Genomic DNA, 60,948 nt, shown 5'->3' on the forward strand with positions numbered 1-60,948 from the left:
TGGCAGTAAATTTATTCGCACCGTGTTTGGCTCCTCTAACGAAGGAGAGGAAATTGCAAAGCGGAGATCAAGTCTTCCTCCATTGTGTCTGATCAAATGGAAATCTTTCTCTTTTAACACAATATGCACATTGTGTATCCTGGCCTTCCATTGCTGAATGACATGCTTGAGCATACCAGTAACTATGACTGAAAAGCTTTTAATTACTTTTTAATGTTTTAAATGCAAAATGTTTTAGATGTAGTTATTCATTTATAACAGGCAAATTAAATAATTAAATGATAAAATATATATAAAAATAAGTATTTTTAGGAAGACAAGCTAAAATAGATTTACACATATATATTTGACCCTGGACCACAAAATCAATCATAAGGGTCTTTTCTTCTTTTTTTTAAATTGAGATTTATATATCATCTGAAAACGGAAGCTTTGTTAGGATAGGACAATATTTGGCTATTTGAAAATCTGTAATCTGAGGGTGCAAAAAAAATCGAAATACTGAGAAAATCACCTTTAAAGTTGTCCAAATGAAGTTCTTAGCAATGCATAATACTAATCAAAAATTAAATTTTGATATATTTACGGAAGGAAATTTACAAAATATCTTCATGGAACATGATCTGTACTTAATATTCTAATGATTTTTGGCATAAAAGAAAAAAACAATAATTTTGACCCATACAGTGTATTGTTGGTTATTGCTACAAATATACCCGTGCTATTTATGATTGGTTTTGTGGTCCAGGGTCACATATAATAAAATACACAATTATAGGCATCATCAAAAGACATCTACCAAATTAGCCTTTTTAAAACATGAAACTATTTTTAGACGGAAGACTGAATTAAACATTTGATACTCATTATATAACAGATTTTCATAATACAGCTGTACAGATTCTCATCTGGTTTCTTGAGCGCATGGAGCAACAACCAGGTGTGTTTAACAAACACCAGAGCTGTTCATAACATTTGAACATATGTAAGTTCATTGTGTTCTAACAGTATGTTAAAGCTCTGTTACGGGATGTGCTTCATGACACAGGGGTCCCAGCAGGTTCCGTATACAGGGTCTCTGTGGCCCACCTTGAGCTCAAGGGTTCTGGCACACTGGCAGATGGGATACATCGTGCCTTCAACTGGAAAATAGTTCTTGTGTCAGTAATGGCAAATAAAAGAATGCAAGGCAAGACTATGCTAACTATAACTGTGCCTCCAGTACCTGAATGAAAGTTTAAAAAAATAAAGTAGTAAAACATACCGTTTGGTCTTTTACAAAATTAGATTATTTTGTACATCCATAACTCAAACAGCATTTTCAAGTTAAAAGAACAGTAAAGGATATAATGCAAAATAAATTATATCCATTCATTTAAGTATTTAAGAAAATAAATAAGCTATATTACGCTTTATATTTTTCTGTAAGGAAATATTTTCTGTGAAACCCAAACAGCAAAATTCTGTCTAGAAGCAATACAAAATGAACATGCAGAAACTCGAAATTAACATTTTTTTCAGTAAACCCCATAAAAACTAAATGTAAAATTAGTTTTCTCAACAATATCACATTTCCCGATTATGAACTGCCTCAATGTTTCTGTTGAAGTCAACAGTAACGATGCAAAAGTGTATCATGACTCAATGCAGCCACCTAGTGTTCACACCGTAAATCTCACCAAACATTTTCAACATCTCCAAATCTACATAATTTATAACACAAATTAAATTGAAAACACCGCAAAATAGGCCACAATAAAACTAGGTAGATTTTAACTAAAACATTAACAGGCCAGTAAATATTTCAAATTAAAATTTAAATTTCAATATTTAACTATTAAATTTATCACAATTTCTTTGTATGTTAGCATTTACGTTTTTATTGTTTCACGAAATGCCACTGTGACAACTTACCCCATTTATAGTAACGATTAGCCTCTATTTACTTACAATAAATAAGAGTTTGGGATGAGTAAGTTTTTTTTTAAAGAAGTCTCTTATGCTCAAAGTTCCATTTATTTGACTGATTGATTGATTTATATATATATATATATATATATATATATATATATATTTTTTTTTTTTTTTTTTTTTTAAAAAAAACCTGTAATACTTTTTTCAGGATTCTTTGATGAATAAAAAGTTTAAAAGAACAGTAGGCTACATATTCAAAAGATAAATCTTTTTCAACAATATAAGTCTTTATCATCACTTTCTATCAATTTCACACATCCTTGCTGAATAAAAGTATTCACTTTAAAGAAAGAAATGTACTAACCCCAAACTCTGAACGCAATTGTATATTGTTGCAAAATATTTCTATTTTAAATAAATGCTGTTCTTTTTAAAAATAAAAGGTTCCAAAAATATATATATATATATATATATAAGGATCATGTGACACTGAAGACTGGAGTAATGGAAATTCAAAGGAATAAATTCTATTTTAAAGTATATTAAAATAGGAAAAATGCTATTGTAAATTGCAATAATATTTCACAATATTGCTGTTTTTTCTGTATTTTTAATTAAATAAACACAGCCTTGATGAGCAGAAAAGACTTCTTTAAAAAAAAAAACATTACAAATCTTACTGATCCCAAACTTTTGAACTGCAGTGAACAGATTTCTTCACTTGACTTCCCTTAACATCATGATCTTACCCTACAGCATTTTTTCCTATGAATAATATGCATTTATAATTAAGAATGCATATTATCTGATGCACATTATAGCTAGCATCTACTATCCACCCGATTAGGCTGTGTTTTTGTAGTCAGCTTCATTAACAAGTCTAGTATAAATAAGTACACTGGTATATTCTAAATATATACGGATTGTGTATAAGGAACAGGGATGAGTTTCATTCATGCATTCAGTTTGTAAGACAATTCTACATGCCACTGACCCAAGAGGGTTAAATAGAGTCCAGCCAAGATGAGATGTCTTCGCCTAGACTCATTATCAGCCTCATGTACTGTATTTCCCGTACTAATAATGAAACAGTGCAGCTGGATAAAACACACACGCGTGATGAAGCATTAATTATGCAGCGCTAAACATCTATGAAACCAATTTGTAATCAGGAGGCGTGACAGCATACACTAGTGTAATAACACTAGAGCTCGCTTTACCCCTTATATGTGCGCTAACAGATGGTGACGTATGTGAGGAAGGGCCTTATAAAAGATCAGTAAAACACTACAGACAGTACTAGCTATTAGGGACAGATCAATAACAGACATTTTGAATTATTTCTGTTATTCTTACGTTTACTTAATCAGTATCAGGACTACCAATAAGTGACATTCAACAGAAAACAGCATTTCGCAGGTAAAGTAACTAATTCAGTGTATGAATTGCAAAACAATTTCAATTCACATAACAGCCACTCATACTCAAATGAGAATTAAAATTAATATAGTATCAGGTATTAATGCCAGCAGTAAAAACAAATGTAAATAAAATTAACTATTTATAATGCTTTATCCACAACAATGTTGATTACAATAATACAATTATTACTATTCTTAAAGTAGTAGTTATGCTAGCAATTAAAATTGTGTGTATCTGTAAATACATTTTTTAAATAAAATATTTATAAAATGTATGCAAAGTTTATTATTCACTTAATTAGTTTATAGAAAATATAACTTTAATATTATTATTTACATAAAGTATTTTGTTTGTTTTATTATTCTTATTATACATAAAATATGCATCATATATATTTTATTTACATTTGTTTTTATTGCTATAGTCCAGTTTTTCTTACTATTGTGACAAATGTAGAAATAAAACTTGAATTTCAAAATGTAATTGTTCTTTGACACTTAAACCTAAAATTACTTAACATTTTTATACAAAACATTGTTCAGTCTTTACTTGCAATTGGCTGACAATAAAAAAATAATTAAAAAGTGTTTGATGTGGGTGACTTACCTTGGCATGAATCAAATGATGACAAAAAACAAATGTTCTATTAAAATATATCATAACTGCAACCTCAATCATACTCAAACAAACTACAGAAGCACAAAACAACACAAGTGGCATAAGTATATACACTGAATGCTAAATAAACTGTATCATACAGCAGAAGAGTGAATAAACAGAATAAAATGCGTTTGAAAAGGCAATCAAAACAGTGACACGAGGGTGTGTTTACATTAAAACGGACGTGACGTCAAAGGTTTTGAACCTCAGCGACCGCGCGTAGGGCTAATGAATTAGCTAAACGTTTTACGATTTATTTGCAGCTTGTCAACACAATTTATTAATTTTTCCGTGCTCATTTTTTTTCTTTTTATTCTTTTAGCTGTGCGGTTTTAACCAAAGGTAAGGTGAACATCTAAAGGCCTTTGCGCATGTTATTGGACTATGCTAGTTAGCCATCGGCTACCCAACTGAGCACAGATAAACAAACCATGATATCGGTATCAAATGCTTCTATTTGAGAGCGGATGAATGCATATAGTTTGTGCACCGTGTTTCTTAAATGTTAACGATAAGATGGTCGTGCAATCGTATGATTAAACGCCAAAAATTGTGGAGATTGCGTGCAAACATTGCCGTTTTGCAAACATGTTTTCCAACACATGAACTAAAAATATGCGGTAATTTAAAAAAAAAAAAAAAAAGGTACACTGAATATGCACTGACTTCGAAGCCCGCAAAAAATCTGTTTTTGACTATTTAAGCCTTGCATAAGAAAATAGTTCCTTGCAACTTTTTGCAGGATTTGAAACTGCTGATAACAAAACTATGCACATTCTTGTTTGTTTGACCTTCACTTTGATGTCAGTTGTGTATTAACATGTTGAGGCCAATCTCCAAACAAGTTGCCACAGTGATGTAGTGTTTGTTTTCTGCAACATACCTGCCTTAAAGCTTCTTATATGGTTTTCTAATAAGTTGTCATTGCTTCTTTGTTCTTTCTTTATTCGACTGCAGTAGGATGGATCTTCAAAAAATAATCCACGACGCGCTGTACGACTTCATTTTATCATATATTCCTCACGCGGATCTGAGGTGAGGGCGTGTCACTTCATATCTTCAATTAATTAAAGTTTTCCTTAGTCAATAAAATATACCAATGACGTGTTTTTATTTTGAGCAGTACTCTAGATGATGTGATTTTGTCCTACATCACTGGTGTACTAGAAGATTTGGGATCTCAAGAAAGTGTGGAGGAAAACTTTGACGTCGAGGTGTTTGTTGAAATGTTGGAGGCCTACATTCCTGGTTTCTCAGATATTGACAGGTAATTTTGGGTAGATATCTTTCAAGTTCCTACTGAAATGTACAAATATTTTATATTAAAAATTGTGTAATATTTTTATGCATTTTCAAATTTGTTTTTGTTTGTCTTGTAGTGTCAAAGTTTGTGAGATGATGTTTAACTTGGCATCAAAGTTGGCTTCAGCCCGGGACACAGGTAATTTTCAAAAAAAAAAAAAACTGCGAACATGAATGACTATAGGGGGCTTGCACTTACGTCACTGTTTGGTCAGTTACCCGGATGAGCGGACACACTGGCGATACTCAAATGTAAACAACTGCATGGATTCCACAGATATTGTACTACTGAATATGTTATTCTGCTAATTTATGCTGCCTAAACCATGGAAAAACATGTGGAAGCTGCTAAATCATATAGAGGAGGACTTAGTAAGCTGGAAAGGGTGCAATATTTTGAAGTTAATAGCTGGTAAAGATACGTACAAGCAGTTTTAATTAAGATTTTAGTTTAATGTTTCTGACCGGAAACGATAAGAACAAACACGAATGTTGTCAAGATTCTTGCCCTGGAAATCCTGGTTCAGTTTGGCCAACCACAAACGCCTTTTGTTCCTCAGACAGTTTTTTGCACTCTTCTCCTTGATTTGTTACTTTTGGCAGTCTGTAGTACTCCAAATGTTTTTCCTGGTCTGACTGATTAGTACAGCACAAAACATGACAACAATTGATCATTTTTAGCAGCAGTAATCAGCAAAAAATGTGAGTTTTGTTCGGTTCAGTGGCATTGTTTACGCTCAGTGCCGCCAATATTGCCAACTGAAGACAACGTGAAAATACTCTATTAGCAGGTGTACAGGATAGAGACACTTACATGAAGAAACAAGAAAATGTCCTGCATACTGAAATGTGATTTGTGTCTTTGTTTAAGAATCTGGAGAGATGAAAATAGAGGAAGGTAAATTTCCCCTCTCAGAAAGCTCTTCTTTAACCTATGGAGATTCACAAGAAAAAACACACAACCTCACATTACAAGCAGAGGGAGCCACAGCTCAGGTAATGGGCCTTTCGAGCACATTCACAATGTACCAGATGCTGGCAAACTGGTTTGCAAATGATTTTGTGCTTGGGAATGTGTTTTCAGGTTAGTGAATCATCGTGGGACACACAGGAGCAACATCTTCTTGAGATGTTTCCAAAATGCAGTGTGACTGAGGCCAGAAGTGCATTGTCTATTGCTAAAGGAGACATGGAGGAAGCTGTTCGTCTCATTATTGAGGGAGATGTCCAGCTTACGTGCCCAACATCTTTAACCGTAAGTTAGATTTCACTAAAGAAATTTAGCCTCATTAAATTTGATTATACATACAGTAATCTATAATTACTGTTTTTGTTCTTAATACCTTGATTTTTTTATTCAAGATCAATTATTTTTATGTTCGAAATATATTATAAAATTTAGTTGTAGATCAGTTCAGTGCTGTTACTAATGATTAAAACTATTTAAAGGATTAGTTAAATGATTAGTTCACTTCCAGATTAAAAAATTCCTGATAATAGACTCACCCCCATGTCATCCAAGATGTTCGTGTCTTTCTTTCTTTCTTCAGTCGCAAAGAAATTAAGTTTTTTTGAGGAAAACATTCCAGGATTTTTGTCCATATAGTGGACTTCTGTGGTTCCCAACGGGTTGAAGGTCCAAATCGCAGTTTCAATGCAGCTTCAAAAAGCTCTACACGATCCCAGCCAAGGAATAAGTGTCTTATCTAGCGAAATGATCGGTCATTTTCTAAGAAAAATAAAAATTTAAATATTTTTTAACCACAAATGCTGGTCTTGAAGTAGCTCAACATCATGCATGGCGTAGGCGGAAGTACCAACCCAGTGTTTACAAAGCGAACGTGCAAAAAAAGTCAAACGCCCTTTACAAAAAAAGGTTTGAAGTTTGAGGATGAAAAATTGAGACACTACTTTTTTTTTTTTTTAACTTAAGTACACAGATGAAGAACTAACTGTGCATGACTTTTCCAACATGATTACACTGCCCTCCAAAAGTTTGGAAACACCCCTGGCAAAGTGTGGTTTTGGACAATATCAGCATAAATCCTTATCATTTTTATGTGCAAATACATTAAGGTAACTTGACATTATCATTGAAGAGCAGCAATAATAATTTTCATTTTGATTACATAATAATGGCAATTTATACATGATGCCTGTTTACTGGTTTAAACTTGGCCCAGGTTTTTAAAAGATTTCTGGGTCAGCACACCTTAATAGCTTCAACAATTGATTGCCAATTAAGTTTAGAATACAATGAATTTAGGCCCAGATTATTCAGAGCTGTAATAGCTGCTAATGGTGGATATTTTGATGAATCGAAAATTTAAGTTTTTTTGTATGTATAAACTGTTTATGTAATATAATTTGTTTTCGTAGTTTGTGTTGTCCCTTATCAGTGCAAAATTATCACAAATTAAAAAGGATTCATTCCAATATTGTCCAAAACCCCACTTTTCTAGGGCGTTTCAAAACGTTTGGAGGGCAGTGTATATAATGCATGAAGACATGCATACGCATCACAGTTTGTGCCAGACAAGCATTTGTGGTAAAAGTATATACATTTTTAATTTTTTAAGAAAATGACTGGTCATTTCACTAGATAGGACCCTTACTCCTCAGCTGGGAGCCCTTTGATGCTGCACTGAAACTGCAATTTGGTCCTTCAACCTGTTGGCCACCCAGGGTTTCTGCAGGTTTTATGAGGGTAAATTTAAGACTTTTTAACGACCTTTTTAAGACCAACTAAAGAAAATTTAAGGGAAAAAAATTGAAGGGAAAACAATACAGCAACATGTTCTCTAAGTATAGTTCGAGGTTTACTTTCACTTTCAAATTAGCAGCAATTTGGCATCAAGCAGTTGTTAGTTTTTATTTCGTTTGAGTTTTCCCTCATTTCTTCACTTTCCTTCAGATTTAAGGAGCTTGTAAAAGTGTGCACATTTTACTTTCACTTTTAAATTAGCGGCATTAACATAATGTGACAAACTTTTATTAACAAAACGAATAAAAACACACCATGCTATATGCATAATATAAAATAATAACTTACACAAAGTTTAAATAGGTATACAAAACTGAAAATCAGTAAACACTGTGTAACCTAAAAATTAAGAAACGTAGAATGTTTATTAGCAAAACGAATAAGAAGACTTGGAAACATGGTATGCACCTTGATGTAATATATATTAAAAAAAAATATATATATATATATATATAATATATATATATATATATATATATATATATATATATATATATTACACAGTTTAAATTAAGAAAAATCAGCAAACACTGTGGAACCAAATAAATATGACACTTCCACTATCACCTTAGATAAATGGCAGAAGTCAACAGGCTTTTCAAAATCCAAAATACTTTTGCATTTAGTTTTAAAACACTTCCGCCATAGTCTTGTCTTTCTCACCTCTCTCTTCTTGTCAGTCAGCTCGATTCACTCTCTTCAGGTGATAAATGAAATCTGATACCACGTATTGTTTAATGAATATTGAGCGACCTAAGCCACGTTGCACAGAAATTACGCTTTCGCTTCACTTTAAAATGAAACACATTTGAAAACAATCCCTCATGAAAATTAATGCCATGATCATATGAATTTAAGACTTGCTGCTCTTAATTCACATAAAGCAATTTAAGACTTTTTTTAAGACCCGTGGAAACCCTGCCACCATTGAAGTCCATTATATGGAGAAAATTTCTGGAATGTTTTTCTCAAAACCTTAATTTCTTTGTGACTGAAGAAAGAAAGACATGAACATCTTGGTTGATATGGGGGTGAGTAAATTGTCAGTAATTTTTTTTATTTTGGAAGTGAACTAATCCTTTAATTGAAATAAAGCAAAAATAAATTATAAAAATATTAGGTGAAAAAATAAAGTTAAAAAAAGAGAAATGATAAATGTTGTTGTATATTTGTCAAAATAAAAGTTTATGCACTAAAATGACCAAAAATTAAATCTAAGTAAATTAAAGATAAATAGAAAAATTGACAAAACATACAAACGGGTATAATAACTTCAACTACAATAAACAAACAAAAAAAAAAAAAACGAAATGTTAGTTAATTGTGTGTGTGTGTGTGTGTGTGTGTGTGTGTGTATATATATATATATATATATATATATATAGTATTAAAATAACACTTATGCCTTCAAATTTTGTTTTTCTAGGCAAACCAGGGGAAGACGGTTTCTGCTGAAGTTGATCAGAAACTTAAAGCAAGCATTTTAGAAAAGTGAGTTGTTACCTTGATCTCTTTCTTTTACACTATTTCACGAACTTTCTATATTGGATGTAGAAAACAATGTTTTAATCAAATGTTTGGACCCCATAGGTACATGTTGGTTGATAGTGAAGAAGACAAGAAAGTGCACAGACCAGTCACTCCAAAAGATGTGAGTTTATGGTGACATTGCATCGTATAACATTGATGAATTATGCAAATATTAATTCTATATGCTCATTTGCAGGCTCCTAAGAAATTGGTGCGCTATCACGGCAGTCAGGTGGTCACCACAAAGGGAGAACGCTACCATCTAGTCAAGAAAGAAGAACCAGATGACATGAAGAAGACTTACGTTAGTCTCAAACCAGCACGCAAATATCGCTTTCATTGATGAAAGGCATCTTGTTGATGGACCATTCAAAGTCAACCCTCTTTGGTTTTGATATTTGTGACTGGAAACAAATAATTAAGTTTTTATTTAAATGTATCTTGGTCCAAGTGTGTGTCCATTTACATACATGGTGCTGGAGTTTTTTGGTTCTTGGGAGTTTTGATGTTTGATTTGCTGTTCTGTGTAATCTCCCAGCAGGTCTCTTTTTTTGAGCCCTATACGTTACTGTATTTATTTTTTTAACTACTTTTTACTAAAACCTTGAGCTGTTCCTAAAAACATGAAGGTGTTTACATTTGACTGTTTTCTTTAAGCCAAACCCTGTTTTACACATTATTTTACTGAAAGTCATTGAAATGTTCTGCTAAGTGGTTGCTTTGTTATAAAATCAGCCAGTTTAGCTCATTTTCGGTGGTGGGAAACAGTGTTTGTATTTTGCACTCTGTGTTTATTTTCATATACAGAAATAAAACGACTCCATATATGTTCCTACAGAGACTAAAGTATAGCAGGGTCTGTGTGACAGTTGGTTTTAGTTGCAGTTCACAAACCAGGTCTGCCAGCTCCTCATATACACTGGACAAGCTTTGGATTGACTAAATCTTCGTCGGCATATTTACTAGAGTTAGTTACTCTGTGTTGTGTAGTTAGCTGGCTTTGCATAGTTTTAGTAATGGATGTGCTTTGTGTTCACTATTAACAACTGTATTGTCATATCCATATTACACTAGTATTTTTTGAGATTTGTTTGTGCTTGATGTACTCTGTTTACATGTTGACCATGTTGTCTTTGGCATAGAATCACAGTATCAGCTGTCAACATTACCAGTCACCTCCATCCAGCTCCACCGTGGCCCTGAAACTGAAGTGCAGTGATTAGATTCAAATATATTAACATTATTTTTCAAAGACTGATGATGTTTTGGAGAGTAACTAGTAAAGAATCAATGTTTTATGAATGTTGTGTCTTTCCTCAGTTGTCTACTCTAAGTACTGGTTTAAAAATGGATTTTCACTGAGGAGCATGGGGTTGTGTTTACAGTGTGGAGGAATATACACATCTAAAGACGGAAAGGTGAGAAAATAAAAGTTTATGTTTTAATTTAAAGTCTACAAGAAGAACAGATGCAAACCACTTTAAAGGAGAAGTCCACTTCCAGAACAAAGATTTACATATAATGTACTCACCCCCTTGTGATCCAAGATGTTCATGTCTTTCTTTCTTCAGTCGTAAATAAATGGTTTTTTGAAGAAAACATTTTAGCATTTTTCTCCATACAATGGACTGACATGGGTCCTCCGATTTTGAACTTCCAAAATGCAGTTTAAATGCGGCTTCAAACAATCCCAAATGTGGTTGTAAACGGTGTTTCATCTCGTTTACATGTTCACTTTGCAAAGACTGGGTCGGAACTTCTGCAGCGATGTAGGATGATTTTGAAATGATTTTAAAGTTGAGGGAGAAAATACGATTGGAGTTTTTGGACATACCTAGAATACACCGAGTTCAGTATTTAAATTGTATTTTTTTTATGAAAAAATAAGACCCTTCCTAGTCTGGGATCATTTGAAGCCGCATTGCCTTTTCAAAATCAGGGCACCATACCAGTCCATTATATGGAGAAAAAATGCAGAAATGTTTTCCTCAAAAAGCATCTTTACGACTGAAGAAAGAAAAGCCATGAACATCTTTGATGACAAGGGTGAGTACATTATATGTTAATCTTGGTTTTGGAAGTGGACTTCTCCTTTAAATCACTCAGAAATCATGCTGAGAACTACAGAGATTTAAGGCTTTTGAGGAACACATTTCCACCTTATTCTTCAACGTGGAAGTAAGCTATGGGAGTAACACATTACAAATGTAATAATATTACAGTATAGTACTTTTTGCTGTAACGCAGTAATATAACGCATTACTAATCACATTTGGGTAATAATATTACTCGTTACAATCTGAGTAACGCAAGTTACAACAACATATTTTAACTCAAAATTAAGAAGTGAATTTACCAGCACCAGAGAAAAAAATCCTTGTGTAGAATAGTTCTTCTGTTTCCTGTTGCTGGAATTCGATGGTTAAGTTGACTGTCGAGACGGATTCTATTCTCTGTGTGAGATGGACACACTCCCGTTTTATTTATTTCATCAGAGAAAAGAATAAGAATGCATAATCAGGTGTAATCTATGTGCGACACCAAACTCTCAACAAGGCTCAACAAGGAGAAATAGCACGAATAACTCCTGGAAACACCTGGACTGGTGCCACTAACACTAAGCTAACGGAAAGAGAGCGCGCGCTGCGGGGTCGGAGAAGAGAAAGAATGCGGCGGACAAGCGTAGACAAGCAACAAAAATTAAGATTACTAAAAATAACAAAATCTGTTTTTATCAGATCATAGTCTATATATCAAAAGAATGAATACGCGAAATATATTTAACTTAAACAGCCTAATTAACAGATTAACAAAACGAAAGGAAAAGAGTGGCGACTCACGCACACACATAGACAGCATTGCAAACGTTGCAGCCTATTCATTATCAGAGTAAAATACAGTAAACCCAACATATACACTGATTAATTAAAATTAAAAAAGAAAACCTACTAATAAATTTACTAATAAATAATAGTCTAGCATTCAAATACATCGCGAATATGGACACATTTAATTGGATTCATGCTGCGTGAGAACAACGCGTTTGCTTTCAGTTTCCCTTTAAATTAGCCTAATTCGTTTTGGCTTTTTAACAACATATGTATTTTATTCTTGTTTTGTTCGGAAAACCGTTCAAAATAGTCTATAGGTGAAGTATTATTGTTAGTACATTTCGCTTTATTTATAAATATAATAATTTTGTGTTTATCTGTTTTAACCTAAACTACAAGTAACGTTTGTGTAGACTTACATGGTAGCCTATCTAAATATGATTTTATAATTTTCTGATATATAAACCTACCTCATTACCCTTCACTGGATGTATAATGAGCAGCAATAAACTACATTTTGGTATTTTATAATGCCTAGTCATACTTCTGTGGATATTTTGGTGAAAGTAACTCAAAAGTAACTTAAACGTAGTGTAATGCATTACAATTCAGAGACAGTAATATTGTAATGCAACTAATTACTTTTAAAAGACAGCAACTAGTAATATATAATGTATTACATTTTGGAAGTAACTTGCCCAAGACTGTATAGGGAAATAAAGAGAAGAATAACAGCCTGCAGCCTGCAGTAAACAGTTAAACTGTTTGCACTACAAATCAGTGTGTTCATAATTAAGATAATTCATTTTCCAATTTCCAATATTAAGCAGCAAAACAAGCTGTTTTGTACAGCTAAAATAGCTGGATGGATGAGACTGGAAGCCACACCCATAAAATTTACAAATGGCCGTGCCCACTCTTATAAAAAATGAGGTGGATAGTGACGTTGGAAATATCACGTTCCCTTCTCTCTCTCCCACTTCACTTCCTGTCAGCTATGATCTGTCCTATCATAATAAAGGCAAAAATGCCAAAAACGAATCTTAACAAAAAAAAAAAACAAAGTGAATGTGCAAAGTAAGTCAAGCGCCCTTTACAAGCTAAAACAACGATGTCGGACGCACCCATTTAAGTCCACTATCCACTATCCACAGAAAAATCTTGTAATGCTTAATTTCTTTTCGACTGAAGAAACAAAGACATTAACATTTTGGATGACATGAGGGTGAGTAAATTATAAGCAAATAGTTATTTTGGAAGTGAACGGAGTCTTTAAGTTAATATTAAGCCCAAACTCAAAATATCTTGTCAGAATTTTGTATTCCTATGTAGTCTTTGTAGGAATTTGAAATGTTTGTAACAAGACAATTTAAGCTTTTAGCACATGCACATTTTGTATTTTAAATGCGCCAATTTTAAAACAAAACTGTATTAACTGGATAAAAACATTTAAATAAAAAAAAATATTTTAAACTGAATTTTCAAAAACTGAAAATTAGACCAAGCAATTCAAAATCGTTTATTTCCTTTCAATTCATGGAGACAGCTAACACTTGGCAAGTGTAGTTTGTTCTGAATTACAATCCTTACAGAAATGGTACCATATAAATGTTACACTGAAAAATAAAACATCAAGAAACTAAAACAATCGCCTTAATGTACACATAGCTAAAAAAAAAAAAAAGAAAAAAGAAAAAAAAAAAGAAAAAAGAATTACAAATGCAAAATTTTAATTCAGTGAGTCGGCTACGAAAGGATAAAAAATCCTTTCTGTTTTAAAAACACATTGTGGCTGACCATTGTATTCTGCATTACTTCTGTTATGCCATGAGATCAAATTCAAAATCAAACACAAAAACACCATCAATAATGATGGCATCAACAGTTTAAAACAGTCAATGGTAGGTTTCAAGTTGTAAATCATCTTCCTTTGTGGATATACTCGAGGCACTCTGCCAGTTTCACTGCACGGACTCTGAACCCAAGGGAGTTTAATCATGACATATGGCACCTTCTTTGTCCCAACATGGGACAAAATCTGACAACAGGCGCTCTGGGTGGTGTAAAAGTGCTTTACAGGCCCTGCTAATGCATTTGTCTATTTTTTTTTTTTTTTTTTTTTTTGCTGCAAACATATGAATTTAAGGACTTTTTAAAGAGAGGTCAACTCGAGATTCCTTACCAGTGGTTTTCTCCTTACACCAACAGAGAACTAGCTATAATGGGTCCAGTAAATAAAAGTAGACAAAAGGCGGAAGTCTTTATACTGCCAAAATACTGCCATGCACTGGCATTTCAACAGTCTGAATGTATACACAAGCATATACTCATATCCACACACACATATAAACAGACCGTCTTAGCAGCACACCAAAGAAGGTTCAGCTCAGGCCATTAACTCAGTCCATGATCATATCTGCCCTTGATCATCATGTTCAGCAATGGACCAACCTGTTGAAAACAGAATAGTCAATACAAAATGTATTCATCCAGGATTTCTGCAGCTTTTATATACCTAAATTAAAAAGGAAAAAAGGTTATTCATTTTTGCTCTAGTCACAGTCAAATGTAGGCATGCACACTTTTATTCAGGTTTAAAGCAGGTTAGCCACAAATATACTTGTAATTAGGTTATTGTCAAGGTCAATATACACAGGGAATTCCTTAATGCATTATTCATATCTGAGGACCTAAAAACGGAAAAGGCTTTGATTGACTGTTCTACTTCTCTGTACCTCATGCGGGTCCCCTAAGGCCTCTCCCAACATCTTCTCTATGTTCCTCATTATGGCCACCTTCTGATGAGCTTTCAAAGGGTACTCTATCCTCTTTGGAGTGGGTGCCCCCTGCAAATATTTTGTACAACACTAGTTGATTAGTGCAAAGATGTATCACGTTTACAAATAATACGGTGCAAGAAATGGTGCGGCAAAAGCGTACCTTGTACCAGAAGTTTACTGTGATGGTCTCTCCTCCATTTAACAGGGACTCAATGTGATGCCACCTTCATCAAGTAAAAAATGCAAACATTTAGCATTGAAGAGATTTTCAGAAACCTATACAGTATTATGCAAAAGTTTATGGTCAGTAAGGTTTTTTTTTTTTTTTTTTTTAAAGATATGAACTTTTATTCAGCAAGAACTCATTAAACTGTTCAAATGTGACAGTAAAGACTTTTACATTGTTACAGAAGATTTCCATTTCAAATAAATTGTTATTTTGAATTTTTCAACAAGGTTCGTACAGATACTGTAAAATAAAATTCCAGCACAGTCACAGACTTTTTAAGCACTACTGTTTTGATTTTCACGGACTTCAATCAGAGATCTCACTTATGGCTTGATGTTTTCTACTGTTTAAGAAAAAAAAAACATGCACAAAACCACTCCAAATTTCCCATCTGAATCAAATCATTTGCGCTCTGCACTCCTAGGTTCAGATCTAGAGCAAAAGATTCACGAACCTGCTCTCAAGTTCCGATCTAAATCAAATGACTCATGATTCACACTCCGTAGTCCCACTCTGAATAATGATTCAGGAACCACCTTTTCAGATTAGGACTCGGAGCATAGATCAGGAATCATTTAAACCATAGAATGATTCGCGAACCCGCTCCAAAGTCCCAAACTGAATCAAATGATTTGCGATATGCGACTTGAGGTTCTGATCTAAATCAATTGATTTGTGATGTGCAAAGTTCTGGGGCCAGTTGCATAAACTTAGCCTCTATGTTAAGACAGTGTCTTAAGAACTATTTTGACCAACTAGCAGTTAACTAAGGGGTAATCAATCATATATTTTGGATTCAACTTAGACTCATCTAAGATTTTACAAATTTTGACCAGTCTTATAGAAAGAAATTAGATGACTAACTTTTAAGACTAGTCTAAACCTTTTATGCAACTGGCCCCTGATCTAATTTTAAATGATTCACGAACCCACTCAGAAGTTTCAATCTAAACCAAATGATTCGCGAACCCATTCCGAAGTTTCAATCTAAATCAAATGATTCACAATATGCAACTTGAGGTTCCAATCTAAATCAATTGATTTGTGATACGCAAAGTTCCGATCTAGATCAAATTATTTGCGATCCAAGCTCTGAAGTCCCGATCTGTATAATGATTCATGAACCAGTTTTTTTTCAATGCATAAAATGATATGCGTTTTTTTAAAAAAAAAAAAAAAAAAAAACACTTATTTAATAGATACATTGTCTTTCAATATTTCAAGCACTTTTAAAATACCTCTTTAGGAATACTGCCATTTTCAAGGGTTTTCTAAGCAAAAGCTTAAAAAACTCAAATTTAAGTACTTCAAGCACTTTAAGCATCTTGTACGAACTCTTGTACGTTTCTATTCATCAAAAAATCATAAAAAAATAGAATACCAATCATACATGTTTCCACAGCACCAAATTAGCATATTAGAATGATTTCTGAAGGATATGACACTGAAGTTGTAATGGCTGCTGAAAATTCAGCTTTGCCTTCACAGGAATAAATTACACTTTAAAATATATTAAAATAAATCAACAATTATTTTAAGTAGTAACCCAAACCCTTAAACAGTAGAGTATAAAAATATGTTATGAATTTAAATAATTGACTTTAAATGTTTGTTCACTCATTTTAGGATTGCATTTACATTTCTAAATCAGATGCAAGTGCATTTAGAACTAAATATTTTAAAATTATTCTAAAATAAAAATGAACACTTTCACAAGCTTTCACAAAGCTTTTACATATAGTCACATTCAATCGCTATTTATGACAGAGGCAATTTAGATAAGAGCACGATGCCTGCAGGAAAGTCAAACTGAAAAACAGTTCAAATCCCACCCTGAACATTCCTTCCACACCTGCCACTGTGACTGTTCTCTTAATATAGTCACTTATGCAAAGCACACGACTCTTGTCTTTAGTTGTGTTGATGTGCACTTTACACATAAATGCACTCACACAGCCAATGAAAACCTGTTTGAAAATTAGTTTGGAGACTTGAACCATTACAAGGCAACAAACTTCACTTTTGTAACACATGCTTGATTTTAAGAACATACCCAGCATGATGCCCCTGTGCACTGCTTTTTATCCATGTGCCAAATTAGAGTTCAAATACATATATACAAGGAAACTCTGACAACATTTGGAAAAAGTTTTATATTTGCACTAATTCAGATGGAGCCTCTTCTGTAACACTAGGTTAAAAGAAGAGAAGATATGTTCACACTCAGGCAGCCACGAGGAAAAAGTATGGACTGTAGAATTACACAGCTGGTTGGCATCATTTTGCCCTCCAGTGACTAGGGGGAGCAAGGAGTTGGAAGAGGAAGCCGTCATGGCCGAGTCATTCTCACAGGCTTGAAACTAAGTCAGCAGCCCATGGAAGCAGAGAGGCAGAGGCCTGCTGAATGCGGCACGCAGCTGAGAGAGAAATAGACAACACTAGCCGGGCCACTTCACTGACTAATATTTTCAACCCCGTTTATATACATATATATATATATATATATATATATACATAAATTGGAAAAATTATGTAAAACTAAACCACATCTATTCATTTATAAATGTATATGTATCAGTAAAATAAAATGAATTCTCTTTCAATTTTTTTTATTGCACTGAAATCAAAATGTAATGGGAATTGAAGTGTGTAATTTCTGCACTACCGAACAGAACTGCTAAAATATTGAAACAATATTTTCCTAAGCACTCTGCCACTGATTGGTCAAACAGATAATCCTGACTCAAACTCCACATTTGATTGAGCCAGACTGGCTGAATTAAACACTTTATCTTAAATCACTGTGATCAATCTTTTCTGAGTATTTGAAATCATTCTTACCAGTACATTGGGATGTATAACACATCACCTGGCCCCACAACAGCCTCATATCCAACAGCATTTTTGAAATTAGGAAACTTGTCATAATCTGGATTTTCAAAATCAACCTACGAATGCAAAAAATACAAATAAGTACAATAATTACAACATTTGTACAACAATCAGTCTACAGTCCATTTGGCTAACTTAAGATCTATAAAAATGTTTTCTAGGACCTAGTATAAATCAACACAATTTTTACACTACCAGTCAATTTTTTGATTTTTAAAGTTTTTTAAAGAAGTCTCTTCTGCTCAACAAGCCTCCATTTATTTGATCCAAAATACAGCAAAAGCAGTAATATTGTGATTTACATTTACTATTTAAAATAACTGCTTTCTATTTGAATATATTATTTTAAATGTAATTTATTTCTGTGATCAAAGCTAAATTTTCAGCATCATTACTCCATGTTACATGATCCTTCAGAAATCATTCTAATATGCTGATTTGCCGTTCAAGAAACATTTATTATTATTATTATTATTATTATTATTATTATCAATATATAAACCAGTTGAGTACATTTGTTCCAGAATTCTTTGATGAATAAAAAGATCCAAAAATCATTTATCTGAAATAAAAATTTTACAAATTATAGAAATTAATACTTTTATTTAGCAAGGATGCTTTAAATTGATTTTTATAATGTTACAAAAGACTTCTATTTCTGATAAATGCTGTTCACTGAAAAAAAAAAAAAAAAAAAAAAAATCCGGTAGCTGTGGTTCCCCGAAATTTACCGTAAAACATACGGTAGCAACATTTTACATTTACGATTTTCGTAAATTTTCAGATAAATACCGTAATTTAATTAACTGATATAATGTTAATGTACCAACCTATTAAAGTACTGAAATCTGTTTTGTACATTTGTAATACACTGATAACCACCAAAAGCAGGTAGTGATGAGAAAGTCACATGATGAACCAAAGCTCATCATACACAGCTTTTAAATATTAACATATATAGAAGGTGCATGGCGTCATTCACTTAAACATTAAACACCATCATGGTAACACACATAAAACTGAAATAATGCAATAAACATTAAATTTAACAACATTAGATGTAACATACAACCCTAATGTACAAAACTGAAAAACCTAAGAAGAAAGAGTTATTTCAACAAAAAAAAAACATCAAATTTAACAAAAAAAAAAAAAGTAACAGGGAATTCTGGGAATGTCAATTTAAGGTTATTCACTGTAAATTTTACAGTGTTCTTCTGAACTTTCATCAAAGAAACATGAAAAAAAAATCTATTTAATAGCATTTGAGCAGCAAATCAGAATATTAGAATGATTTCTGAAAGATCATATGACTGGAGTAATGATGCTAAAAATTCAGCTTTGAAATCAGAGGAATAAATTACACTTTAAATATATTCAAATAGAAAACAGTTTTTTTAAATAGCACAAATCTTTCAAAATTGTAGTGTTTTTGCTGTGCTTTGGATCAAATAAATGCAGGCTTAATGTGCAAAACAGACTTCTTTAAAAATCTTACTGTTCAAAAACTTTTGACTGATAGTGTATTTTTTGGCATGTCTGTTTAAAGTTTTTCTATTCAGTGACAACTCTTTGCCCCACTGATAGTCATAAATATAGTGGATGAGTGGAAAGAGTCACATGACTGAAACAGATTAATGTAATACTTTTTTGTTAATACTGTCAACATTATCATCAACATCAGTTTGCATGCTGTATTGCTCAAGTTCAATGTGGGCTATGCAATACAGTATTAGTCACACAATATTGCAAAATTGTTTTGCCTGTAAACTTCTGAGCTAACGTCACATACCAAAATTTATTTATCATTTAACACCAGGTCAGCAACAATGGCTATATTCATGGCAAAAACTAATCAACTGCATTACTCAATCAGTATCTTTTCAATATAATGTTTACAATAATTTAACAATTTAGTCTTAAAAAGTCAGCATGCAAACAAAAAAAATATATAAACTAAAATAACACTTAATTATATAACAAAAATTATTTCGGTTCAACACATATCAAAATTTGAGAACCACTAGTATAGAGTGTTTTCAAAAAAATAATACCTGACTCTGTCTGTCACATGGATGATGAACTGGGTAAGGATAGAGGCTGTCAAACTGATCCGGAGGAAAGAGGATGCATCTCTTATGTCCTTTGATTTGTGCAAAGAAATTCTGCTGCTCATCATAGTGTGCTGGTGTCACATTGCCTGATGTGACATGTTGAGAGGATAAACAAACACAAAAAAACAACTTACCAACTCAAACGTACTGTAGACGATGAAGGACAATTTTCAATCTTTATGCCAATAATTTGGATACAGAGTAAGGTGCACTGAAACAGTACCTTCCATGCCTATGAGGAGCAAATTTGAGGTCAGCGGACCCCAGTTTCGTTTAGCTTGCTGTTTGTTAATCCAGTTCCAATTGAATCCAAGGAAATCCACCACTATTTTTCGGCCTACTGTATCATTCAGAGTTTGTTGCAAGTACACTCTACAAATTAAACAGCAATGTCATTTCACGAGTTAAAATGTCAAAAAAAAAAATTAAATCAAGTTAAAATGCAATTCCACCTTTCAGAATTTTCATATATTACTAAATATCTATCTGAATTTGCTTAATATTAATTAATAGATGTAAACAGTTATAGACTTGGAACCAGAAAGAAGATGATTGTAAATGATACAGCGATAATGCCACCAAAGCAGAGTATCAAAAGGTCAGAAATGTGGCCTGGGCACCAGCTGGCAGAACTAACTGCTTGGTCATACTTTAGAGCGTTTTTATTTCCTGGATTGGATTTCATGCATCTCAACACTTTTCCATCGCACATCTACTGGTAACGTCAACATATACTTTCGTCAAAACTTATAGTCAGGGTTAATTTTAAATATACACAAATGTGCACTTATTAATTCTGAAACAATGTTTTAACTGTGAAAGGATAAAAGTCAGAAAGCAACCATCTTTGTAGTTATAAATCAGTGTGCCTTCACTATTTTTAGATTTAAAAATAAATAAATAAAACATAAAGATCACCACAGCCAGCAGTTCCAAACATTGTATCTGGTACATTAATGCAAATCACATTAACGTACCTTTCTTTTCCACCTTGTTCCTCTGTTTGACGCATCTTGTCCACAAACTGAGAAAATTTCATTTCTATTCGACGAGATTTGGGCACAAAGTCCTGAAAGTTTGGCATCTTTTTCTCATCGTAATACAAGAATTTGTGATTTTCTGCTATGTAAACAGAGAAGTCCCCATTTCCAATGTTCTCTTGCAAGTAGGGTATGTCCCATTTTAGAGCTGGATATACTAAACTGGTGTCTGTTAAGACGACAGGCTCCTACAAAAGGGAAAAAAAATGCATCAAATTAACTATTTAAAAGATTTATCATACTCAAACATAATTGTTTTTAAAAACAACAGATTCATGTGGTGCTATTCTGGGTGAGTCATGCATAGTTTCGGTTCATCATTTAGTTAGCGCAGTCACCTTTAACTTGACTGTGCGTTTCCTGTAGCACCAAACACAATACCACACTCATGTTTGCATTCAAATGCAAATATTTAGACTAGAGATTAAATACTCATTTAAACAGAACTGCAAAAATAAAGGTCCGAGTCGTGCAGCGACCCCGCCAAGGCTCGGCGCTTATTTGACACAGAATTACACTGATGCTGCAGAATGAAAAAAAAGTGACAAGTGCTACGTGACTAGAAGAACGTAGACTGTTCCAGCACGCGCGCGGTCAGACTGCTCTCGCGCCCCGCTGCAGCTACATCAAACGACCGCTACAGGAACAGGACTTTTAAATGTAAATGACTATTATATACATGATATTAAATATTTTTAATAATTGCTATTAAATAACTTTATTTTTAAGTATTGGAGTATGCGTCAGAAGTATTCCTGACGTGCTTATGATTATGTATGCATGCATGCATGTATGTATGCGTGTGTGCGTGTATATATATATATATATATATATATATATATATACATACATACATATACACACACATATATTATACACTTATTAAAATAAAAGAATACTTTTTATTAATTCGTTTTAAGAAATCGTACTGGCTCGTGAAATAGCAACTAAAATAGTGCACCGCCACTGTTTACACGAGACAGCAGTCAACACAACATGTACAACGTGCTTTGACTGATCTCATTATATTCATTACCATAGGAGTTTTTTGTTTACATAATAAAACTTTGATTATACTTTCATTTATATCAATATTTTATATATATATAATTTTCCTTTCTGTCTGGTGCAGGAACCCCTCCCTAGGCCATGTAAAACATTATAAATGTTTCTACTTCTAATCCATAATTAAATCATAGGAATAAATGTTAGAAGTTACGTTATAAAATCTAATTAAAATGTTAAGCGATGTTGGAAATGCACTATTTACATTTTTCGATATCTTTCTGCAATAATGTACTGTAAACTTCTCACGTGATACAAATATTTAAAAAAAAAAACGACCAGTTCACTGTTTGTCTACGTATGAAACCATTTTAAAAATCATCTGCGATGTAACTGAGGAATAAACGTAAAACTGATCATATTTGTCTGCTTATTGGGATCTTATGTACTGAAAGGATTTCTTATCAAACACATAACGAGTTTCAGCAATAATTCCAGCACAACCTATTATTTTATGCTAGACAAAGGCGTTTAATAGTCTGCTGTTAGTCTGAGTTTGGTTAAATCATTCTTTCATTTTAGTGCACCTTGCACCCATCCAAACGAGTCTCCACTCTTCCATCTGTCGCACTCCTAAAGCGATGCAGAATAAATCTGGCAACGTACCTCGTTATTGATGAGGATCTCAGCACGCGGATCTGTATGGGATAGTCGTGGTATTTGTCTGGTTGGGAAAGGATATTGTCGAAGCTGCGATTCATTCCAGCCTGGGTCGCGTAGATCCTTAAAGGAGGAGGAGGCGGCGGCGGCGGCGGCAGCCCCATCGGTCTCTGCTGGGTCCGCTTCAGCCACGGTTGCGGCTGCCATGTCCTCTGAGTGCGCCAGCAGATTGCTGTTACTTCACAATGTAGTCACACGAGGGTGGACGGCACAGCCGTTGAGCTGAGAGAGGAGCAGCGAGCGCGTTAACCGCTCCTGGCCTTTCACACACCCCGCAGAAACACGAACAGACGAGCGGAGCGACCAGCCCAGTCATACAAGCAGCGTGAAAACAGAAACACTGGCGATGTTTTCATTACACCCACCGGAAGTGGGTTTTTCAAAATAAAAGTCACTAAACTATTGGACTTAGGTGTTTATGAATGACTACGTGGGTGAGCATGCCTACCAATAAGGAAGTTATTACAAATATGTCAATAGTTACACTATTTCGATAGGGTAAACAGGAATTAGACGTGAAACGGAAGACACGAGCACAGCTATGCAGAAAAAAAAACTATGAACAACGGTCACCAAGCAGGCAAGACAACACAGGTGAATAGGGTGAAAAAACCTAATAGGCCTAAATATCACCATAGTTCCACAGTTTAATGATCACAGCACATTAAGGCAATAGTTTTGTATTACAGGTTTTCTGAAATGTGTTTAAATATGCAAATGAGCGTTAATTTTTATACATTACCAAAACAGAACCTGAACACTGAATTAAGCCAGTACAAAATTCTTTTCACTTCACGTGCAAATTATAATATCACTTGTTTCATCACTCAGTAAATCAGAAAATACTCCCTTAGGCTATATTTTTGAAAATGCCATCAACAGTCAGTCATCACATTGTTTTTAGGAATAAAATGTTATATGAATCAGGATCATTATGAACTCGGCATATAATTAGGAATAAAACTGAAGAGTTTGGCTCAGTTAAGAAGAAAATAAATGGCTTTTAAAATTTCCATATTGAGCAGTGCTTGAAAAAATGATTTTGTCTGCAGTGTCTTGCCTTTATAAATAGATTTCAACAGAAACCGCAATTGACCAAGAAGAATCAAATGTTCCAAAGAAATGTATTTTTAGTAATTTCCTGTTGCACACACCTGTGGGGAAAGAGAAAAGGCCAGAGCGCTGACTGAACAGTAGATGGGGATATTGGACAACTGGTTGTTATTCGTGGTCGGCCATATTTACTGTGCTATCAGGGGGCTAAGAATGTTCTAGTTACCTGGATATGTATCTTTTTTTTCTTCTAGTTAAGACATGAAGAGAAACTATTTCTTGTTAAACTACAGAGAATACATACATACTCGAATCTTCATAGGCGCACCAACAGGCCCAAATATGCTAGCACCTTAAAAATAAACCTAAAACGTTGTATCCTGGTAATGTGATATACAGACTTGGATGCCTTATAAAGATCATTTTGAAAAACACATAGGCCCTAATCACAGTTACTGTGCTGTGTATTGCAGACACAAATGTACCTGTTAAAGGATGTTCATCATCTCTTATCTTCCATCGAACACAAAAGGATATATTTTGGAAAAGGTTTCAGTGTTTTGCATGCTTTAGTAAATGATGGCCTTTAATAATATCTGAACAAAACACCTGTCACTGCTTCTTCTTGTGACAGAATTTGTATGTGTGAAAAATGACACAAAATAACCTTTTCAAATAGTGTTAACTTGTGTCTATTTTTTCTTTCTCTTTTCCCTTGAGCCTCCAGAGGGCGCCAAAACTCGTCTGAGATCATTGTCACTTTATGCATCTGAATTTGTAGGGGAAACTACAAATTATTTGCCGCCTTGCAATTCAAGTTTGTTTAATAATAGTTTGTGTTGCCATTCTAGGGAAATTTTCGGCGGCTTTTGCATGTATATTAAATTAATTTAAGGTAAGATAAATGTAATTGAATTTTTTTTATTTTAATATTTTACAGATATTAAAATATAGTTTTGGCTTTTGTACACTATTATGCTGCCTTCACGCCATGTCGTATTTACCGTAATTCCGAGATGACAACATGTGACATTTTACTCATAGCTTTCCATGTTGGACTCGGAGGTAGCGCCTAAGTAGCGCCAAAACGAACCTGACAGCGGTCACGTGGTACATCTGTAACTGGTTTAAGTCATAATTCTAAAAACATTCCGAGTTTACAAATTGTGATTACGAATTCAGGAACACGTGAGGGCTTTGGCGTTGATGGTGTAGCCATAGAAACACATAATACAGATAGAATGTCACGTGTTTTCATCTCGGAATTACGGCATGGCGTGAATGCAGCATTACATAAAAAATATTTTTTGGGAAGACCACCTTGTGTATAATATCATGCTTAATATTTTTGTTTTGGCCTAGTCTGAACGTACTAGCAAGGTAGGCTACGTTTTATAATAACACGGCGGCTGCAATTTTCTTTTAATGTGTAATTGTTTTTTAAGTAGCCTATAATTAATGTCAACCACATATCTTATTTTGCTCTTTATAAATACATTATCGTCATTATAAAACACAAAGGAAAATACAAAGGGAAGCCTCTGGCTCTAAATGCTAATTCTTTTCCGGGTTTTAAAACTAGTGAACAGCTTGTGCTAGATATCACACACAATAAACTAGTGATCTTGTCAGTGGCAATAATCAGTTCACCAGCAGATGGAACTATTGTGCCAAACCCAAATATTTCTCAATATGTTTTCTTTTTCATTTTTCATTTCATTAAAAAAAGTGCTTCCCTTGTCTGAGTAGATGACCATTTAAAAAAATAGGCCGTTCTGCAGAATTGGTTCAAAGTCACATCGTGAAAAAAACGTGTTTTCCCTCAAATTTTGTATGTATGCAAATTGTATAATATCCAAGGTACACATTTCTAGTAAATGTGCAGTTAATTCTCATATTGTTTTTTCAGAAGTTTTGGAATATTTTTCCTCTCCCAAATTTGTCCGAAACACAGCAATGTATTTTAAATCCAATCTTTCTTTGGAAAAGGCATAAAGTTGATCATACTGATTTCAAAGTTAAGGATTCATATATACATATATACAATATACATTGAACCAAACACTATCATAACATCTTAGTTGATTATTCTGTACTTTATTTTTAACAAAACATCCCATGTTTCGGTCATGACAGCACATTTTTGGTAGTGACAGTAATGTTTTGTAGCAACCACATCACATTACAGAATTTTAACTTACACTAAAACATCCTAAAATACTGCAAATGTGCATAACTGTACTAAAAATTGGTTAATTTCCTCCAGATAAAGGATTTGGTGTTCCCTTTTGTTATTACCAAAACAATTATGACATATTTCGGTCGTGACTATTTTGGTAGTGACAATTTTAAAAACTTTTGAGCCCAGCTCAAAGATGCTAATCAGCACATGGTTACCTAGTTCAGTTCTGAACAGTTGTATGCATATAAAAACTAAATGTTATGGAATAACACCCAAAAAGTGTATTTAATTGTAGAAAAAGGTTGTTTGGTTATGATGTTTCTTAACCTCTTAACTGTCACCTGTCCCCTCAGTGGGACGTTTACTTCACCATATTACAAATAAATCCTAATCTAATCTTGACAAACTATATGAAGAGTTCAGATGCAAAAGCCTCTAAATCCATCTGACATATTTCTTTAAAATTAGCATCTCTTTTTGGCTACTTTGTATAGGTTTCTATGTAAGTACTGGTACTTCTGATTGGGCTGAGGATGGAATTTAGCGAGTTTGAAGTAAAAGTATTTTAAGGACATATAATATGTGTCAGGAGCATTCACTCAGTATCATTATCTCATTTTTGACCGAGATAGCTTTTAGCTGGTTTTGTACTGAAACTCTTTGTACTGAACTCTTCATATATTGTTGAAAAGGTTCTAAGACTCCTAAATAGATATTTTACCACTGTTTTCTGTTACAAATTATGTAGGAAAAGTAATAGATTCATTTATGACAAAAGTGCACCTCAAAAATCTACATCCTAACAGGAGTTCTGACCTTTGTCACAAAAGACATTCTTCGTTGCATTTTTCCCTAACACGCGTTAGAAATCATAAGAAATTATATATCACCTGAAATTAAGCTTGGAAAGTGCATTTTCACGTCTATGTTCAAAAATGAGAGTGACAGTTAAAGGGCTAAACTTTTTAACACATTTACCTCAAAATGATGGGATCTACTCACTATATAGCTATGAGAGAGAGAGAGACAGGAATATTTTCTGATCATAAATGTAGGGGTGTAATTAAAATCAGTGTCAGCCAATGGACTAAAAAATACACTATTTCAGTAGTGACATAAAAAAAATGTAGGACACTTCACTTAAAAAAATCCAAAATATATATTTTTAAAACAACAATGGAATAAAATGCAAAAATTATTTCTATATCATTTTCACAAGTTGAAGTTTAGGGGTTAGGGTTCAGGACAGGCACCTCCCAATTGAAAGTACCCAATTAATGATGATTTTATATATATTAGCTTACTGATATTTTAAATATTATTGTTTCAATAGATTATATAAGGATCTAGTAAACATCTAAAATGTAAATACTTAAATGCTTTTTAAATGTGATTTTTTTTTCTTCTGTAGAATGGCCTAGGTATCAGGAATCATCTTTGTTATATAATATTTTAAATATTTTAGCTATGTTTTGGAGTGTATCTTTTAATCTGAAAGTCACGTGAGCCAACTGGTGTCCAAAACCAGGGGAATGTCAAAGGAAGAAGACAAATAGTCCTTTCCCACCCACCGCTACACTCACACCCATGCTGACCTTAGCCACCTCTTGGTGTTCTTCCCCCAGATGTCTTAAGTCATAAATCCCATTAGTCAAGGTTTCTCAGAGCCATTAAATGTAATTTTCCCAATTTCTGTGGATTGTTTCATCACTTAACTGTGCTGCGAGAGCATACGACCATCAGTCACACTGCTAAATATATCTCCACAAATAAAAATCAAAAAGAATTGGGTGTTCCAATATAAAAACAATACTCAATTTTTGTGATAAGTCTTTAATAATAATAGCTTTAGTACGAATAAACACATTTTGATATAAAACAATAGTTTTGAGCATATCTCTGCTACGAATTCCAGACAACCTAGCTGACACGGGACATGCCAAACATGACAAAGTCTAATCTTGTTCTTTTCCAGTGTGTCGCCTCACTCTCAGCCACCTTAAACTCATGCCCCATTGCAAATCATCCATGGCAAGGCCAACCTTCCAGTCGTGACCCTGCTTTCATGTGAACACATAAAAAAATGAAGTTTAGCTTAAGGGTTTAAGGTTGAATCAACTGGGGCTTGATTTTTCAACCATGCCTTTGTGGCTAATTGAACACTTAATTTGGGTTTTTTGAGATTTTGTATTTGTTATCATAGCTAGGCAAGATAATCAGCTGAAATGTTGTAGTCGTTTGGATTTTTCTAAGCTGATTGAATTCATTTAATTTGAATGTGAATATCAAAATACATTTTTTCAGTTGAATCTATCTGTAGCAGTGAGTTGCCTTCATTGGCTAACCTAACAAACGAAATGGAGTTCATTGCGGTTGTTTAAAAAAAAAAAAAGGAGGAATTCACTTCATCTCCACATAATTAGCAAGGTGTCAAGGGGGAGTTTTTATTTTGATCTTGATTTCGTAAATAAGATGTCAATGAGGTGCTTCACTGAAACCACAGAAGCAGAGCAGAACAAGCTATCACCAATCAATAGAGTTTTAATTAGTTTTTTTAGTCAACATTTAAAGGGCCACAGTTTTGTCACTGTGCTCTACTGTAGGGCTGGCACTTTCGCCGACGGGACGGTAGCTGGCAAGTATTTGTTTATAAACCCTACTTGTTTGGGTACAATACTTGAACTAACTTCTATTCAGCAAACAGTGTGAATCCATGCAAAGCCTTTTCCCAAAGTCCTTTTGAAGGCGACAGCCCATTGAAGGAGGAGGAGAGGGGGATTAGCGTCTTCAGCAGCAGCGCATTTCCGAGGGAGCTGATTAGCTCGCCATTCATTGTTAAATCGAGCAAAGGAAGGCCCTAGAGGACTGAAAAGAGCCAAATAGGTGGGCCTGGAATAAAACATCCACAGGAAGCCCAACACAGGCTACATGAAGTTTTCCCAACATTTTTTTTTCTCCCGAGATGGCGGCATGAAAAAGGAGATTAGCATACAAAATTAGATGCTAGATGATTTGTGGGGCGACTTGGTTCATGTTTTCCCTCTGTCTCAACAAAGTTAATTAAACTAGTCTTAAACAGTAAAGAAACATCCAAGCGCAAAGCATTGGGAGTGCTTTGAGGATTACTAAGACAGAAAAGGAGGCATTTGTGAAGAAGAAATTGAGAGAGGCGTGAAGGAAGGAAGACTATAATTAAATGCTCTCTCTCATTGTCTCTCTGCCCCAGGGTTATGTGACATCAAGCTGAAGAATACAGAAAGAAATGGGGTTATATATGCCAAAGACAAAGAAATCATTAGGTCTGAGCAACACGGTAAATCATTCGATTTCATACTGCGCAGGACTGCGTTTTTTTTTTTTAACACTTAAAATGTCATTATTGTGAAGCACGTTTATTTCCGAACACAAAAGAAAATAGCAGAGGATGTTTTACTACACAAACAAGAAGTGGCTTAGTTAATTCAGATGCATTCAGCTAACCTAAATGAATGAAAACATTAAAAGAAGATACTATTACGTATCTTTAATTATGAAATTGAAAAAAACATAGAAAGAAACTATCATAGAAAAACAGCACTATAGTATCTGTGCAATAAATTAACAATATACAAAGTGCTTCCTCTTATTTACAGTTCATATACAGCATCAGGGTAAAACTATCGTCGAAATTCTAAAACAGATGGAAACAGACAAGGAAAACGTAGGTAAGAAATGATTCTCATGGCAGCTGGAGAAGTGGCCCGATCGTGAAGTCAAAACCATTCCAATAAATTATCCATCAAAGTACATCCCTGTTGGTGAATGCAGAGGTTATTTACAGTCTATTGTGCTACATACTGGTTAGATGCGGTGTTCAGTGCTATCTTACAACTGTATACGGGAGTAATTGTGAAAGAATACAGATCAAATAAGCGTTTAAAGTAACATCTATGGAGATCTACACTCTTTAAAATAAAGGTTCCAAAAGGGTGTTTTTTGCAGTGATGCCATAGGAGAACCATTTTTGGTTCCCCTAAGAACCTTTCAGTGAACAGTTTTTAAAATCTAAAGAACCTTTTCTGCATTTGAAAGGTTCCGTGGATGTTCAGCGTTCTTAATGGAACCATCAATGCCAATAAAGAACCTTTATTTTTAAGAGTGTAGAATAATCATCGTGGTTCCCCAATGAAGCTTTCAGTCAGTTCTTAAAGGAATCCTTTTAAAGAATATAAAATCTAAAGAACCTTTTTCCGCTATAAAGATTTTTTTGTGAAATAGATGGAAGCAAAGAACCTTTATTTTAAAGAGTGTAGGTCTTCATTAAAGGAGAAGTCCACTTCCAGAACAAAAATTTACAGATAATGTTCTCACCCCGTTGTCATACAAGATGTTCATGTCTTTCTTTCTTTAGTCGATAAGACATTATGTTTCTAGACTTCAATGGTGCCCCAAAGTTTGAACTTCCAAAATGCAGTTTAAATGGAGCTTCAAAGGGCTCTAAACTATCTCAGCTGAGGAAGAAGGGTCTTGTCTAGCAAAACGATCGGCCATTTTCTAATCAAATTGACAGTTTGTATACTTTTTAACCTCAAAAATGCTCGCCTTGTCTCATCTCTACGATGCGCATGCGTAGTCTGTGTAATCCGGGTCAATACAGTTAAGGTATTTCAAAAAACTCCCGTCTCGCTTTCTTCTTCAAAGTCGAAATCGTTCTACATTGCTGTTTTACCTTATTTTTTTTTTTTGTAAAGGGCGTTTGATCTACTTTGTATGTTCACTTTGTGAACACTGGGTTGGTACTTCTGCAGCAATGTAGGACATTTTTAAAGTTGGGGGAAAAAAAGGGGGGTGTCTATCAACCCTACCCTAACTATTGACCGTATTGAACCGAAAAAGAAAACAGAGTTCACGCAGACTTAGACAAGATGAGCGTTTGATGTTAAAAAGGATATAAATTGTTAATTTGTTTCGAAAATTACAGATCGTTTTGCTAGATAAGACCCTTCTTCCTCGGCTGGGATCATTTAGAGCCATTTGAAGCTGCATTTAAACTGCATTTTGGAAGCTGAAACTTGGGAGCACCATTGAAGTCCATTATATAGAGATAATTCCTGATTTTTTTTTCCTCTAGAAACAATGTTTTCATTTTTGTTCTGGAAGTGAACTTGTCCTTTAAAGCATTTAGAAGGACTTTTGAGCTTAGTTTGTGCAAGCTCAGGATGTATTCTGAGATAAAAACATCTGCTTAACTTCTAGACCACCATAGCAAACAGTTCAAGGCATCTCTAGTGCTTCTTCTTCAACCGGTAGCTTTTCCTCCGGCTGGCACTATCGTTCTTGACCCGTTTGGTTCTCTTGACACAGTAGTACTTTGTGACAGTTTTGCGGCACTGCTCGCATTTTACAGCGCAGCACCAGTGGAATTTGCAGTTGCAGCTGGACACGGTTTCAGCCCTGCGCTCCTCCACAGCCAGGCCACACTCTCCGCACAGCCGCTTGCAGCTACGCTTCTCCCATTTGCTCAGATTCTTGCCCTTCCTCAAGCACTCACGGCCCTCCGTTCCCGGCAGGCCCAGAGTGCGGTTCTCCAAGCAGTAGTCGGGGGAGTCCTCCAAGTGCACCAGCTCTTTGCGCGAGATGGAGCTGAAGGTCTCGGCGATGGCGCCGCGGCTGGCTGCGCTGTTGCCTGCGCCGCGCAACAGGTCCACCTTGACGGCCCTGTGATATTTCTCCTTTAGGTAGTTGCCCACCTCTCGGAACTCGGGCAACTGCAGCCAGCAGGTCTGAGTGGTGCAGCTGCCAGACACTCCATGGCACTTGCACGTCCTCTGCATGGTTCCTTTCACAGCCTGGTTGAAGAGAGGATCTCGCGTTAAAGAACTCACTCATTCATGCATTCTAGAGGCAAATGTTCATGTTTCAAAACATTCTAATTAGGACTGAACTCATCAGTCGAAATATACAATGCGCTCTTTAGTAGGCTCCCTATACATCCACTTAAACAAGCAGAAGGAAACTGCGAGTTAAGAGGAAGAGGTTCAAGGTTCAAGTCTGGGTTTTCTCTTTTCTTGGTGGTCGTACAATAATTCCTGACTTCGGCTGAAACAAACAGCTGTCTTCTAAAAAGGAACGCCTCTTTTCTCATTCGCTCGCGGAAGACGCCGAATCAGGGTCTCACATCGAGCTAGATTGTTCGGCGCAGGAAAGGGGTGTATTTATTTTGCATAGCCATTGTCAACATGTTTTCTGTCATAGGCAGGCCCAGTGGCAAGTCCATTGAGGAGGAAGTGAAAAAGAATTCTTTCACATTTTTTCAGTTACAATGATGCTCCAGGTGCCAATGAATTGACAAAACCTGCAGACGGGGCACAGACAGGATAAACAAAGAGCACTTGAGCCACATGGCTGTGATCCCCGTGGCTCTCTCAAGTACAACAAAGACCAACATAAATGTAAGATCCTTATTGCAAGAATAAAACTAAACACTTATTTGGGAAGCAACAGAATACAGAACCTTTGCAATGTGTGGACCCCTAGGTCGTCTAATTAAGCTTGCACCACTGATCCCAAGAATCTCAAGTTAAGGCCTCGTCATAAAGGACATTCACAGGCTGTAAATAGGCCCTTCTGGTACAGCGCACACTCTATTGGGAGAACGAGTGGCACCTTGCTTATAGGGCCGTGAATGAAACTCTTGGGTGGTAAGCTATCATTAGAAGCGCTGAAAAATGATTCAAAAGCCACTCCGCGAGCTGTTGGTGGCCGACGGACGTGCCTCAATTTTAGCCCCGATGACTTCATATACCTTGCGTCCTACTTCGTTGTTGTGCAGGTTCATGGCGGCTCGTGCGTCCTGTCCCGTTTCCAGTGCATCCACAAACTGCTTGGAGATAGCCTCTCCGAATCCAACGTTATCGCTGCAGCCTCCCCATAGCCATCCTTGACCACCTGAGATGACAGAATTATGATTTTTGTATATTTGTAGCAATAGCCAACAATATATATGTATGAGTCTAAATTATCAATGTTTCTTTTATGCTAAAAATCATTAGGATATTAAGTAAAGATCATGTTCCATGAAGATATTTTAAAACCGTAAATGTATCAAAACTTAATTTTTTATTAAGAACTCCATTTGGACAACTTTAAAGGCGATTTTCTCAATATTTTGATTTTTTTGCACCCTCAGATTTTAGATTTTCAAATCATCGTATCTCGGCCAGACATTGTCCTATCCTAACAAACCATACATCAATGAAAGCTTATTTATTAATGAGATTGAAAAGATGATTAATCAGTCTCAAACTGACCAGGGTCCAGCGTCACATATATACTTAAATGTGGCATATACTTTTAAAGAAATTACTTTTGTTAAATATTGACAGCATTTATGAAACAATATTGTTTTCTACAAAAATAATTTGCACTTGTCCCTCCTTTTCCTAACAAAAAAGCCAAATTTGAGGCTACAGGAAGGCACTTAAAATGGCACCAAATATTGAAAAATTTAAATGCAAAAAATTTGAGGCTTACAATAAAATATATATAATATATTTTATTATAAAAGTTATTATACTTATACACTGCTGTTCAAAAGTTTGAAGAGAATTTTTTTTCTTTGTAAAACAAATGAATATGTTTATTCAACGAATAAAATCGAAAGTGACAGTAAATTGATTTAAAATACAAAATTTTAAAATGTCTAATATCTATTTTAAATGAATGCTGTTCTTTTAAAAATTTCAATTTAAAAAATTACATGTCAAAGAACCAAACTGAGATAAATTAATCAGTTTCCACAAGTATATTGCACATCACAATTGTTTTCAACATTGTAAGAAATGTTTATTAGGCAATCATCATTAAAAAAATGTTTCTTGAGCACCAAATTAATTATATAAATTACATTTTAAAATATACTGAAATAGAAAACAGTTATTCTAAATTTGTAATAATATTTCACAATAATACTATTATTACTGTATGTTCGATGAAATAAATGCAGACTTGGGGACACCAAGGGTCAGTTGCATAAACATCGTCACTACTTTGAGAAATAGTTTGACTAACTAGCAGTTAATCGAGTCTTACTTTTTAGATTCAAATTAAATCAATCTACACGTTCATGTAACTGACTTGAAAAAGGTATGACTAGTCTTGCAAAATAAATTAAAGGTGGCTTGGTGACAAAAAAAAATTAGGTGACTAACTTGTAAGACTAGTTGAAACAGTTTATGCAACCGATGACAGATATCTGAATGGTAGTTTATATATAAATGTACTTAAATGAATTATTCTGTTAAAACTCATGTTGTATTTGACCTGTAATGTTGTTCTCATCACCTTTGAGGTAATTTTAAGGTTTTAGTTAGAAGGTCATGGGAACAAAAGTTGTTCAGTTGAATATAACTCGACACTTCTTTTAACCAAAATATCCCTTTAACGTCGACTTATTTTCCATCTATGTTGAGATTTAGTTTATCACCTCTTTGGCCATTCCTGGTGTCGTCACATCCGCAGTTGTCAAAGTCACCGAGGCTGCAATTCCTTGTAAGGGTATACATGACTCCAGCAGAGCTGATGGCATGGAAAAACGCTGTCTCTCTGTTTGCTGTAATAGAGACAACAGTGAAATGAATACGCTGTGAAAATGCTATTTTACTGAAATATCATGTTCTAGGCTAATAAAAATACAAGCAGCCAACAAGCAGTCAACATCATTGATTTTCTTCCTCATTAGATGATGTACTCAAATCTTTAGCATCCATCTCAGTAATGATGGCTTTTGACTCTTATTTCCCTTGCATCAAACATGGAGTAGCGCTGTTGGTCTGCTCTCATAACATTGTCAGTCTGGGGTCGGACTGGACTGCGACAGGTCCCCTCTTTGGCACTTAAGGAATGCCTAATGAAAGAAGTCTGAGGCAAACCTTTGACCCGCACCCTTTGACTTGAGAGGGCGTCCATTTCACTCACTCACTCTGGTGCACAATATCCCCTTGGTGGCTTTTCTATTTGCCTATTAACAGACCAGGTTTAATTGACTCAAGAATGCAGTGTTTTCAAGCATATTAACATTGGGAGACGGTTCTCTGTGGTTTAAACAGGATCGTTGGGTTTGTTTTAAGCGCTGTATCTGTGATTGATACAGATCGTGGCTTTGAGTCACATAAAACACATTCTTGTACTTTTATTCTATCATGATATGTGTATTTGTAGAGAGCTGAAAGCACAATATACATCAAACAGGCATCAGCAGAGGTCATAGTTCTCACCGCTTCTGAGTCCACTGTGGGTGGAGAGCTGAAGAGCCCTCTCCGGGCAGTTCCAGCGGTCCCACGCAAACTGATACTTGCACTCTTCAATCCCACTTTGAGCTCCTGCAGCCACACTGCTGGAGTAGATCAAGTAGGCCTGAAACAATGCAAACCACACCAAAAAGATTTGGGATGAAATACGCACTCACTATGAAGTGCTTACAAAGCACTGTGAATAAAACTAATGATAAAATTAGATGCTTTTTATTCTTAGCATGCACCGTTCATATAAAAATGCACCTGTATGTTAATTTATTAAATAATTATGTTTACACATTTTAAAAAGCAATTAAATTACTCAAATTTGTCAAAAAAAAAAAAAAAATTTGAAGTTGTATTAAAGTTTTAAATATTATTTGCTACATATTAATTTAATAAATATGTTTTAAAAAGGGTTTTTATAGTTAACTAAAACCAAATAAACACTTTTTGTTTTTTGAAATAAAATAAAAAAAATATGTATTATATATATGTATTTAAAAAAACACAGACATTTTAATTCAGCTAGTTTAAGGAAACATTTCTCATTTTCATTTAGTTTAACTTGATGTACTAAAATAAATAAAACTGAAATAAAAATAATAAAAGCCATGTAGTCGTATTTAAAAAAAAACAAACAAAACAAAAACCAATAAATATGGCCAAAAAAAAAACTAAAATTAACACGGAAATATAGAAATAAAAACTAATTATAGTCTCTCACTGATACGAACGTAACGTTAAAAAGAGCACCAAAATAACACACACCGAAATAACATACACAACTATGTTTTTTTACAGTCATTTTAGAATGAATATTAAAGTTTTAAATATTAAAAATATTAGGGTAAATGTTTCCATATGGTTTTACAGTGGTGTAGTGGTGTACAAGTGTATGTTTGCTGTATATTAATTTATTAAATTATATTTAAAAACACCAGAATGATAGCATTATTTCTACTAAAATAATTTTAGAATTAATATTAAAGTTTTAAATATTAGAAATATGAAGGTAAATGTTTCCCTTTGTTCCACAGTGGTGTAAATTGTATGTTTTCTGTATATTCATTTATTAAATTACATTTAAAAACACCAGAATGATAGCATTATTTTTACTAAAATAATTAATATTAAAGTTTTACATATTAGAAATATTAGGGTAAATGTTTCCATATGGTTTTACAGTGGTGTAAAATGTATGTTTGCAGTATATTCATTTATTAAATTATATTTAAAAACACCAGAATGATAGCATTATTTTTACTAAAATAATTAATATTAAAGTTTTAAATATTGGAAATATTAAGGTAAATGTTTCCCTATTGTTCCACAGTGGTGTAAAATGTATGTTTGCAGTATATTGATTTATTAAATTAGATTTAAAAACACCAGAATGATAGCATTATTTCTGCTAAAATATTTTAAGAATTAATATTAAAGTTTTAAATATTAGAAATATTAGGGTAAAGGTTTCCCTATGGATCCACAGCGTTGTAAAATGTATGTCTTCTGTATACTGATTTATTTAATTATATTTAAAAACATCAGAATTATAGCATTATTTCTACTAAAATAATTTTAGAATTAATAATAAAGTTTTAAATATTAGAAATATTAGGGTAAATGATTCCCTATAGTTCCACAGTGGTGTAAAATGGGCTGTATATTCATCAAATTATATTTTAAAAAAAACACCAAAATGATAATATTATTTCTGTTAATATTAAATATTAGAAATACTGGCGTTTTCCTGCATTTCCACCAGAAATGCACACAGAAAGTAAACAAAAAGGGTCTATGTGGCTGTGAAACTGCGGTTTATACAATCTAATATGTCTCAAGTGGTTTAGAAGAGACAGCGCCACAAGTGCTCTCACGGGCGGCTGGGTTGCTAATGATGACCACCCACCACAGGCCCCTTCCTTTGCCACTCAGTAAAAAGTCCTCACAACTTCACATTGTGAATGAGCTGAAGTGTGTGAAAGCTATATGCTCCAGTCCACCCCAAGCAGCAAGTAATACCTAATCCACAGCAGATAAACGTTCAAGAAATACAGCACCTGTGATGCGGGAATCTTTTAATTTGCCACTTGCTTGCATTGTGATCACAGGGTCAGCGTCAAACATTAACTACCCAAATCCATAAATGATTTCGACTTTTGAAGTTTCTCAAAGCAGATCAAAAGATGTTGGCTTACCTTTGGGCCAGTCATCAGGAAATTATTCACTGACCTGGAAGATAGAGCAGCCTATTAAGTCAGCTGACCCATAACTTTTATATGTTCCCCTTGAAATTACAAGTAATGCTTCACATTGATAAAACATCATTTTTAACATTTTAAAATCGAAATATGTTACTGATCTTAAGTAGGCTACATTTTCAAATGGAAACTACAGCTTAAAAACGAAAGGTTTCATTAGAGTTTCATACATATACATACATCCAGATTTGCTTTGGTACAATAATTAAAATTTCGAACGATTTTCATATATATATAATGACAAGTTTATAAATGAGAACAGCGTTTCGCTTTTCCTCAGCTTTTCCTCTAACCAATGAAACGAGTCTCAAAGCATCTTTATGACGGAACGGGAACTGATTTGTGTAAGTGTCTGTTTCACCCCGATTTTTTAATTCAGAGATCCAGAGATAAACTCAGAATGAAAAACCTCGATATAAACACACGTAAAAATGCTACATTTAGCGTCAGCACCGCCTGCGTAAAGGAAAATAAAACGCTGAACTCACCAACTGCAGCAAGACTTCATGTGAGCCATCAGGATGAAAGCGTAATAATAAACCTCCAAATGCATGAACATCCTGAGAGACACGACTGGCAGACTTTTCTTCACCTTGGAAAGCAGAGGGGTCTGCAAGAGCTCTATATAACCTACATCCAGAATTCAGAGGCTGGGGGTCTCATGTGTGAGCCAAGGGGGTTCTGAAATGGAGCTCCTCTCATCCCAACAAGAGATTATCTGCTTAATTAAAGATTTTCCCTTTTCTTACTCGTTCAGCCAATCAGAACTATTGTACCAGAGAGAGATTGAAATGATCAAAAGGGCACCCTGGGCTCCTCCATGACAAATAGCTGGGAAGAGCTCCCTGCGTGCTAACAGTTGGAGTGAATTAATATGAAATCAGGATGGCATCTCTAAGGTTGTGCCTTAAAACTCAATTTCAAGAGCAGCATGAAAGGGTTTGATACAGTAGTGGCTGATAAAGCTCGGGGATTACTGACATTATCTACTGGATCAAACGACAAATGTTATTTGCAGGCTGCCGTTGTGAGGAACTTAAATTTAGTCGGGATACGCAGAAGTACGTTTAAATGCGATACAGAAAGGCTAATAAATTAGATTACATTAAAATAGGTTAAACAATTTATTAGAACGGAAAAAGTGGAGTGGAGCTGAATTAAGAGATTCAAATAAACAGCGGGAATTAACATAGATGAGGAGGATAATCGAAACGATTGTGTTTGCGTTTTTGTCAGGAGGACTTCATAACTCTTTTTAGAGTGTTATTTTACCTTTTCTCTCAGTTTAGTCCTTAGCTGACCCTTCGTGACCTTTAGGTCCTGCTTCTTTGACGTCCGCGTATCTTCTCGTGTGCAAATTAGGATTAGGAAAGTTATTTGGGAGATTCCAGAGGGATGTTTTTGGATTACGCTCTCAAAGGCTTCCGTGAGACTGAAGTAAAACGAATTTGCCACTATAAAGAGATTTTTAAATTCATTTCTAAATCCCCTGTTTGGTCTATTTGAATGTGAGTAGATTAGGCTACTGTCGTAAAATTCTAAAAGAAACGTTCTAAAATGAATATATTACTGATTTTAAATGTAGGCTATTCTTAAAAATCCTTTCACAGCTGAAATATAAACAAAACTACCAATTAAAAATCTGGAATTTAACTGAGGTTCAGTTTTTTTATAATTTAGGGCTCTATAGAAAACCATTAATCAAATACAGTCAAGATACAATATGTACATGTTTCACGAACTAACGCACCGCTAGTCATTTTCGCGCATCGGATAAATCGATGTAAATGGAGTAAACTATTCATTTTTTTATTTGGGAAAAAAATGACATTGCTGTCTCACCCACTTATGAATATGAACTGTGGTCAGCGCTACAAAAGAAAGTTCGCTGAAACTTCATTTTCAGACATACACACACTTTATTAAATTAAGAAAAGATTAATATTGATTCATAACAAAACTCACGGTACATCTCGCAAAACTCTTCCACTTATAGAAATTTTGGTTTATGGTACATGAAACAACATTCCTTGAAAATGTGCCCATTAAGGCTCTCAGACATCAAAGGTCAACACTGTAGAAATAATTCAGCTGTAAAATAGTGTCAATTTGTGTTTCTTTCTTAAACATGGGTGTGTGTTTTAAATATATAAAGCATTTAGTGAGAATCTTGTATTTTACATTTGGAAAAATGCATACCACGATCAACCTATCAAACATTTATGAGGAAAAAAATACATGTAGGGAGCTACAGGTGGTCATTCATTCATCACAGAAGAGCCGAGAATGACTTAAAACTTCATTAAGTTAATAATTTTTCTGATGCTACACATCATCTTTGTATTTTCAATTTTGAGTCTAACCCAAAATCTGAAAGATATACAGGCCTATTCTATAAGGCAAAGGGCAAGATGCTTTCTGATGAAGACATTTAAATATTCCTCTCCTTGGATTATATCATAAGGACAAATAAATGTCCTATAATAAATCTGCTAGAGTAAGTGTACACCTTAATACTTTTACCCCAACAGACACATTTCTTTCAAAATGTTTTTTTGGTTAAACATTTTTCGTAATACTTACAGTCCTCTGATACTTCAGTACACTTGTATTTAGAAAAGAGTTCACCATATACCTGGTGGCCAGGTACTTTTTTACAGGAGTCCAAGAAAACCAGATAAAGAGCTATGCAACATGGAAAATGATCTTTAAGAAATTAAACTGAATTGCTCATTTTATTAGAGGGAATTCCTCATTATAAGCACCACTGATCGAAGGACATTTGCATTGGCATGTAGAATATTTTCTAAAAATAAATAAGAATTCTAAATAAAAATTTAAATATTTTATAATTACATAAAATGTATTTCCATGTATACTTTCAGTACTAACAAACCAAATCTAAACAAAACTAACCGCTGCTATATTAACTCAATCGAGAACAATTTTCCCATGGACATTTCTGTGGACAATCTTATATTTGGCTACATACAGTATACTGACCTATAAATAACTCTTTTGATAGTCATTAAAGTTATTTCAGTTTCAAATGGAAGTCAGCTTTTATCATCTAAGAAAATGTAAAACAATGCAAGTATATTAATAGCGTATCATCTTAGTTTTACAACTTGCATATGCATAGCTGGCTGGAATGCTATTTTTATATCAGAACAGTAACTGCTTAGCCAGAGAAAACACGGGTCAACCTATTCATGAGAGAGGGCTGTAATGAGGCACATGGCTGTTTAACTACTAGTGAAGTACCATCTCTTGCCTCTTGAGGCAGTCTGAGACATAATTATCCTCCCAAACTATGGCCTTTACCATCTCTAAAAATACCCCCCACAGTCCAGTACACGTCATGAAAAGGAAAGAATTCTTAAGAACACGTATTAGTCCAACACACTCTAGAGTTTCTTATTTCAAATGAGAGTGTATATAGATCAATCTTCATTGCACACTAAGAAATGCTGCAAATGCTTTTGTATATGTTGCCTTATAACTTTTTTTGTTTGTTTTTTTTCTGATATGTACTGAACAAATCAACCACTTTTGTGGCTGCCATCGCCGGTGCGTTTAACACGGGCCATGATGGTCTCACGAGTTACCCTCCTGCAATCGTTGGCCAGTCCAAAGAAGCACATGAGATCTATAAATGCTTTGGTCACGTTCAGCCGACTGCCAAACTCACTTGTAGCATAATCATGGGGGAATGTGTGGTGATAGTTGTGAAATCCTTCACCTGAAAAGAAATTAAGCATATATTTTCCAATCAGTTCACGTTATCTTATACATAATATTATTATATTTTATTTAAGAATACATAAAGCTGTTTAACTGGTTCCATATTTTTAATACATATCTATCAAAGTTTAATTAACTGAGAATATTAAAGGAGAAGTTCACTTCCAGAGCGAAAATTTCCTGATAATTTACTCACTTCCATGTTATCCAAGATGTTCATGTCTTTCATTCTTTTGAGGAATTTTCTCCATATAATGGACTTCTATGGTGGCCCACAGTTTGATGGTTAAAAATGGCAGGTTCAATGCAGCTTCAAAGGGCTCTACGTGATCCCAGACGAGGGATAAGGGTCTTATCTGGCAAAACAATCTGTCATTTTCTTTAAAAAAATAAACTTCATATTCTTTTTAACCACAAATGCTCATCTTGCACTAGCTCAACTTCACACATTACATAGTCACATTGAAAAAGTCATGCGCAGTTACTTCTGACATCTGTGTCCTTCGGTTAAGGTAGTGTAGGGCGAAAAACTCGATCTCGTTTTCTCCTCCAACTTCAAAATCGTCCGAAATCGTTTTTTACCTTTTTGTAAAGGGTGTTTGATTGTCTATGCACGTTCGTTACCAGCTTCGTTACACATGCATTATTATATAATGCGTAAAGTCAAGCTAGTGCAACATGAGCATTTGTGGTTAAAAAGTATATAAATTTGTACTTTTCTTCAAAAATGGCCAATCATTTCGATAGACAAGACCCTTATTCCTCAGATGGGATTGTGTAGAGCCCTTTGAAGCTGCACTGAAACTGCTATTTGGACCTTCAACCCTTTGGCCACCATTGAAGTCCACTATATGGAGAAAAATCCTGTAATGTTTTCTTCAAAAACCTTTCTTTTCGACTGAAGAAAGACAGACATGAACATCTTGGATGACATGGAGGTGAGACATCCGGTAATTTTTATTCTGGAACTGAACTAATCCTTCAATCTGGAAAAGAAAAGACATTGCTCTTACCGATGGCACTGAAGGCAACAAACTTGTTCTCTCTGGGATTGATGTTGTGGTCATAGGGCCTCATTCCCCACATGTGAGCTGCACTGTTGACCAGCCAGGTCGCATTAAGGACCACAGTGTATCTCAGCAGACAAGGAACTAAGTAACTGATCCAAAGACTCTCTTCCCAAAAGAACCAGGGTACAAACGTGGGGATGAGAAAGCACATCACCACCACAGATAACTTGTAATGCCTAAGGAAGGAGACATGAAAGATCAAAAACAATGATTTCCATAAGCGTTTTATCACTGCAGTACACTTGAGTGTCACATGTTCATCTTTGTAGGTGAAAGGTTTTCTGAATTAAAATCAACTGTTAAACTTCAGTTGGAGCACAACACAGAGATTAAAAAGATAACTAACCAGCTATTCTACTATTATCTGATCTGGCAATTCTATGAAACATGTACTTAGACTGTTATCAAAACCTCAGGACTTTTGTCAGACGTCATTCAAAGTGATATTGATTATTCTAGTGCCAAATATGGGACCTGGTTTAGATGGTGACTCCTAAAGGCAGGATAAAATGTGTAATAAATATTTTAACTAGGGCTGTCAGTCAATTAAATTTTTAATCAAATGAATTACAACATGTTTCAATTAATTAATCTGATTAATTGCAAAAATAATGTTGTCTATGAAAATACCCACAAAAGATTATTTAAAGCTATTTTTGTGTTAAATGAGAAAGTGTCAAGTAGAGATTACAAGTTGTTGTCACGGGGTGTCGTAGGGAGGAGGTAGGAGACGCAGGAATAAACTTAAACAGTCTTTTAATTAAAAGGAACCCAACGGAAAATCAAACTCAGGAGCAGCCAAACACACGTACAACAAGTAACTGTAGACAGGACGATGAACTCAGGAACTTAAACAGGAACAGGAACTTAAATACACTTGAAAATTAAGAACAGGTGGAGGAGTAATCAATTAACTAAACAAGAACAGGAAAATGACCAAATAAGGAAACAGGAACTAAGGCTGGGGGTAAAACACGGAACACAAAGTCCAGAATCCTGACAGTTGTAGCTTTAGAAAGAAATGTTTTATTTAATTCAACATTAATTACACAAACATTAACGTAAATTATGGAACATATAATTTGAGAAACATCTCAGTACTTTTTGTTCATACAGTGAAAGTCCCTGGTAACCAAAACTTGAAACTCTTCAAAATTCTTTTAACATTTTACAAAAAGAACGGTCTGAAATGACATGAAGGTTTGAAATTTAAATTTTAAATTAAATTTAAATTTTAAATTTAAATTTTGGGGTGAACTATGCCTTTAATGTTTCGATTTTTATTTTATTTGTTATATTAATAATTTTTTTAATGAAATGACACAAAATAAGAAACTAAGTCTGCCAGCAGGTGGCGATAAATGCCTTTATGATTCGTTCAAATGGCTGATTCAATCAAGAATGATCTAAATGGCTCTCTTTATGAACGGGCCTTTGAATCATGTGATTCACATAATTCGTTCAAAACGGGGATTTATTCAGAAACTAAACACTGCTGTGTTGCTCGCACAACAATTTTGCTTTAAAGGTAGTATGTTCTCTGCAAAAACAAATAACATTGTGTTTAAAACATAACACAATATCAACTTCTTATTTTCTGAACTGCTGTATAAATCACATTTAAACTCATGATAGATTAATCAGCAGATCTGCTGTTGGTGTGATATCGCTAATCACCCCTTTTTCTTGCTGGACTTGATTCTCTTGTTTTATCTCTTAGACTTACAAAAAACAAAAAGAGTGCCAAATTTTTGTTGCATTATGACAACTTTTCTAAAAGCATGTAATTTATTTTTATACTTTTCTTTTCTGTGTGGATAATGCTATATCATTTTAAGTACGCAAATCCAGAATATTAATTTTTTGTCTTTTTCTCTATGATTGTTCCTTGTAGGAATTTATCAATGTCTAATTTCCTGTTCTAGTATGTTTTATACAAGTTCTGCAATAAAAAAAAAAAATATATATATATATATATATATAGTCATCATATTTGTAAACAGTCAACTATATGAAATATAAGATGAGGTACAGTTCTAGGGCCGGGGCCAGCGTGTTAACTGCGTTACAATATTTTAATCATGTTATTTTTACATAACTAATTAAGATTATTAATTCAAGATAATTGAGTTAAACTGACAGACCTAATTTTAACTAATAAAGCCTTTTCAAGTAGTTTCAATTTTTTTTTCAGTGATAAGGTGTTCATACAAAAGTAGTGTATGTACTGTACCATTCAAAAGTTTGGTGTTGGTACGGTTTTTATAATATTTCTGAAAGATGCCTGCAATTATTTGATCAAAATGACAGTAAAAACAGTACAAATGTGAAATATTATTACAATTTAAATGTACACTGTAAATTAAACTGTTTCCTGTTGTAATATGTTTTCTAATGTAATAACTAATAATTTTTAAAATGTCATATTTCTGTGATGGCAAATCTGAATTTACAGCATCAATTACTCCAGTCTTCAGTGTCACATGATCCTTCAGAAATTATTTTGATTTAGTGTTCGAATTCTTTGATGAACAGAAAGAACAGCATTTATTTAAAATTTAAATATTTTGTATTTCTGTATGTAGGTCTTTACTGTCACATTTGATCAATTTAATCCATCCTTGCTGAATAAAAGTATTAACTTAAAAAAATCTGTGTAAGTGAGACAATTTATAAAACTAAATATGAAATATCAGTTTCCCACTGACCTCCTCTGAAACATCACGACCCCATCTGCTTTTAGGTCAGCGAGCTCCAGTTTGCGTCCTTTTTCAATAACTTCTGGGTGTTTGCGGACCAGCAGCCAGCCAATGTGAGCGAAGAAGAATCCTCTGCGGGCATTGTGTGGGTCCGCATCAGTCTCAGAAAACTTGTGATGGACACGATGGTCTCTGGCCCACTCATAGATATCATTCTAAATGGATATATATTAATCATTATTGTCACTGCACAGCATATCTGTCATACTATAAGTTGAGTAAGAGTGAAAGGTGAATGAGAAACTGCAAAATCAACATAAAGTGTATATATATATATATATATATATATATATATATATATATATAGCGCAAGTGTAGTCTTTTGGCAGATGCTTTTATGCAAAGTGTCTTATAGTACACTTATTACAGGGACAATCCCAAGTGGACATCCTGGGGTTAATTGCTTTGTTCAAGGGCACAATGGCGATCGCTCGGTTCTTGTGAGGTTTGAACCTATTAGCCCAGATCTTTAACCACTACGCCATCATGGCTGCATTCACGTTTACTGAATTATTTAATGTGGAAGATTGTTTCATCCACTTTAAAATGTTTTACCTGAAAAGCCATGGAGTTTGCGACTGCTAGGAAGGCTCGTAATGGCAACGAGGCTTTGTAGGACCTGTGGCTCCAAAGGCGATGGGCGCCAGCGGTTATTCCTAGAGCGCTTATCATGAAACACACTCCCGCTGTCATATTAAGAGAGAAAACAGAACAGAATGATTAAAAACAAATTAGTCTGAACTACACACAGCTTCTATAGTGAGTAACGGTGTGTGCGCCCTTGATTCGCTCCATGAGAGGACAAAATGTCTCGCTGTGTGTTGTCAGACAAGGCTGCAAGGGATGTGGGATACCAGGCCACAGACTGTGAAGAAGGGCACACTGTTATGACCCAGCTCAATTTACAATGGCGTGCCTTTTTCAACAGCAATTGTTCTTTGTTCAACAGGGTGCAATACTATGCGCTGCCGTGATGCCAAAAATGTACACAACAGTGGAGCACAGTTTTAGATTTTGGTCGGATTTCAAATTATTCACGGGACTGTCTCGCTATCACTCATGCACACGCGCATGCTTACAAAACACTTTTAACATTGCTCTACATAACTAAATTAGGCGAGACAAAGTGGCCTGACATATTTTCACTTAGAAAAAATGTGACACAATAATTGATACTATCTTAGAATAGTAATCACAACTTTGAAACTGTAAGAGAAAAACACCTCCATTCTTATGAGAGAAAATACCTGCAAAACAAGAAAGTGAAACCGGGCTGAGCTGCTGAGTTTAACCAAATATACATGAGAGATAGGGGTTAAATCATACATAACCACCATTCATAAACCTTCTGAAAGCAAACAGTGTAAGGCAGTATAAAATTATTAGATTTGCACAAGAAAAAAAAAACTATTTTGAGCTAAGAAAGTTAATGTCTGATTTATAAGTTGATTCATAATCATGTCAATGGATGTTAAAAAACAGAACTGATAAGTTTTCCTGTTTAATTTGATATTTAAAATACACTAATTAATCGATTTCTACTAGACATATCAAGTTTGCACAAAACAGACAATGAGCATAAATGTGAAATTAACATCTTATTTTATTAAAATTATTAGCCTACATTTGACTTACGTAATATGATTTATTTCCATATCTGTTGTCAGTTGAATGCAATGTTTACTATATGTGACCCTGGACCACAAAACCAGTCATGGGTTGCATGGGTATATTTGTATTTAATTTTTGATTAGCAATATGCATTGCTAAGAACTTCTTTTGAACAACTTTAAAGGCAATTTTCTCAGTATTTTGATTTTTTATTTTAAAAAAGTGGCCAAATATTGTCCTATCCTAACAAAGTATACATCCATTTAGCTTTCAGATGATGTATAATCTCAATTTTAAACAAAACATTGACCCTTAGGACTTTTTTTGCGGTCGAGGGTCACATATGTTTACCATTTTGTGTCAAAATGAAATAAGGGTTATGATGGGGGTGGTAAAGTAAATGGTAATTATAATATTATGTATTATATTATCTAGGCCTGAGACGCAGTAGAACAAAACAGGTAGTTGCAGACATTAAAACATTATCCAGTCTCTTTATACATTAGCATTAGGCCATACAGATAAAAACGCAATAAACACACGAACAGGTTGCTATTAAAAGAAACGTGAGTCAGTTCATAGAATCATAATTAGCAGTGAAATACTCACTCCATATCAGCGTTAAGGAAGAGACAGATGGAAGGACCGTCAGACCATAAAAAGCTCCTAGGTGCAAAAGAGACATTAACAGAACGTTTCTCCATACGATTTGCAGTGGAGGGCTCGGGCCCGGTTTCTCCTCGTAAGCATCATCATAAACATCCTCTGTTATCGTCGTATCGGCCATTTCTTTCATGCTCGTTACTGTGTCCTGTAAAGAGAACGAGTCGATTATATATTCACGTCCGTCGGCATAGAAAAGCCATCTGTCATTTCAGATACCATTATTTTAAAAGACAAAGCCCTCATGCAATGAATACATTAAATTCTGCACAAATGGGTGTGACTTGTCTCAATAAAGTCGCACTGGTATGAATCCGCATTCGCGCATCTGCAACGCGCTTACCTTGTTTGCGATGCAACCATAAAGTATTATCGCAATTTGATTGATGCGAGCAGGCAGGCTCCCCAGTCGAGTGATTTAATTTTTTATTTTTTTCCGTATTTAAGCCTCTGATTTCGTTTAAAATGATGCAATTGGGCGAGGCTGAAAGGATGCCATCTAGCCCCTACCAGTTTCATTGGTTGCCTGGTTATCTGATGCTTATGATCTGCACACCATGTACGCTGGTTTTTGATAGCCAGCACTTCAGCTGTTTACTCTCACTGTGTGGTACAGATCAGATCGCATTTCTGCAAAAGCTTGCAGTTTTATACATTCATGAGTAAATTAGAAAATGCAGGTCGTTGCCCTTCCAGCCCAAACATATTTCTCATGCCACTGTGGGCTATTTTGTCAAAACACTGTTTGTGTAACCAGACATAAAAATAATGTTAAATAGACATGTTTCTATGTAATACTGTCAGCATATCTGAATATATCTGTGGATGTAGTTGCTGTATAATACAATACTGCTATAAATACAAATGCAAACCTTTCAGTATTTCCCAAGAATAGGATACTATTTCGTTACTAGTTATTAGCTTTATGTTATAGTATAAAAATGTAGCATAGCTACATGTGTATTATAACATCTAAGATTTACTTAAAAGAGGAAATATGGATTCTTATGTGCTAAAATGGCAACACATATGTAGTTCCTCTAACAGGGTTTAGTTCCTGTGTTACTATAAATTCCCATAGCCGGATCTCATCTCCAATTTCAAAATGTACTGCTGTGCACATTACAGTAATTGAATGGCATTGTGTTTTGCACTCATGTCGCTGTTTCATATTACATAAAAGGGTCTTTTTCGTAAAGAAGCATCTAATGTTTGCACAGTTGTGCACTTACTAAACAGTTTTCTGCCTAATTCAGTAGGTGATTTGTTGTAAGCTTGCTTCATCCAAATCATCAGCCTGTGTCATACTGAAGCTCATGATGGGGGTTCTGTGTCCAAACAGAAAGAGTATAGCTCATGATAGTTGAAAATGATTGTTGGCTCATCATATGTTTTTCTGTGCTGCATTATTTTCAAATGTTAACTTACTGTTAATGCTTAATAAATCTGTCCTGTATTCACAACTTGATCATGCTTAGTACCAGACTTCATAAATCCTGTAAGTATACATATTTACACTGGCTTTTCTGATCAAGCTGATTATGAAAATAGGACAGAATATCCAACACTGCACCACATCTGTAGAGCTTCACAAAATGGAGGGATGACGTAATAGCACCCTCTAGTGATAATGTAAGGGATCTGTTATGGAATCAAACAAATACAACCTAAGGGTTTACTATGTTATTTTAATTTGAAATTAAAATACAGAAATTGCTAGTAAATTTAACAATTAAATATTTTTATATTTAATTATATTTTGAAGTAAACAACGAAATTCATTTTTTTGTCGTTTTTTAGTAATCTTAATTTACAACTTCAATAAAATCATGTTTTTCTTATTTTAGTATCACTGAGATACTATTAGAATTTTCTTTTGATTTTTAAATTGAATAATTTTTTAAGTTTTTATTTTATATTTTCAGTTTAATTTTAGTAATTTTGTGGTGGTATATATATGTATATATATATATATATATATATATATATATATATATATATATATATATACACTACCGTTCAAAAGTTTGGGGTCAGTACATTTTTAGTTTCTTTTTTTTTTTTTTTTTTCAAGAAATTAATACTTTCATTCACCAAGGATGTATTAAGTTAATAATTAAAAGTTTATTAAAAGTTAATAATAAATAATTTACATTGTTATAAAATATTTATATTTTGAATAAACACTGTACTTTTTGAACTTGTTATTCATGAAAGAATCCTGAAAAAAAAAATCACAGGTTCCAAAAAATATTTGGCAGCACAGCTGTTGATATTATCCAACATTGATCATTCTAATAATAAATCCGCATATTAGAATGATTTCTGAAGGATCGTGTGACACTTAAGACTGGAGTAACAGCTGATAAAAAACATTATTTTATATTGTAAAAACATTTTGCAATATTACTGTTTTTTTTCTATATTTTTAATCAAATAAATGCAGCCTTGATGAGCATAAGAGACTTCTTTAAAGACTATTACAAGTCTTACTGACCCCAAACTTTTGAACGGTAGTGTATATATATATATATATATACATATAGTAAAAATATTTTAAAATTTTACTGTTTTATATATATATTATAAAGCAGTACAATTTTGAAATGTTTACTATTTACTATAACTGTTTTCTATTTGAATATATATTAGAATTTCATTTATTCCTGATTTCATTCAATTTTTAGCATCATCACTCCAGTCACATGATCCTTCAGAAATCATTCTAATATTCTGATTTGCTGATCAAAACATTTAATATTATGTTTCAGACAGCATTTATCTAAAATAGAAATCTTTTGTAACATTTTATAAATGGTTTTATCATCACTTTTTATCAATTTAAAGCATCCTTACTAAATAAAAGTATTAATTTCTATAACCAAGATTAATTAACTAGTGTAATAAGTATTGTTAATTGTTCTTTCATGTTAGTTAATACATTAACTAACATTATCAAATGACACACTGTAAAGTGTTACCAAATTTCTTTTATCGTTTTAGTTTTTGTTAACTATAATAAATATTTAACGAGAGAAAAAAAGCATTTAAAATTTTCCACTGACATTTAATGGCACAAATAAAAAGTCATTTATCCAAATGAATCCCAAAACAGTCACTATCGCTCAAACACAAGCACAAGTTCACAATGAGGAGTGTGTGGAAACATATCCACAGGGATGGCCACAGTTGGTTTGAAGGCTTCTCCAGTGATCTTCCTCTTATAGTCTGAACTACAGCACAGGTCTTGAAAGTTCCTCATTGCCTCCCCATCAGGTTTGCATGATATATAGACAAGCCTTCTTATGCCTGGGTGGTTCCTCAAAGCTCTGACAACTCGATAATGCAAGCCAGCCCTGGACGGATTCACCACAGCTGTCAGCCCGCCATCCGAATTCAAAGTGGCTATCAGATTCGGTAAAACAACTTCCGCCTTTGCCTGAGAGAAATTCACAGTTTTGAACTTTGTTTACCGCTGCATTAAACTTGGCGTCCTCAACCGCCTGCTCAAGAAGCTCGATGCCAATGACTCTCTCCATCTGTGGTGACAACGAAATGCCGACGGCTCCGGTACCACAGCAAACATCCAGCAAGGTGCCTCCAACACAAGCCCTATTCAGCTCCGCAACAGTCTTGTACAAAGCCTCCGCCGCTCCACGATTCACCTGGAAAAAAGAATCAGCAGAAATGCGAAACTTGAAGCCAAGCACCTCCTCAAAGATATGAGGCTGTCCGTGCAGAAGCTGATAGGGGGATTGTTCGTGACTGCAACGGGTCATTGTGGTCTCCTGGAAGTAAAGAGAATCCAGTTGACAAACTGCTCCAGGACCTTGCGTGAAGTACTCCACAAGAGCAGCTTTATGGACGGATATCTCCTCAGGCGTTAGGGTTTGAGGATGAAAGTAAACTATGGCCATCGCGTGACCGGCGGAATTAGTTCTAATCGTGATTTCTCTCCAGTGACCGCCTTCGTGAAATAAAATGCACGGTTTGAGTGGTGAGAGGCGGAGGAAATCTTCATAGTGCCTTGCAACCATCTTGTGTGTTGAAGGCATGTTCAAGAGATGGTCACCGTGGACACAGACTATGTTACCTGATTTACCATTGCCGATATAAAATCCAACAGTTTTTGGATTCCCATCTACCCCTCTGTTGACAGAGAAAGTTGATTTATTGCGGTATCCATCAATCACTGGTGAGGCTACAATGGCAAGGAGAGGAAATCTTAAGTCATTTGAAAAAGAGTGAGTTGAATCCTGAGATAGTTGCTTTGTCATCTCACGTAGGATCTTGTACTGCTTCTCTTGTTTCCACTGGAGCTGTTCGTCATAACTCATTCTCCACAGAGGAGTCACGGTGTCAGCCAGTCTCTCTTCCCAGGAGAGGCTATGCCAGTCAGCAGGTAGTTTGGGTTTCCTTTCCTTTCTTCTCTTTACAGGCTTACAGCCAGTATTGACAGCACAGCGGCTGGTTATTGAATAGCTGAAGCATGTTTTTGGTATAATGACAGTTTGCTTCAACAGTGGCCAGGTTAAGTGTAAGCGCATTGTTGCAGCCTCTGAGGTCACGCGCTCAAACACACTACACTAAATGACGTTATCAGCTGATCGCGTCAGTGCTCTAGATATATTTTGCCTCACAACATAAACGTGCAAACTGTCAACAGTACGGTAAAACAAACATTGTTCTTTCCTTGTACCTCTTTTCCATGTGTTCATACCAACTTGAGACGGCGCTCTAATGACGCTACTTTCTTTACTAGTGCGCCCACTCTGCTTTCAGACCGCGGAAGCAAGTTTCCGGAAGTAGAGTTTGTTTCATTATCATTTTACTGTTAATGTGATCTTAAACGTCTACATTATCATTATTATTATTATTATTATTAAAGAAGATATGAAAGAAATGTTCAAAATTATATTGTACAAACACAGAACAAGCACCCATTTATAAGCAAAATAAACAAAATAGTCAATAACATAAAAAGTAATAACTGTAAATAAACGTGACTAAAATACATTAAAAAAAAAAAAACATTCACAAATCAAACTTTATCAATCACCAAAACATTTCTTATTTTGCTTCAGGAATCTGTCACATTTTTACTTTAGTTAGTTAAAGAACTCTATTGAAATACAAAGAAAGTAGAAAGTAGGGATGGAAAAATAAATTGACAACAAATACACTACCAGTCAAACGTTTTTGAACAAAGTTTTTTTTTAAAAAAATTATTTTTTCTTTTTTTTTTTAAAAAAAGAAGTATCTTCTGCTCAAAAGCAGTAATATTGTGAAATATTTTTACTATTTAAAATAACAGTTTTCTATTTGAATATATTTTAAAATATATTTTATTCAGTGATTTCAAAGCTGATTTTTAGAATCATTACTCCAGTCTTCAGTGTCACATGATCCTTCAGAAATCATTCTAATATTCTGATTTGCTGTTCAAAAACTATTATTATTATTATTATTATTATGTTGAAAACAGCTGAGTATAATTTTTCCAGGCTTTTTTGATGAATAGAAAGATCTGAAGAATGGCAATTATCTGGAATGTCTTTATCATCAAAAGCACTCTTTATTATCATTAAAAGCACTCTTTGTTAAAAAAGCATTAATTTCTATAATCTCTGTCCCAAAAGAGAAAAAAAATGACACAGACTTCAAGCTTTTGAATAGAGTATGTTACAAAAGCTTTTTATTTCAGATAAATGCTAATCTTTGGATATTTCTATTTATCAAAGAATCCTGAAAAATAAATGTACTCAACTGTTTTAAACATTAATAATAATAATAATAATAATAATAATAATAATAATAATAATACAAATGTTTTCTGAAGGATCATATTGCACTGAAAGATGCTGTAATGATGCTGAAAGTGTATGTTTGATCCCAGGAAAACATTTTAGACTGTATATTCAAATAAAAAGCAGTTATTTTAAATAGTAAAAAAATCACAATATTACCGCTTTTGCTGTATTTAGGATCAAATAAATGCAGGCTTGGTGAGAAGAGACTTTACAGTGTGGGAAACCTTCTCAGCAAGAAAGTTACAAAGTGGAAGTGCTAGCGACTAGGGAAAAACTCTTGACGTTGTTGTAAACGTCATCAGACTGCGTCTGGGGGGTCAGGAAAGAGATCAGTCATCAGTTCCGCCGTCGCAATGGAATCAAACAAGGACGAAGCGGATCGCTGCATCGAAATAGCGATCGCAGCGCTGAGAGATAATGAGCCCGACAAAGCCCGACGGTTCCTCGAGAAGGCGCAGAGACTGTTTCCAACCGACAAGGCGAGATGTGCGTGTAATGTAAATACGTGTATAGCGGAGATCGTAAGAGGTCTGTTAAAAGGCCACTGGAAAACCCGAAGTCTGTAGTTAGACGGTAATTAAGGCCTTGGGATCTCGATCTCTTATTATTATCGATCTCTGTAGAACAATAGTGTTTTCTACTTTTAATTGATCTAACTAGTTGTTGTCGAACCATATATTTACAGTTCTTGGTTATAAATTACTTCTATTAGATGTCCATGTACATCTACATATGTAGGTAGTGTAATCTTACGTAATATAATCTTTATTAACATTTAATCTTTATTATAATCATTTATAGAGAAATAGAGTGGGTTGAAGGAATCAAGATAGATAAGACACCAATGCTTCTTATTTAAATAAAAGTGTTCTTGTCTCAGCTTTACTAGAGTCTATTGCTGAGAACGGAGGACCTTCCACAAGTGAAGAAAACATTAGAGAAAATGATGGATTACGAAACAGAAGTAACAACACTGAAAATCACTCTTCTGGACATGGTGCCACAGAATCAGCCAAACCATACACATCAGAGCAGGTGGATGCTGTGAAAAGGTTTGTTATTTGTTCCTAAAAGACCAGGACATGGTCAATATTTCTGTGAGGAACATTTTGGTTTATATGTGTGCATAGTGGTAACTATTTTCTTCCTATTCTACTGCGATCTGTCATTCCCGCAGAATTAAAAGATGTAAGGACTATTATGAGATTCTCGGAGTCAGTAAAGAAGCCTCTGAGGATGATCTGAAAAAAGCGTATCGAAAGTTGGCTCTAAAGTTTCATCCAGATAAAAACCATGCGCCTGGTGCCACTGAAGCATTTAAAGGTAAAATGCACAGCTTCAGCATTTCTGCAATCATGGAGAGCGTTTGCATTTCGTCGTCTCATTTGTTTTGTTTCCTGGTCTTCAACAGCTATAGGCAATGCTTACGCTGTTCTAAGTAACCCTGAAAAAAGAAGGCAGTACGATGTCTACGGTGAAGAAAAAGCCCATCCGACTCACAGGCATAGGACCTATCACAGAAATTTCGAGGCGGATATTTCCCCTGAGGACCTTTTCAATATGTTCTTTGGAGGTGGATTTCCCTCCAGTGAGTCCTGTGACCTTTTTAAATGCGGTTTTAAAAAACATGTTAGTGGTTGTGTTCGAATACATTTAAAACCGTGAAATGTGTCATCGTGCCATTTCTGTTTACGTTTCTAGGTAATGTGCATGTGTACAGCAATGGCAGGATGAGGTTTGGCCATCAGCAGCGACACGAACGACGAGAACAACAGAGAGAAGTAAGAGCCCAGTTATCTTGGAAGATTATTAGGGGTTTTGTGCAGATGTTTTACATGTAGGGTGAGGTGGAGGGACGATTTGCATTTATTTTACATTATTTAGCTTTAAGTTTAGAATGATGATGCGTCGGCCAATGTGTTATTTAGGGGTTAGTTCACACAGAAATTAAAATTCGGTCAGTAATTACTCACCCTCATGTCATTCCAAATCCGTAAGACCTTTGTTCATCTTCGAAACACAAATTAAGATATTTTTCATAAATTCCGAGTGCTTTCTGACCCTGCATAGACAGCAATGCAACTGACACATTTAAGGCCCAGAAAGGTAGTAAGGACATTGTTAAAGTAGTCCATGTGACATCAGTGGTTCTATTGTAATTTTATGAAGCTTCAAGAATACGTTTTGTGGACAAATAAAACAAAAATAATGACTTTATTCAAATAGCCGCAACGCATGCTGATTCTACATCACAACTACGTCAGCAGCATCACACACATATGTCATGCTATTCTCATGAATAGTGGCGGGAAATGACACGGAAGAGAAGAATTGTTGAACAAAGTCATTGTTTTTGTTTCCTTTGAGCACAAAAAATATTCTCATAGCTTCAGAAAATTAGGGTTGAACCACTGATTTCACATGGACTGTTTTATCACTTGAACATGGTAGCACCGTTGCTGTCTATGCAGGGTCAGAAAGCTTTTGGATTTCATAAAAAATATCTTAGTTTGTGTTTTGAAGTTAAACAAAGGTCTTACGGGTTTGAAACAACATGAGGATGAGTAATTAATGACATAATTTTTATTTCTGAGTCTTTCTGGGGAATTTATAGCAACATTTGTTAATTTAATTGTCATGGTACAAAATTAAAATCTATTCCATTTCCACTTCAAAATTTTATAACTTCACAAATCTAAAAATATCAATATGTCCACAATTCCCTCATGAACAGTTATACTCAAGAACTTTTGATATTCAACATAATATAATGTCATAGTTCACTGTTTTCCAGAGACACAAAATTATATTAGTTAACCTCAATACTGTTTCAGCTGAATAAATCTCACAAATGTTGATTTTCAGAAGAAATGACAATTAACTGTATTAATAACAAAAGGGCTTAAAAAGTTTTAATTCTCCCTCCCACAATTTAAGGCCTAAAAAGGTCTTAAATTTGAGCAGATTCTTAAAATCATGTAGTCATGGCATTAAATGTTGCTTGCGCTTCAAAAAACAACGACAACAAAAATTACCTCAGTTTTTTTGTTTTGTTTACTAAGATGCAAAGATTTGTTTACAAAGATACATTTACTTATATGCAAATGTAATATATGTGTATATATGTATTTATTTGAACTGTAGCATTTGTGAATTCACAATAGCATTATGCTTTGCTTTTTTTTTTTTTTTTTTTTTTTTTAATGAGTTAATAAATCATGCAGCTTTCAAAACTGGTCTAAAAATGTATTTCATGGATTCTCGTTCATGGAATGCGCCACTTCCAGTATTTTTTTATGAATCTCTGCAATCGCGTTTAATAATAATGTGCTAGTGGCTAAATGCAGCTAAGGTAAACAAGCTCGTCACTCCACAGAGAGAAGAGAGGGGTGGGGCGAGCAGAGCTCATTAACATTTAAAGCAGCCTTGACCAGAACAGGATGATTTTAGCAGAGCTGATTTTTGGCATGATAAAAAGGGTGTTGTTTTACACTACCATTGAGAATTTTTAACCAAAGTATATTATAGACTTTTCATTAAGACCCTAAAGAATCATATCAACTTATGGAAAATGGGCATCCGATGACCCCTTTAAGCTATTTTTTGTACACTGAATAGTGTTCTATTTAAATTTTTTCACTAAATTTCATTTACTTGATCTTAAAAAGGTCTAGGAAAGTCTTACATTTACCTTCATACACTGTGTGTGCCATCTGTGATCAATAGAACAATAAAATTGTTTATGTGATGTGATTCATTGCATTATTTGAGCCAGATGGTATGTATTTAAAAGAAGTATTCAGACTGATGAAATATAACAATAGTTCTTTGATTATGTCATGGTGTACTGTTTAATTTTAAATCAACGTTTTTTTTTTTCATCCAGGGTGGCCTTGCCTTGTTTGTACAGCTGATGCCAATACTCATTCTGATCATAGTCTCAGCTCTCAGTCAGATGATGGTTTCCAGTCCTCCATACAGCCTCAGTCACAGACCGTAAGACCAACATTGAATGTCTTAAAAAATGATCATGTGTACTTGGCATATTATTATTATACAATATTATTTGATAGTCTCATTAAGCACTGAGTTAGATGTCACACTAAGTTAACCATATATTGTTTGTTTTCATGTCTTTAAACATCAGCCTTATAAAAAAAAATGTTCCGTAAAACGTTTATCTTATTAAACAATGATGGTTGTCATGTGAGTGATAAATGTATCTGACGTTATTGAACGTTCCACCTGCTTTAGATCAATGGGCCACACAAACAGGCGACACACCGCCACTCTGAAGGTGCCTTACTATGTGGGCGACCACTTCTCAGAAGAATATACGGGGATGAATCTCAAGAATGTTGAACAAAGTGTGGAGGAGGACTATATATCAAACCTGAGAAACAATTGCTGGAAGGAGAAGCAACAAAGTATGTGACTCATATGAAGCTGTTTAATAATACGTTTATAGATAAACCAGTGTTTTATATATTTGACTTTGCCTGTCAGTGTAATGGAAGTGTAATTATGCATAATATTCTGAAAACCTAGACATCTGTGCTCTTGTTTGCAGAGGAAGGCTTGTTGTATCGGGCACGTTACTTTGGGGATGCAGACTTATACCAAAGGGCGCAAAAAATGGCAACACCCAGTTGCTCGAAACTTTCAGATATACAGGTTCTGTTACATGGACACTGAGTAGCAGAATGTGAGTTTGCTCTTCTTTTCTGAATTTTCAGTTGTTTATTTATCTGTGGACATTCTTTGACTGTGTTTCATCATTTTGTTCTGTTCCAGGTAGTGTCCTGTTGAGCCGTCATTTGAAGATGATCATATACAGAAATGTTCTGTTCTATTTGCTAAAATGGGACATTGCATTGCACCAGTTCAGGAGAAGCAAAGATAGCCCACCCTGGTGCCACATGGGTTCACTCTCATCTCTCCTTTAAAATCTGCGGAAAATTACAAGTCATGGAAGATCTTGCCATCTGTGAAATGGTTTTAAATATGGATTTAAATATGTAATGAATTAAAAACATTGGATGATTTGCTGGTAGAGAGGAAAGTACACAGTTGTTCAGTGGTAATCAATGCTGCTAGCTTACTGCTTTTCTTTTTTATTTCGACCTTTTCTTCTCAAAGCATTTTTTAATTCCCATATTTGAGTTTTCTGAGCCAGTTCTGAAATTTCTAGTAGTGTTTGATCCATTTATCTGACCACAGGAAGTCAAATGAGTACGCCGGTATCGTTGAGCATTTTATGAATTGTTCACTGTGGTTTGGCTGTTGGATTTTTAAAAAGAATGTTTGAGATTTATGCAAATGGAAAAAATTAATAATTGTATTTATTAAATAGTATCATACTATTTTCTTCCATTTTAATTTATTTTTTAGAACCTTATAAGCGTTCATTTGAACAGTGTTTTGCAAAGTGTAGATTGAGGGTTCTAAAGCATAATCAAGTGCCTTGCCAGATCCAGTCTTACTGTGTACTGTAAGTCTTCACATTATGTAATATAGGAAGGAAAAACATCAATGCTTGACATTAGTGCTTAGACCATTTAGCCACTAAAATTTCCTTGGAGATTTTTTTTATTATGTATATGTTTTATGTTCTTTCACTTCAGTGCAACATTTTATGATTGTGTGTGTACTGTATGTAATGTAACATAGTTACCAAAAACATAAATAAGAATAAATTTTCTTTTTAAAAACAAATGTAGAATTTAAACCCTATTATGCCGAATTTCATATTCCAAGCATATATTAAGCTAGCAGCAGCCATTTTGAGAAAACGTTTATTTGTAGACATAAAGTTTTAAATACATCTTTAGCAAATAATTATTTTCATTTTACCCTTTAAGGATGTCTTCAACTGAGAACATGGCAACTATTTTTGGAAAAATAAGTATTTAGGGCCAAGTCTGTTTGGACACTACCATTCAAAAGTTTGGGGTAGGTAAGATATTTTTTACATGTGTTTGAAAGCAGTCTCACCAAGGTTGCATATATTTAAAAGTGTAGTAAAACGGTCATATTGTTAAATTATAATGCTATTTAAAATAGCAAAGCTAGATTTTCAGCAGCCATTATAAGTCTTCAGTGTCACATGACCAATGTTGGGCTCCCTATTCAAAAAATGTAATTTATTACTTGTTACTCCTGTTAATAGTAATATTATTACATATTACTTTCTGGCAACAGTAATTAGTTACACTACTAGATATATCACTTCACACCCCACAGAAGTTGTGAAATCTATCTTCCCCATAATTTTTTTCTAAAATGTTACTAACAATATATTTCTGTCTTATCATTTGATCAAAATCCATGTTGGATTGCGGTCGCAAGTTATTACAAACACTCTGTACTAACTGGTCGGACCATTTGGAAAAACATTTGGAGTACTATAGACTTCAAAAATGTATAACAAATCAAGGAGAAGAGTGCAAAAAAACTCTCTGAGGAACAAAAGGTGTTTGTGGTTGGCCAAAACCTGGATTTCCCGGGCATTCATGTTTGTTCTGATCATTTCCCTGGTGAAAAAAACAGCATATGCTGGTAGGTATGCTTTGATGCTGGAATGCTGGTTAGGTAGGTTTTGATGCTGGTTTAAGCTGGTCCTTTGCTGGTTCATGCTGGTCCTTTGCTGGTTCATGCTGGTCCTTGACCAGCAACATGACCAGCAAAGGACCAGCTTAAACCAGCATCCCAGCATCAAAACATACCTACCAGCATACACTGGTTTTTTCACCAGGGTTCTGGTCAGGTAGGTCAAATATTAAAATATTTTAATTAATACTGCTTGTATCTTCAACACTTAAATAAATTTTAGTTTGTCAAAAGTTTGCGCCCTTTCCTGTTTACAAAGTCCTTTTCTATATGATTTAGCAGCTCCCACACGGTTTTCCCCCATGGTTTAGACAGCATAAATTAGCAGAACAACATATTTAGTAGTACATTAACTTAAATCAATGCCGTTGTTTACGTCCGTGTATCTCCAGTATGGCTGCATATCTGGATCAAAACTGACCAAACCCTGACTTAAGTGCAAACCCTCGATTGTAGCTATAGTTTCTCTGTTACCCATATGCGATTACATTTCATGATGTATTTTATCAAAAGAAATCACATACGTTTGTAAGAAAATGTTTCGTTTTCTTTTAAAAAAAAAAAAACTTAATTATATTAATATAATATCGGGAACAGAGGGATGTGAGTGGGCAAGGGATACAGATCTGGCTACTGGATATGCGCACATCAGTCTAACGTTATTTTTGTCACACTGTACAACAAAAATACTGTTTTTGTATTATAGTA

General features: G+C 34.4%; 6 protein-coding genes across 8 annotated transcripts; 2 read left to right on the forward strand and 4 right to left on the reverse strand.

Annotated features, from left to right (window-relative positions):
- Window positions 1–4,170: 4,170 nt before the first annotated feature.
- Window positions 4,171–10,890, forward strand: cuedc2 (CUE domain containing 2). Its single transcript, XM_051125213.1, has 9 exons — window positions 4,171–4,338; window positions 4,954–5,031; window positions 5,120–5,263; window positions 5,376–5,437; window positions 6,170–6,294; window positions 6,383–6,553; window positions 9,489–9,553; window positions 9,653–9,713; window positions 9,789–10,890. Exons 2-9 carry the CDS (start codon window positions 4,958–4,960, stop codon window positions 9,933–9,935), a joined length of 849 nt encoding a protein of 282 aa, XP_050981170.1. The 5' UTR covers window positions 4,171–4,338; window positions 4,954–4,957; the 3' UTR covers window positions 9,936–10,890.
- Window positions 10,891–14,516: 3,626 nt separating this feature from the next.
- On the reverse strand, window positions 14,517–23,544 carry hif1an (hypoxia inducible factor 1 subunit alpha inhibitor). 2 transcript variants are annotated; one of them, XM_051126290.1, is made up of 8 exons: window positions 23,150–23,544; window positions 21,416–21,666; window positions 20,662–20,810; window positions 20,379–20,524; window positions 18,274–18,380; window positions 15,364–15,427; window positions 15,159–15,290; window positions 14,517–14,874 (listed from the first exon to the last, which is right to left on the reverse strand). In XM_051126290.1, exons 1-8 carry the CDS (start codon window positions 23,348–23,350, stop codon window positions 14,818–14,820), a joined length of 1,107 nt encoding a protein of 368 aa, XP_050982247.1. In that variant the 5' UTR covers window positions 23,351–23,544; the 3' UTR covers window positions 14,517–14,817. The 2 variants fall into 2 exon arrangements, with proteins under 2 accessions (XP_050982247.1, XP_050982248.1); XM_051126291.1 differs by having other exon boundaries at window positions 15,159–15,269; window positions 23,150–23,541.
- Window positions 23,545–31,493: 7,949 nt separating this feature from the next.
- wnt8b (wingless-type MMTV integration site family, member 8b) lies at window positions 31,494–38,630 on the reverse strand. The gene is made up of 6 exons (XM_051126414.1): window positions 38,463–38,630; window positions 37,912–37,945; window positions 35,693–35,831; window positions 34,903–35,028; window positions 33,223–33,365; window positions 31,494–32,266 (listed from the first exon to the last, which is right to left on the reverse strand). Exons 1-6 carry the CDS (start codon window positions 38,531–38,533, stop codon window positions 31,703–31,705), a joined length of 1,077 nt encoding a protein of 358 aa, XP_050982371.1. The 5' UTR covers window positions 38,534–38,630; the 3' UTR covers window positions 31,494–31,702.
- A 1,239-nt stretch (window positions 38,631–39,869) lies between these two features.
- On the reverse strand, window positions 39,870–48,363 carry scdb (stearoyl-CoA desaturase b). Its single transcript, XM_051125815.1, has 6 exons — window positions 48,165–48,363; window positions 47,768–47,969; window positions 46,103–46,233; window positions 45,497–45,702; window positions 42,732–42,964; window positions 39,870–41,716 (listed from the first exon to the last, which is right to left on the reverse strand). The coding sequence occupies exons 2-6, from the start codon at window positions 47,952–47,954 to the stop codon at window positions 41,517–41,519; spliced, it is 957 nt and encodes a 318-aa protein (XP_050981772.1). The 5' UTR covers window positions 47,955–47,969; window positions 48,165–48,363; the 3' UTR covers window positions 39,870–41,516.
- A 1,575-nt stretch (window positions 48,364–49,938) lies between these two features.
- trmt2b (tRNA methyltransferase 2 homolog B) lies at window positions 49,939–52,593 on the reverse strand. Its single transcript, XM_051125812.1, is given in 2 exon segments — window positions 49,939–51,257; window positions 51,259–52,593. Coding segments are annotated over 2 exon segments (1,428 nt in total). The 5' UTR covers window positions 52,369–52,593; the 3' UTR covers window positions 49,939–50,939.
- A 1,341-nt stretch (window positions 52,594–53,934) lies between these two features.
- dnajb12a (DnaJ heat shock protein family (Hsp40) member B12a) lies at window positions 53,935–59,090 on the forward strand. Of its 2 annotated transcripts, none has more exons than XM_051125814.1 (9): window positions 53,935–54,117; window positions 54,512–54,683; window positions 54,809–54,954; window positions 55,043–55,219; window positions 55,333–55,412; window positions 57,518–57,627; window positions 57,886–58,058; window positions 58,202–58,336; window positions 58,430–59,090. In XM_051125814.1, the coding sequence occupies exons 1-8, from the start codon at window positions 53,985–53,987 to the stop codon at window positions 58,324–58,326; spliced, it is 1,116 nt and encodes a 371-aa protein (XP_050981771.1). In that variant the 5' UTR covers window positions 53,935–53,984; the 3' UTR covers window positions 58,327–58,336; window positions 58,430–59,090. The 2 variants fall into 2 exon arrangements, with proteins under 2 accessions (XP_050981771.1, XP_050981770.1); XM_051125813.1 differs by having other exon boundaries at window positions 53,936–54,117; window positions 58,426–59,090.
- The last annotated feature ends 1,858 nt before the right edge of the window (window positions 59,091–60,948 follow it).

Source organism: Labeo rohita, chromosome 13 (genome assembly GCF_022985175.1).
Source record: "Labeo rohita strain BAU-BD-2019 chromosome 13, IGBB_LRoh.1.0, whole genome shotgun sequence".
In the NCBI taxonomy this organism is placed as follows: domain Eukaryota; kingdom Metazoa; phylum Chordata; class Actinopteri; order Cypriniformes; family Cyprinidae; genus Labeo; species Labeo rohita.

Bases quoted from the DNA above. Each gene is read 5' to 3' on its own strand.
- cuedc2 (XM_051125213.1), top strand. From the start codon at position 4,958: ATGGATCTTCAAAAAATAATCCACGACGCGCTGTACGACTTCATTTTA. The intron at 5,032-5,119 runs GTGAGGGCGTGT...TATTTTGAGCAG, and splicing joins ATTCCTCACGCGGATCTGAG to TACTCTAGATGATGTGATTT. The intron at 6,295-6,382 runs GTAATGGGCCTT...ATGTGTTTTCAG, and splicing joins CAGAGGGAGCCACAGCTCAG to GTTAGTGAATCATCGTGGGA.
- hif1an (XM_051126290.1), bottom strand. From the start codon at position 23,350: ATGGCAGCCGCAACCGTGGCTGAAGCGGACCCAGCAGAGACCGATGGG. The intron at 20,811-21,415 runs GTACGTTAATGT...TTTAATTTGTAG, and splicing joins GAACAAGGTGGAAAAGAAAG to AGTGTACTTGCAACAAACTC. The intron at 14,875-15,158 runs GTACAGAGAAGT...TGTTTTCAACAG, and splicing joins CCTTAGGGGACCCGCATGAG to GTTGGTCCATTGCTGAACAT.
- wnt8b (XM_051126414.1), bottom strand. From the start codon at position 38,533: ATGTTCATGCATTTGGAGGTTTATTATTACGCTTTCATCCTGATGGCT. The intron at 37,946-38,462 runs GTGAGTTCAGCG...TCTATCTTCCAG, and splicing joins ATGAAGTCTTGCTGCAGTTG to GTCAGTGAATAATTTCCTGA. The intron at 33,366-34,902 runs GTGATAAACTAA...CTGTCATCTCAG, and splicing joins CACCAGGAATGGCCAAAGAG to GTGGTCAAGGATGGCTATGG.
- scdb (XM_051125815.1), bottom strand. From the start codon at position 47,954: ATGAAAGAAATGGCCGATACGACGATAACAGAGGATGTTTATGATGAT. The intron at 42,965-45,496 runs GTCAGTGGGAAA...CTCCTTCCTTAG, and splicing joins GTCGTGATGTTTCAGAGGAG to GCATTACAAGTTATCTGTGG. The intron at 41,717-42,731 runs GTAAGAGCAATG...ATTTCTTTTCAG, and splicing joins TGTTGCCTTCAGTGCCATCG to GTGAAGGATTTCACAACTAT.
- dnajb12a (XM_051125814.1), top strand. From the start codon at position 53,985: ATGGAATCAAACAAGGACGAAGCGGATCGCTGCATCGAAATAGCGATC. The intron at 54,684-54,808 runs GTTTGTTATTTG...TCATTCCCGCAG, and splicing joins CAGGTGGATGCTGTGAAAAG to AATTAAAAGATGTAAGGACT. The intron at 58,059-58,201 runs GTATGTGACTCA...TCTTGTTTGCAG, and splicing joins CTGGAAGGAGAAGCAACAAA to AGGAAGGCTTGTTGTATCGG.